Source organism: Sphaeramia orbicularis, chromosome 22 (assembly GCF_902148855.1).
Source record: "Sphaeramia orbicularis chromosome 22, fSphaOr1.1, whole genome shotgun sequence".
NCBI classification, from domain to species: domain Eukaryota; kingdom Metazoa; phylum Chordata; class Actinopteri; order Kurtiformes; family Apogonidae; genus Sphaeramia; species Sphaeramia orbicularis.
Genome location: NC_043978.1, coordinates 21346607 through 21398611, shown reverse-complemented (window position 1 = coordinate 21398611; position 52005 = coordinate 21346607). Strand labels below are relative to the sequence as shown.

The 52005-nt window shown below is 35.8% G+C and overlaps 1 protein-coding gene across 1 annotated transcript; it reads left to right on the top strand.

Moving 5' to 3' along the window:
- The first annotated feature begins 19808 nt into the window (after positions 1-19808).
- On the top strand, positions 19809-47830 carry grhl1 (grainyhead-like transcription factor 1). The gene is made up of 16 exons (XM_030127611.1): positions 19809-19995; positions 23520-23709; positions 23960-24033; positions 25190-25323; positions 25420-25655; positions 26214-26296; positions 27140-27293; positions 27382-27493; positions 28603-28697; positions 32596-32839; positions 34264-34391; positions 35870-35898; positions 36125-36210; positions 39218-39303; positions 39806-39870; positions 46552-47830. Exons 1-16 carry the CDS (start codon positions 19976-19978, stop codon positions 46664-46666), a joined length of 1851 nt encoding a protein of 616 aa, XP_029983471.1. The 5' UTR covers positions 19809-19975; the 3' UTR covers positions 46667-47830.
- The last annotated feature ends 4175 nt before the right edge of the window (positions 47831-52005 follow it).

Genomic DNA, 52005 nt, shown 5'->3' with positions numbered 1-52005 from the left:
CGGGTTATTCTTTATGGTTACGTCTGTCTACAAATTATCAGGCAAATGAGCAGCTGGTGGGTTTTCACAGGACCGTTAAAATCTGGATGTGTGTCTGTACAATAAGGCAGTTCTTTGAATATTGGGCTTTTATTTGCTTAATAACAGAGCAGCTTCTCTTCTTTGAAATCTGATGTTGTTCATCCGAAGATCCCACGATATTTTTTACATCTTCATACAGACACAAACACCACTTGTGTAAAAGAAATAGACCCACCTCTGTTTTCTGCAAATGTGTGAAGAAATTAAGTTATAAATACTTATCTACTGGTGCGTATCACAATCACACACAAAAAATGTAATAAGAGGAAAACTATTTAACTTGCTAAAAATGATGCAAAAGATGAAATAAGGTGAAACAAGGTGAAAAGTTATGTAGTCTAAAATTTGCATTGTTAATCATGCTAGAAATACAGATATAGATACATTTTATTTATCCCCAGAGTGGAGTTTTCATGAAAAAAACAACTTAAAAGACAAAATGAGATGAGAATGATGTAAAAGATGAAGTGATTTGAAAATGATGGAAGGAGGCAAAGAAGAGACAAAAATATGACACTGAGAGACAAAAATGGATAAAATGAGGCAAAAATTATGTAAAAGACATAAACATGAATGACAAAAATGAAAAAAAAAATTAAATGAAATTAATTGAGACAGAGACAATGTAAAAGACAAAAAAATATATAAAAGACTATGACAATGTAGAAGCCAAAATGAGATGAAAATGATGGAAGAAGAAAAAGAAGTGAAAGATGTAAAAGACAGAAACAATGTGAAAGATTAAATGAGATAAAAAAACGATGTCAAAGACAAACTAAGAAAAAAGTAATGTAAATAAAAAAAAAACTGATGCTAAAATGAGACAACAAACATTTTAAATTAAATGAACTGAGAGAATATAAATGACTAAACTGATATAGCAGTAAAACAGTATAAAAGATGAACTGAGATGCAACAAGATGTAAACAACAAAGAGAAAATGAGACAGAAACAATGTAAAAAAAAAAAAAAAAAAAATCAAATGCCATTAGAGATGAAATGAGACAAAGACGAAATGAGACAAATTTATACAAATGACAGAAATATCAATAATATAATCTGAAAAAATTAGACAAAAACAATGTAAAAATAAGTAAGATGAGGAAAAATGAGACAGAAACAATGTAAAAGATGATTAAATGAGACAAAAGACAAAAATGTTAAACAAAAACAATAGAAAAGACCACAGTTTATAAGAAAAAACAACAATGATGTAAAAAAAAAAAAAAAAAGACATGACAGAATGCACTTTTCAAAGCCGCCTGGACTTTCATTTGTACTTTAGTCAAAAAGTTGCATAATTTCTTCTATTTGCACCAGAGTGTTCTATAACATGTATCGATATTTCTATTTGAGAAAATGAAGTGTGTACTTTTGACAATTGTGTTCTTCTGCATCAATACCAAACACTATTAAACCCAAACAACAGTGATCCAGCTTTATTCAATACACTTATCCATGAACTCTATGATAACCAATTACAAAGTTGTGTTGATCTTGTTTTCAGTCTGTGTGATTACTTTGGTCTGAACCTGCAGCTTTAAAAGGATATCGATCCCTTTTATTGATCTGCGTCATGAGCACGTGACAAATCACTTTAATGAATCACATTAAGTCCATCTCTTCTCACTGTCGATAACAGCTGCGTCTTAAATCAGACTGAGGGACCAGTAATATTCACAGCTCCGGGCTAAAACATCAGCAGTGTTGTGAAGCAAAACACGCCGACACAAACACTCCATCAAGAATCCCAGAATCCCATAACCTCTGCAGAAACCACTGACCCGTTTCCTCCTGTAAAGTGTGTGTTAATGTGCGTTTGTGTGCGTGTTTCAGCGCTGGTGTTGGGATTTGCAGGGCTGCATGCGGGTCTGCCGTGCCCTCACTGTCTGTGACTGTTTTTACTATAATCACAGGGAACGGTGTGATAACATCTAAGCCAGGCCTCAGCAAAACGCTGCAAAACATCACAGAGATCATCCTGAAAGCGTTACTGAGTTTTCATAAAAGTGTATAAACAGAGAGGTAGAAAACACAAAATAACATTATCATCAGATGTATATGTACAAATTTTGATTTAATTGGAATTTTCCTGTGTTTACATCTACAGTCATGGAAAAAAAAATATTAGACCACCCCTTGTTTTCTTTTTCTTTTTATTGTATTGGTCTTTTATTGTTCTATTTGTATTTTTAATAGTAATGTTTTGTGTTACCTGCCTTGAGATTACAGATGCTAATTAGCATTTTCGCTATAATCCGACATACATTTGCATCTGATGTTGTTCCATACAAATGTTCAAAAATTATTTTTGTCCCTACCAAAAAACTAATAAATAAATGAAATCCTCATTGTTGTGGCATTCTCAGCTAAAACATCTGTTTTGATTGATTTTACTCACGTACAGTCACGGAAAAAATTATTAGACCACCCTTGTTTTCTTCAATTTCTTGTTCCTTTCAATGCCTGGTACAACTAAAGGTACATTTGTTTGGACAAATATAATGTTAACAACAAAAAATAGCTCATAACAGTTTAATTTCAGAGCTGATATCTAGCCATTTTCCATGGTTTTCTTGATAATAACCAAAATCACTTCAGTTCTTACATCAGTATCTATGGCATTGTACTGACAAAAACAGTGCTTTTAGGCATTCCATGTTTTCTTTTCTGTCTGTTTTAGTCACATGATACACACAGGAATTAGTACTTGATTGCATAACCACTGTTTTTGATGACTTTTGATGGTCTAATAATTTTTTCCACGACTGTATTTATCCACCATCTTAAATGCACAAACCAAAAAATAAAATGTTCTTTCAGCATTTATGTGACACAAATTTTTCCAAAGAGTGAACAGATGTTAGATTTGGACAAGTAACCTTCATATTTGGTTTTATGTGAGACCAAGAACATGAGTTTACAGAAACAAATGGCACTGACACAGCACAAAGTTACAATCAGAAACAAACAAAACACACAATTAGCCCATGAATGTTTATCATGAATATCTAACTCTGTGTTGTAACATCATAAAAGCAGAGATACTTGGAAACTCTGCAGATCCTATTTTACTTTGGAAACTCAGGAGCTCAGAGGTATAATGTGCAGACTTAGTGTATCTGAGTACTGCGTTAGAGATGTGTCAACGCCAGGCAGAACACAGGCCACTGTGACAGAGAATTTCTGAAATAATGCTTGGAGAGAATAGATAGATAGATAGATAGATAGATAGATAGATAGATAGATAGATAGATAGATAGATAGATAGATAGTAGCGCTGTCAAACGATTAAATTTTTAACCAGATTAATCACAGGGTTGCTGTGGATTAATTTCAATTAATCACGGTTAAATATCATTAATTTTTAATCTATATCAACCACATTTCATTTTGCATGAACAAACAGACTCAAGAAAGAAGGGAATATATATCTGCACTTAACGTGTTTGTCACAAGCTGGGCGACGCATTAGCCAAAGTGCTAGCAGAATCCCTGACTAATGTATGCTTTGAGTTAGTATGGTTTTTGAAGCTGGAAGTTTAAATGCATTTATCGTAGTTGCTTCCAATGATCTTATATTTGTACTCTGATTTATTTATGTTTGTCACCTTGCACTTTAGATGTGAGCTGATGTCTGTGGTAGCTTCAAATGAATTGCCGGTATGGCATAAATAAAAATTTTCTGAATCTGAAGCGCTTCGGTGAAAAGAAAACTCCTTCCTGCAGTGTGTACATAATACCTTATGTCGGTCGACTGTTCCTTCTTGGGGTTTTTTTGTCCTCATATTTCCATCCAGAGGGCCAACGTGCTGTTTTGCGTCTTCCGTCTTTATGGGTTGGTTCTGCTGCCTGTCACTCCCAGATCAACTGCCCATTTGCACATGCGCAACGCTAACTTTACTTAGACAAACTGCTCAAAAAATGAACACATTTCAGGCAGTTTGTCCAAGCCTTGTAGAAAAAACATACAAAGGTGGATGCATAGGTGCATGCTTACAATACATACCCGTGGATATGATCATATGATGGAAACATTCACCCTTATTTCAGGAGAACAGTACATACTTCACACCAGAAACAAAACAAAGAACAAGAACAAAGAATAAATGATGCAGAAACCCACATTCACTGCCTATCTGAGTCTTATCATGACTATGCATCTGATTCGTTGCACCATTTTCTTGAGAAAAACAACTTCTACAGCACTAGTTGAAGGCATAAATGCAATAGTTTCACTTTTGACCCCAGGACTTTTCATTATTAGTAGAACAAGAATAAGTCGCTTTAGTCGGTTCCACAAAGAATGGACGTGGTCAGCCTCTAATGTGTTGCTGAGAATTGAGTTACCTGCTTTCATAAACAAAAAAAAAAACAAAAAAAAAAACTGAGTCATATTTTTCCCAGGTTGATCTCTATAATCAAATATTCATCCAGACATGAGTGCCAGACAGTGTCAACTCTAAAAGCAAAGGCGACCACAATCAGTGACATGAGAAGGATGACGATCCCACAATGTCAATAATATAATATTTGTAGATGAACATGTCTGTTGCGAAAGTAAAGATGTGAATAATAGTCTTACACCTTATCTCACTCACTACTAAACAGTGTAAAATACAGTACAGGTATTCGTGACTTTAAAAGATAATGGAATTATTGACTAGATTTAGATGTAAAATATAAATGAAAATATGCTGAAATGCAGCATAAATATTTTCCTCAATTAAATTAAACAAAACAGAGTACATTTAACAAAAACACTTGGATATTTGGATTTTACAAAACACTACTTCTACTTTCTATTCTAGCATATTTCAATCATTTTTCAATAAATTTATATCTATTCAAAAATACTGAGCCATATTTTTGCAGCAGTTTATTTATATTTATTCAACTCTGTAACATCCTCTATTATTCACAGCATTTAGGTAAATATAGCTCAAATAAATTAATGTCATGTATTGAAATAGCAACTTTTTAAAGACCCCAGTATCATTAAATTCTGATATCACACGTATCAACATGAAATTGAATGAAATAAGTAGAAATAAGTAGTATTTTACTTTGTTAGTAATTCCCTGAATGTGTTTCCTGAGGGTTTACATGAGAAAATTAAGAACAGAATGAATAAAATTGTGAAATATTTAATAAATAAATGATTTTAATGTTTAATTCAGTTTAATATTTGTTAGTATTCATCTGTTTCTTCCAGAAAATATCACATTTCTTCACTGACTAAACATTAATTCAGTCTAATCTTACTTTTTCTTCACATGGTCTATGAAGGTAATATGTTTTGACATCTAAATACAATGACTGACAACATGATACTGATCTTTAAGCACATTACAACACTTTATTTCTTAAATATAACTTGACCCCTGACTGTGGTCTGTTTACCCAACAACAGCCTGCTTCGTTTCACCCCAAACCGACCGTCCACAGCGACTCGATTACACATAAATACAGTTACAAGCGTTCACTGTTCAGACAGGCACTAACATGCCCAAAAAGCGGGGATGGATTTGCATCTTATTTCCATCCCAGTTATATGCCTGGAGTGAGGAGAGGTGGGACGGTGTCAGCACCAACTGTCTTCTAGGATGAGGGTGGTGACGAAACTGGGTGGAAGAAAGGGCAGCAAATGGTTAAAAATGGAGTCTGGGTACCATGTGCAACAGTTAGCATGAAGGGATGAGTAGAAAAATGTCTCTTCGTGCTCCTCATTTGCATGTTTTTTATGGAAATATGATTCAGATACCTATGTATTTTAGTTTTGACCCGAGAAAAATCTACATGCCTTTTTCCTTTAACACTTAAAACCCACGTTTAGATGTTTCCTGTCCAGCTGTCTTTTGTTGATTGCAGTCGTTTTCATCCCTCTGTTTGCATACTTGCGAGCAGTGAGATCACCTTTTTGCCTCAGGTTATTTAATGCCAGTAACTACAGCACAGCCCAGCATGGTGGGTGTGGGTTACCTGCTGCTGAAAAGAAGACGTTAAAGAAACAAAACAAAATGTTTAATGGGTTCTTTTTTCTTTCTTTCTTTCTTTTTTTACTTTAAAACAAACATGCAATGTGACAGGGGTTACTAAGATGTGTATCTTTCTCTCATTTGGGCTCTTCATTTGACTTTCACATGTGTTTTAATGTATCTGTTGACATTATTTATTCTGTTGTATTTTAATCCTTTTACAACTGCTGAGTCACTGGGGACACATTTGAGGGATATATTTGTTTTATCTTTGAACTGATGTAGTTTAGGTTGTGTTTTTTCCTTTAAAATGAAATCTAAAACATGCATTTTGCTCTTAAATGCCTTCTCTTCTTGAGCCGTGAACCTCTGCTTACTGTTTGATCCCAGAGTGCATAAGTAAACTGGTGAAAATTGTGTTTTTTGACATCACCTTTCAGTCCAAAATGATAGAAGTGTAGCTCTGCTGCTTTCCTGCAGAACAAAAATATTAGATTTCACTTCCACCACATACCTGGTAGGTTCTGTGTTCAACTTTCAGCCAGACCAGGGCTTTCTGTGTTGAGTTGAGGGTCCTTTGATTTCCCCACTAATTAAAACAGATATAAATACGTTAATTCTCCTTTCAGTATTTTGATCAAAGCATTGATGAAGATCTGGAGTTGATCATAGAGCACCTTCAATTCAAATTTTCTATCTATCTATCTATCTATCTATCTATCTATCTATCTATCTATCTATCTATCTATCTATCTATCTATCTATCTATCTATCTATCTATCTATCTATCTATCTATCTATCTATCTATCTATCTATCTATCTATCTATCTATCTATCTATCTATCTATCTATCTATCTATCTATCTATATACAGTACAGGCCAAAAGTTTGGACACACCTTCTCATTCTTTGCATTTTCTTTATTTTCATGACTATTTACATTGTAGATTCTCACTGAAGGCATCAAAACTATGAATGAACACATGTGGAATTATGTACTTAACAAAAAAGTGTGAAATAACTGAAAACATATCTTATATTCTAGTTTCTTCAAAGTAGCCACCCTTAGCTCTGATGACTGCTTTGCACACTCTTGCCATTCTCTTGATGAGCATCAAGAGGTAGTCACCTGAAATGGTTTCCTAACAGTCTTGAAGAAGTTCCCAGAGATGCTTAGCACTTGTTGGCCCTTTTGCCTTCACTCTGCGGTCCAGCTCACCCCAAACCATCTCGATTGGGTTCAGGTCCGGTGACTGTGGAGGCCAGGTCATCTGGCACAGCACTCCATCACTCTCCTTCTTGGTCAGATATCCCTCACACAGCCTGGAGGTGTGTTTGGGGTCATTGTCCTGTTGAAACATAAATGATGGTCCAACTAAACGCAAACCGGATGGAATGGCATGTCACTTCAGGATGCTGTGGTAGCCATGCTGATTCAGGTTGCCTTCAATCTTGAATAAATCCCCAACAGCGTCACCAGCAAAGCACCCCCACACCATCACACCTCCCCCTCCATGCTTCACGGTGGGAACCAGGCATGTAGCATCCATCCGTTCACCTTTTCTGCGTCGCACAAAGACACGGCGGTTGGATCCAAAGATCTCAAATTTGGACACATCAGACCAAAGCACAGATTTCCACTAGTCTAATGTCCATTCCTTGGGTTTCTTGGCCCAAATAAATCTCTTCTGTTTGTTGCCTCTCCTTAGCAGTGGTTTCCTAGCAGCTATTTGACCATGAAGGCCTGATTCACGCAGTCTCCTCTTAACAGTTGTTGTAGAGATGTGTCTGCTGCTAGAGCTCTGTGTGGTATTCATGTGGTCTCTAATCTGAGCTGCTGTTAATTTGCGATTTCTGAGGCTGGTGACTCAGATGAACTTATCTTCAGCATCAGAGGTGACTCTTGGTCTTCCTTTCCTGGGGCGGTCCTCATGTGAGCCAGTTTCGTTGTAGCACTTGATGGTTTTTGCGACTGCACTTGGGGACACATTCAAAGTTTTTGAAATTTTCTAGACTGACTGACCTTCATTTCTTAAAGTAATGATGGCCACTCGTTTGTCTTTACTTAGCTGATTGGTTCTCGCCATAATATGTATTCTAACAGTTGTCCAATAGGGCTGTCAGCTGTGCATCAACCTGACTTCTGCACAACACAACTGATGGTCCCAACCCCATCAATAAGGCAAGAAATTCCACTAAGTAACCCTGACAAGGCACAGCTATGAAGTGAAAACCATTTCAGGTGACTACCTCTTGATGCTCATCAAGAGAATGCCAAGGGTGTGCAAGGCAGTCATCAGAGCTAAGGGTGGCTACTTTGAAGAAACTAGAATATAAGAGATGTTTTCAGTTATTTCACACTTTTTTGTTAAGTACATAATTCCACATGTGTTCATTCGTAGTTTTGATGCCTTCAGTGAGAATCTACAATGTAAATAGTCATGAAAATAAAGAAAATGCGAAGAATGAGAAGGTGTGTCCAAACTTTTGGCCTGTACTGTGTGTGTATATATATATATATATATATATATATATATATATATATATATATATATATATATATATATATATATATATATATATATATATATATATATATATACAGGGTATCCCATAAGTCTCCATACATAGGAAAAATAACCGTTTCTTGACATAAACCATTTTTATTTATATAATATGCTCTATATGACTGCCATTTTGTCGGGAACAAATTGATCCAAAACACTTCCTGTTTTTTTGAACTTGACAATAAGTTTTGCCACAGTGTCGTGTGTGATACTCGTCCCATATTTTCTGTTAAATGTGCTTGCAACCATACGACTGCTTGCTGAACTGGCCATCAGGATGATTTCAATTCATTGCTCTTTATTCAAATGCATTCTTTGGGTTATCTGAAATATAAAGAAATACATATTAGAACCATATATGTATGGAATGTATTATGTCTCCTATGTATGGAGACTTATGGGACACCCTATATATATATGTGTGTGTGTGTGTATATATATATATATATATATATATATATATATATATATATATATATATATAGTGTGTGTGTGTGTGTGTGTGTGTGTGTGTATATATATATATATATATATATATATATATATATATATATAATTTTTTTGTTTGTTTGTTTTATATTTTTGTCATTTTCACTCATGTGGTTTTTCTACCTGTCTTTTCTCTCAGCAATTGCTTGTTGTGCGTTGCTGCTGTTAACTGGGAAATTTCCCCATGGTGATATAAATAAAGTCTTATCTTATCTTATCTTATCTTATCTTATCTTCAGTCGCAGCTCTCTGCTCCTAATGCGTAAAGTGCTAATGCTTATTGCTAATGCTAGGTACTGTGTCTGTACCTCGTCTCGTCTCATCTCATTTCATCTTATCTTATCTTCAGTTGCAGCTCTCTGCACCTAATGTGCTAAGTGCTAATGCTAATTGCTATTGCTAGGTACTGTGTGTGTACATAATGGGTAAAATGCAAAGACTGAATTTCCATACAGGGATAGTAAAGTAAGGTAATCCTAACCTTATCAGTAGAAGTACTTTCAAAGAGTAGTAGATGAAATTTGAATAAAAAGATGAAATTGTGGCATGTTCTGAGAAGCACTTCAAGTGCAAAATGATGTAGGAGTAACTCTGTTGCATGATTTTGTTGCAATGGATTGATGTGATTGTTGTCCGTTTGGTCAAGAGAAGTTCTAGTGTATGTGAAAAAGAATTTTAAAGGTTAATGTAGGCAGTTTCTGTGACAACTAATTTGTCAATCAACAAGCTGAGTAGCTGACTTGATGGCCTTAGTGACTACATTTACATGCACATCCATATTCTGAATAAAGACAGTATTATAAGGCGCTATAAGCTGTTAACATGGCCGGTGAAAATGTAAAGTGTATTTCTCTAACATTCCTCTACATTCTGCAACGCACACCCCAAAGATAATGCTTTCATTCCACTATGTGAACTCATCTTCCACTTTACTCCTTCAAACTCCTTCTGGACAGAAATGTGGATTTGGGTGGTGTGTGTTGTGACGTGCAGTAAAATGCAAAAATTAGATTTATCATATGAATGTGCTATAAGAATCCTCATAAAACTAGAATAATATTAGCATACAGTAGTTAACACATAGTCAATTTCCCCCTGAGGATCAATAAAGTTCATCTGTACCTGTATCTGTATCAGCATATCCCACATGTCTGCAGTAAAAGGACTCATTTTTAATATCCATGCAAAAGGTCAACTGCCAAATTCAGAGTAATAATAGAAATTTTGTGTGAATTTACTGTTTGTTAGCAGTTGGAATTGTTTTTTGAATCTGTCTTTGAACCATTCTGACCAAAAATAAATCAGAAACTGAAACCCTGGTTCAGCAGCTGTAACCAAAAATAGTAGGTTTTCCTTTGGCCTGAATGTGAACTGTTGTGTATGTGTCAGGGGTTAGTGTGTGTCAGGTTGGAGTCTGATGATGGACACAACAACAATATCAACAAGCAGAGAAACCAGTGTAATAACTGCTGACTAAACCCCACGCATGAGAAGGAATAAGTAGACAGGTTTCAACTGAATATAAAAACAAGAAAGGATTAGTTGAACAAAAAAGTTGTAAAAAACGAAAGCTGGATTAAGTAAAATACTCTCAATACTTTATTGAACTGCCATGATTTTATGTTTGTTCATTAATTTCACAGTTGTTTGTTTCTTTAAAGTTTACCAATCGATTAAACTGTACCCAGATAGCAAAGTCATTATGGCTTAAATCTGGCCCAAAACTGGCATTTTGGCAAAGTTCTGGGCGGATGTATGGGCCCTAAATGACCCAAAATAGGCAAGCCAAACTCAAACCAGAAGGAAGCCAAAATTCGCCCAAAACTAATTGCGGACTTCCAAAATATAGCCATAATTGTCCCAGAAAACAAAGAGACACAGAGAGCCGGTAGGTAACTCAGGCATCTTTGGAAATTTGTCCTAACATGCACTGTGGGAAGTGGACGACATGCGGGTGACATGGTGGTGCAGTGGTTAGTACTCGTGCCTCACAGCAAGAAGGTCCTGGGTTCGATTCCAACACCAGTTGACGGGGGGTGGGACCTTTCTGTGTGGAGTTTGCATGTTCTCCCCGTGTCTGCGTGGGTTCTCTCCGGGTACTCTGGCTTCCTCCCACCATCCAAAGACATGCACTAATAGGTTAATTGGTTGATCTAAATTGCCCATAGGTGTGAATGTGAGAGTGATTTTTAGTCTCTATATGTCAGCCCTGAGACCAACTGGCGACTTGTCCAGGGTATACCCCGCCTTCGCCCCTATGTAGCTGAGATAGGCTCCAAGCGACCCCCGTGACCCTAGTGAGGATAAAGCGGGTTCAGAAAATGAATGAATAACTGAATGAATGTCCTAGAAAAGCCCCAAATCCCCATAATCCAGCCAAAAAGTAGCCAAAACTGACCCAAAGAGAGGCCAAATGGTGGCCAAAATTCACCCAAAATTTGTGTTGATCATGCTTTTAAAATGAAGAAATGAAGAGGAATCAAGAGTGAACCCCTCCCACCACCACCACCAGTGTGCCACTCCCTCCACCATATATAAGTACACTACCAGTCAAAAATTTGGGTCTCACCTGGTTTTTCTTTAGTTTTATGACTATTTACATTGTAGATTCTCACTGAAGGCATCAAAACTATGAATGAACACATGGAATTATGTAGTTAAAAAAAGTGTGACATAACTCAAAGCATATTTTATGTTTTAGATTCTTCAAAATAGCCACATTTTGCTTTTATTACTGCTTTGCACATTCTTGGCATTCTTTTGATGCGCTTCATGAGGTAGTCACCTGAAATGTTTTCCAACAGTCTTGAAGGAGTTTCCAGTGATGCTGAACACTTGTTGGTCATCTGCGGTCCATCTCATACCATTTAAATGAAAAGGTGCGTCCAAACTTCTGACTGGTAGTGTATTTAAGTGACTTCTCCCATCAGTTCTCTTGACCACAGCACTAATGAAGACCTGGGGTTGGTCCCTGGGCTCCTTCTGTTGCAGCTAATTGCTAATGCTAATGCTAGGTCCTATATGTGTTATTTCCCCATGAGGACAGTTATGTGAGCTAACCTTTAACCCTTAATCTCTTCTATCACATCTAATAAATCCACTCCGCTGAACTACAATAACTTTCATAAAGTTTATTGACGTCAGGAAACATACATTTGGCTCACAGTGAAACACATGATCGACACTATAGCTAATTAGCCGCAGATTAGCAGCTATGTTTTCATTCACAGTGAAACCAATCAGATTGAATAGTTTTCTGTTTTAAGTCCTACATATCCTCAGACTCACTGCGACTACATTCAGACAGCAGGTTTTAATGCACAATTCAGATTTTTTTGGTGAAATCTGATTTTTTTGTGTGTGCTTGTTCATATTAATTCAATTTAACTTTATTTGTAGAGCATATTTCATGGACAAGGCAGACTCAATGTGCTTCACAACAGGTATATAACATAAAAAAAAGAAGACACACAGGGCTTTACAGAATTTTGCACAGTTCACATTAAATGCACCTTCTATCAGTTTTGAGTATGAACAAACTGAAGTGACCCGCATGTGCAAAAGAGGTCCTGATGTAATACGTGACCATGCAGGCACGCACTGTTTATGGAATTAAGTATGTTTTTTCCGCTGCTCCTCCTCCAAAGATGCAGAAATGTGACATTTCAGACTGGAGTCGCATTGCAAAATATCAGATACGTATCAGATATAGGACCACATATGAAAGTGGTCTGGGTTGGATTTGAAAAAAATCGGATTTGTGCTGTTCAAACTGTCCTTAACAGATTGGATACAGGTCACATATGGGCAAAAAAATCGGATTTGGGCCACATTTGTCTGCAGTTTGAATGTAGTCATAGACACCAAACTCAGAATCCTTAATATTCAAGACCCCATTCGAGTCTTTTCTCATGCTTTGATGCAGACTCTGTTTGTCTTTTGTCTGTTTTCCCCCTATGGTTTTTACCTACTTTGTACTCTGTCACGTCAGCATCAACCCACCACCAGTTCCTCATGCACAGGTTCCCAGCCTCACAACCACAACCACAACCACACACACACACGCACACACACACACACACACACACACACACACACATACTCATATGCCTGTATCTGTCCCCGCTGGATTATCCCATGTTCTCAGTGCAAACACAAACAAGCTCCAGGAGAAGCAGGTGTCCTTCCATCGGGATAAATAAACAGTAAACCAGGATCCAGGAGCAGGAGGTTGTGTTGGTGGGGGGTGGGGGGGCTGATGTGAGTTTCTACCCCAGTGTTTGGGAGGAACTTTGAATATCTCTGATAGCATCTTTTAAGCCTCCTCTTACTCTGACAAGGCTGTTTGTTTTTCATTCACGAAGTTACTTTTCATCTTCTGTTTTTAGCTTTAAGGATTTACTGCATATTTGTGTTTATTTCTTTCTTTTCTTTTTATCACAAATCAGCTCACAGATAGATGAGGTGTCTGAGTTTGACACTGGATTTTCAATCACCACTAAATCTGACTGTAATGATGATACTTTCTTAATCTATATGTCAGATTAACTGTTGATTTTCTAACTGTTAAATGTCTTCTGATTTGGTTTCATGCCAATTCATCCGACTATTTGCACATTTTTGATGGTTTCAAAACTAATTTGCCTGTTTCTCACCTGCAGCTAATCTGCCCTCCAAGACAATTACAAACAACTTTGTGTATCATCATTCAGCCACAGGGACACAGGTGGGCTTTTTTTCCATGAAGCAACAACTAAGGTTTACCTTCAGTTGAACAGGATGGAAAACTGGCTCACATCCATGTGGAAATAAACGTTACATCTGTGTTTATACAGTGGATGATGGAGCATCAAAGAAAATAAATACAAAACTATATCAACTAGAAAATGGGAAGGAAACTATTGACACTGTATTACTATGATTCTGTCCATCACTTTATTTACATTTTTTATGGCTCAAAAAGCTAAGATAACACAAACACTAGATTCACATACACTACCAGTCAAAATGTTGGACTCATCTTCTCATTTAAATGACATGAGATGGATCGCATATGGCTAACAAGTCCTCAACATCACTGGGAACTCCTTTCGGGCTGTTGGAAAACATTTCAGGTGACTACCTCATGAAGCTCATCGAGAGAATGCCAAGAATGTGCAAAGCAGTAATAAAAACAAGATGTGGCTATTTTGAAGAATCTAAAATATTAAACATGTTTTGAGTTATGTTGCACTTTTTTAACTACATAATTCCATGTATATTCATTCATAGTTTTGATGCCTTCAGTGAGAATCTACAATGTAAATAGTCATAAAACTAAAGAAAAACCTGGTGAGTTCAAACTTTTGACTGGTAGTGTAGAACTAGAAAAAAAGGGGAAAATGAACTAAAAATCACACAGATCAAAACAATATTAATTTTTAATCTAAATGATACCTTTTAGAATTACCTGGATTCTGCAGTTACAAAACATAAATGTAATTTTTGCATAGTTGCCTTGAGTAAATTCAATAAAAGTTCTGCAATGAGAGCTGCTTAAAGGGATGTTTTGTTGTTTTTAATCCTGCCAGAATATCTACTGCATGCACCTGATAAAATGCATGTTGCAGCATGAAATATAAAAATAGTTTAATGAATGCCACGTTTTCAGTTTTGTTTTGTTTTGTTTTGTTTTGTTTTTTGATTGTATTACTTCAGGATCTACTATTATCAAACCTCTTCTGATGATACATAATCCAGGAATCAAAATTATGGACAAGACAGTGATAGCATCACATTATTGTCATGTTCCTAAGAAATGAAATGTGTTAAGTTTTGAGTGTGTATTTATTTTTGCTGATCTAAAACTTATCTACAAATATCCAACCTTCTCCGATACTCAGTGTCCACATGATTCCTCTAAGAGTTCAATAGGAAATAGAAGATGCCTTTATGTAAATCTTCATGTGGATAAACTTCTTTCTCTGTTCTCTGCCTTTAGGACTCAAACTGGACACTGACTGGAATCATTTTAGACTTGATGTGAAACAGTTTAGAAAGTGGAAAAATCTATGTTGCCATCAATGACTCATCTTCATGACTTTTATGTTCTGTTGTATTTCATTGTATTTTACTTTGTATTGTGTTCTATTGTTATTGTGTATGTATTTTGCACAGCAGACGAAACTCTGAATTTCCCCACACAAACTATATGAAACTATGAACAATTCCAAATATGTTCCCCATTTGTTGTCAAAACTAAGTGATTTACGATGCTACATCAGGCTTTAGTGAATCCAAGTATTTTAAATCATTAAATAAATATATAAATAGTAATGTATAAATAAATAAATAAATAAATAAATAAATACCTGTGAATCAACAATTCAGTCTCACTTTAAAAAATCATAATTTTATGAATTTTCTTCAAGTTGTAACAGGTTCCTCCCTTTCCACCAAGTTTTATGACAGTGGAGGCAGTAGCTTTCACATAATCCTGAAAGATAAACAAACTAAATCTCTCATTAATTACTTAAAATATAATGAAAATTTATAAGAATCTGGTTTTGTCATAATGGGTTAATTAGGATTTTGCTGACAATAGATTCTTTGTTATGTAAGTGTGGATTTCAGGGGGTAAAAATGTGACTGAATATTCTGTAAATATTTCACAGGTTGCTTACATTTTATCTTATTTTTTTCTTACTTTTCCGTTTTTTATTTTTTTGAGCTAAAGGTCACATGAATTTTCCCTCAAAGTGAATCTGTATTTGTAAAAACAGAAGCAAAAGAAGCTGCAGATAAATGAAAAACTATTATAATATTAATCATAGGTGCAACAATAGGTGAAAGAAATGCAGAATATCTGCGTGTGTTGCTGCAATGGATTCATTTATGGTGGGAATTTTCACCTGATGCATGAGTTTTTGTTTTTTCTCACATGAATAAAGTCACTTCCACCAGAAACTAAGTGGCTGATGTGAAAAATATCACATGGGGCAGCGAAGAGGTGATGAAAGGTCATGACCTACACTAGTTCATTTAGTTTTTTAACCTTCAGTATCATTATCACATCAAACATAATCTGATTCAGGAGACTGTCAAGTTATATCTAATACATTTAACATCAGTATTTTGCTTTTGCATGTACCAGAAATAAAGAAAAACTTGGTATAAAAATGTGATGCTTTTATGGTGCAACTCAGACACAACCTTTAAGAAGTTAGTTTTTGTTCTTTTTTATAATACTGAATGCAGATGTTCTAGACTTCCAGTTGAATTTCTATCAACATATAACTTTTCTTAAGAAAGTTAAAGCCATTTTTTGACTTAAAATTGGAAATGAATATTGCATCATGTCAGAGCTTTAACACATTCACTACAGAGGATCCAAATGCACACATGTGGTACCACTGGAGAGCTGAGAAATTCCACTTGACCAGATTTTTTAAAGCATATGGGTGGGATTTGGAATGCTAAAATTGTTAATCTGTTTTAGCCACAGATGGTGGTCTTAATGCCAAACAGGTACAACACCACTGTTCAAAGAAAATAAAACAGTGCAGCATTTAAAAAGTAAAAGTATTAAGAGCAAAATGAAAAGATTGTAGTATATGTAAAAGTTGTTCATTGAAAAAAAAAAATAAAAAAATCATAGTAATTGCCTCAAGATGTAGTGGAGTAGACAAATAAAATACTTTTTTAAATCACTTTTGATCTGTTTATTGCTTGTTTCAGTGCTGTGAGAAGCTTGTGGATATAGCGGTGATTTGTTTTTGCAAATACAGTTTAAGCAACACAAAAGTTAGAAGAAAAATGAAATGTTTGATGCTCAAAATCTCCTATACAAACTATGATACATACATACACACAAGCTTATATGGTGGTAAACAGTTTTTTCACGCAGTCACATTGGGTTTGTTGAGAATCAGTATGCATTTTATGTAATTTCCATAGGTCTTTGCATAATATCATTAGCAGATTGCCATTACAATTTTATTTACTGGACGATAGAGAAGAGAAATTACTAAAAACAAACACTGACAAAGATAATAGGATTAAAATTATATAAACAAGTTTCAGTGACAGTGATATTTTATCCATCAATAATAAATCACATTGTTACAGTCATTTCATGCTTTTCTGTTACACATGATGTAAACATTTCCCCCTGTCACGTTGGGTTTCTTGAGACTCAGTATGCATTTTATGTAAATTCCATACATCTTTGCATAATATTATCAGCAGATTGCCATTAAAATGATATTTACTTGAAGATAGATAGGAGAAATTACTAAAAACAAAGATTGACAATGACACCTGAGACCTTGATGATGTAAATGAGTTTGCAATGATTACATACTGAATCCCAGTGATGTTTTATCTGTCAATAATAAATCACATTGTCACAGTCATTTCATGCTTTTCTGTGTTACATGATGTAAACTTTTTCCCCTGTCACATTGGGTTTCTTGAGACTCAGTATGCAATTAATGTAATTCCCTTACATCTTTGCATAATATTATCAGCAGATTGCCATTAAAATGATATTTACTGGAAAATAGAGAGAAATAAAAACAATCATTGACAGTGATAATAAGATTTTTAAAAAGTAGAAATGAGTTTACATGCATGGTGCTTATTATTATTTAGTTTATATTACACCGTTGCCAATAAAGTTGGAATAATTTTGTTTTCACCATACCATACCGTACCATACCATACCATACCGTACCATACCATACCATACCATACCATACCATACCATACCATACCATACATTGACAGTGATAATGAGATTTTTAAAAGTAGGAATGAATTTGCATGCTTGCTGTTTATTATTATTATTTAGTTTATATTACATTGTTGCTCATGAAGTTGGAATAATTTTGTTTTCACCTTACCATACCATACCATACTGTACCGTACCGTACCGACTTTATTTAGAAAGCACTTTAAGAACTTTACAGCTGGCCAAAGTGCCGTACACGAATCATAAAACAAGAAATTAAATAAGTAAATAAGTAAGTAAAAACAGTGATAACACAGGGTGCAAAGAGGGCTAAGAACAACAAAATACAACCATTATAAAAATAAAGACAAATTAAAATCTGATAAAAGCATCATAAGAAATATAAAAAAGAAACATCTCACTCATTGATTAAAAGCCAGTGAGAAAAAGTGAGTTTTTAGACGTGACACATTTAGACACATTTCTGTTTTAATTCCTATTTATACACATTAAAAATCCCCTTTGACCAGGTTCCATGATTACATACTGAGTCTCAGTTACAGTTTATCTATCAAGAATAAATCACATTGTCAGAATCATTTCATGAGAAGAGGTACCATTTTTTTTAACCCTTTCATGCATGAATTATGAGAACATTAGTCAATTTTTTTTTTCTTGAGTGTTTTTATTCCTCTTTAGGCATGAAAAAAACATTACAATTGAAATATTTTAATGACACTATTTTTTGTGGAGTTACAAAAATTTCCACTCAGCTGGACACCTTTTTTTTTTTTTTAATTATTATTATTAAAGGAGTCATATTTTGCTAAACCCACTTTTTTAATTAGTCTTTGGTTCATTTATTTGTGTATTTGGACCCTAATAGTTCAAAAAGTATGAATTTGAATCCTCTAGGTGCTGCAAAGCTATATTTTATATTCATTTAGGCAAAAATTGAGTGGATTTATACATCCTATTTTAATTCCTGCTTAATTTCACTGCAAAAATCAAAATCTTACCAAGTGTATTTTTCTCATTTTCAGTCAAAATATCTCATCACACTTAAAATAAGACATAATCACCTGAAGTGAGATATAAGAACTTGAAAGATTTTGAAAATCTTATTTCAAGAAATCTTTATTTTTTTTAATTAAATTTTTTTTAAATTATAGATTGACATAAACATGTACTTAGACATAAGGAACTACACAGACACAATACAAAAAAAAAAAATAAATAAAAAAAATTTAAAAAAATTAAACAACAAACCTTCAGGCCTAGTAAACATAAAAAAGACAAACAACAACAACAACAACAACAACAAAATAAATAATATTATCAACTCCTCTTTACAATGCTCAGGGCTGATTAAGAGTTTAATTTTTGAAGCAAAGAAACATTTAAAACCCATCATCAGTGATATACTGTGTGAAAACTATGACATAAAAACATTTTTAATGCTGCTAACGCTAACATTTTAACATACTCTAATACTAGTCATTACTCACTTCATGGAGAGATATGGAAAAAAAAAAACTTTTTGTTTAAGAAAACTATTAATTGCAGTAATAACATTTAGCAATTAATTTACACTGAAACATGTCACTGCAGATCAGGTTTATCTAGAACAGCAAATTGACAGTAATGGTATGAATTTCAGAGTATGGGATGATGCATAAATATCTACTGTGTTGGCTGATGTGGAACTGAAACAACAAAACCCATGAATATAAGAGACCAGCTGGAGAAGAACTGTAAAAAAAGGGTTAAATATTCCAACTGTGTATTTTCAATCAGTACCACATCATGACAGAATCCCAGCTGTTATCTGTGCTCTGTCTTTTTCACGGGAGTCCCTCCGTGGACAGCACACGAGCCAATCAAAATCTAAGTGAAGTAATTGACAGTTAAGCCCCGCCCCTTGGCTCACCTGTAATCCAATCCGAGGCCCTGTCACAGGTAAAACCGGCCTGAATTTCTCACCATTGCCCCAAAAAGCGAGAAAAGCAGACAAAACCCGTTCTCTGAGTAGGGGACACCTTGTTTGTTGCCGCAGCCCTCATCCAGAGTTTGCGGCAGACTTTTCCACAGTAAAGAAGACGGATCGGATTTTCAGTACCAACTAGAAAGTCCAGTTCGACCGACCGAGATGTCACAGGAGCATGACAAGTAAGTCACAACTCTCCACTTCTACCCTGCACAACAAACAGGTCCAACACTATAAGCTTCAAATATTGACTCTAAATATATTTTTGGAATTTTTGGTAAACTTTTTCCTCCATGGTGGATTTGTAAAACCTGAGATCAAACTTCACCTGAGCTTCTTATTTATTTATTTATTTTTTGCTGCAGCAGCAGATGCTTTGGTGTTTTTGCATTTGCACTGAGAATTATTTCCCAGTATTATAACCGCTTTGTTTTTACTTAAGGGTAAGTTTGATCCAATTCGACCTGCCAAGTTTATGGAAATGATTGTATCTCATAGTTTCCCATGGATTTTTTTGCTCAGTGCTGTTTCACCTGTCATGTTCAAGCCTGTACAGGTGTATCTCCACCTGTCGTGCGAGCACAACAAGCGGCTGTTAGAATTTTAAAAAAAAAAAACTAGCCCGTGTTTGATTTTGCTGTAAGCTCTAACAGTTATGTGGATAGTCTTAATGATGTTTGTTCAGGAATAAACACAGTACTGTCTGTCAGCTTAAGAAAACTGTCTTTGCAACTCATTTCCACGCTTATTTCCAAGTATCAGCAGCTTCCACAAATAAATAAACATTTCTTGCATGTTGTGAAAGATGATTATCCCGTGTTTTGTGCCGTTTTTTGAGGCCAATGACAAGGACACTTTTGAGAGGAATGAAATAGTACACCTGTTAGGCGTTGGCTCGACTACTGACACAGACAATGTAAGCAAGCAAAGTGCCATATGAGTGGGTTTTACTGTGCATTAGTCGCATGCTTTTCCCCAAATTTTGGATTTAAGAACATATACAGCCTCTCCACAAGCAAAACACTCGTGTCTTTCCTTTTCTGTTTTTTCATTCCTGTATGACCTGTATGCTCTTGAACGCATCTTGCTTTTACTGTCTCCAACACCATAAGGTGAGATCTAAATGTAACGTCTCCTTGGAAAACAATCAGACTCCTCTTTGTGGAGACTAATGGCTTGTGTTACTTTGGAGTTTTATCGCCAGAAAATAATGGATCTTATCAGGTTGCGATTTGTGAATGGCACAATTAGATATAGGATTACTAATTATCACTTTGCTCCAGCCATTGAGGGAGAAAAGCTGCATTTGTTGTAGATACTCAGCATGGAAACTGAACCTGTCCGTTTACACCTGATCATAAGTACTTTTTCGTGGCAGAGGATTTGATGGAGAGGGTTTACTTTTCATCTTTACACTTCTAAGTCAATATAAGCTTTCACAGTTACTGTAAGGAAGCGTCTAGAGCAGGGGTGTCAAACTCATGTTAGTTCAGGGGCCACATACAACCCAATATGACCTGCAATGGGCCGGATGATTAAAATAATAACACAATAATACAAAAATAATATCAATTCCAAACTGTGTATGTCTAATTTCTATGTTTTAGAGTTAAAAAAAGTAAAATTATATTATCAAAATTTTTACATCCTTTAAAAAAATGTGGAAAAATATGAACAACCATGACCAAAATGAAATTTATTAAGAAAAAAAAGTGCAATTTTAACAATTTATGCCATTATTTGGCCTCAGCTTCTCATTTTTACATGTTCATTACAACTTACAGATCACAGTGGATCTACAAATGCACAAAACATTTAATATCAGAGAGAATATTGGTACAGTTACTCTAAATTCTCTTAAGACATTTCAGATTGTTCATATTTGTTCAGGTTTTTCACATTTTTTGTAAAAGGCTAGTTTGTAAATGTTAACATTTTTGTGTAATTTTCCTTTTTTTAAAAAACTACAACAAAGAGAAAAAATTGTGGTTTTCATTATTTATAGGTTATTATGATAGTATTTTACTGGTCCGACCCACTTTAGATTGAATTGACCTAAAATTATTTTGACATCCTTGATTGTTAATATCTTCAGTGTAATTTTTGTGTTTCACTAATTCATCCTGTGGGCTGGATTTGGCCCCCGGGTTGCATTTTTGACACCCCTGATCTAGAGTGTTGACATATCAAATGACAATGATAAGTTAATTTAATATACCAGAATTACATCCAGCTGATTCTTCTCACACGTCTGTTTGTAAAACCCTGGTGTCTTAACATGGGCGGTGACAGGAAAACTCATGATTATTCTTCAGAAGCGGCTTCCCTTTTACAAAACAGTAGCATGGCCATGGTAAAGTGCAGGAATGCAGCCAGGTCGGATGCGTCATTTGTGGTCAGCTCCTCAGCCAATGGTGTGTGATCCAAACACAGCAGAGTCGTCACACTGGACCAGCCTGTAGAGCATCTTTCTCTCGCCTCAGTCATCCGACGGCTGAGATTTGTTGCACAATCATGGAAAAGCTTGAACAACAGGTCCCACAGATAAAGAACTTCTGTGTTGTTGATGTCTGAGTTATAACCTGTTCGGCTGTGATTGGAGGCCTTCAAGGAGTGTTGTCTGGTAAAGGTTAAAGTCTGTGTCCCAACTAGAGGTTCACAGGTCGACATAATTCAGATTAATCAGCCTGTTTTGAACTATTTTTGCCTTTATTGCAAATTAAATAACTGTTGAAGTGAAGATCTAAGAAAAGAAATCGAACAAATCAATCAAAATATGAATCTCTATCACTGAATATCAAATTCTGCGTCCGCACATGTAGAAGTGAATTTCACAGGGCATAAATCTCAGTGACTTCAGGTGCAGTTTCTCATTTTTGAGCCATTGTTTTCTTTTAAAGTCACCACATTCCCCCAATACTAACAGCCCTATCACTACACCAAACCATTTACCAAATATAATTTCCTAAAAAGTTTAACCTTTAAAGACCTAGAATTATTCATGTGGCAAATTCCAAATTAATTTTTCCTCTATTTAACCTTTCTCAAGTGATTTATTATAATGTTATCCTCTGCATTTAGCATTTTTCAGTGAAAATCAGGTATTTTCCCATGTTTGATTTGTTGATTATGTAAATGTTCATAAAAGCTCAGAGTAAATTCGAAGGTTATTCTATCAAATCAGAAAAAATGGTGATAAAAGTGACTTTTTCAACAAAATATATCCTTAACTGAACATAAAAACAAGCATCTACATCCACTGTCATTGATCAAATTCTGGTGAATCAATGTTGTAGAAAATGATGTTTTTACATTCACTACAAAGCCTCTGAACGTTCAAATGATGTGATATATGAGAGTGAATTCAAGGAGCATTATATCTAAACAGAGAAAACTGAGGAAAAAGTGACCTTTTCAGCAAAATACGCCATTAACTGAACATAAAAACAAGCATCTACAACCGGTGTCATTTGTCTAAATATGTGGGTTTTATCAGAGAAGATCATGGTGTTTCCTTATTCTGTACAAATCCTCTTAATGTCCAAACAGATCACATCTGAGAGGCTAAGACGCAGCATTTCACCTGAATTGTTTTAACATAATAATTGGATTAGTGGTTCAGAAGTCATGAAACACTTTAGATCAGTAGATGCTTTTGGTTTGTGGTGGCTGTTCAATAAACTCTGAAAACCCTCGTCTCTTCCAGTAAACGTGCCGTCCTGGTTCTGCAGAACGAGGCGGGTTATGGCGGCCAACGTCGTTCCTTCACCAACGAAGACGAAGCGTGGAAGTCATTTCTGGAGAACCCTCTGACGGCCGCCACCAAAGCCATGATGAGCATCAACGGAGACGAAGACAGCGCCGCAGCGTTGGGCCTCCTCTACGACTACTATAAGGTACACAACCACTAAAAACATAGCAGAAAAATCTCACTGTAGGCTGCTAAATAAAGCAGATGAGAGTGTAATCAAAACAGAGGTATATACGATCTTCAATCATTGTGTCATCCAACCATTACACAACATCTGTGAGGCAGAGCACACGTCATGTAACTGATCCAGTCGCCTATATAGACAGCAGGATGACCTGAGTAGTTGGATGTGATGTGGTCAGATGCTGAGCGGCTGTGTTTACCCTCCCATACAGGTGCCCAGGGAAAAGAGAACAATACCTCAGAGCAAGCCAGACACACTGGTCTCTGATGTGGATCCCAACAAAAGGTAGGAGACAACCCGCCTAAATCCCCCTGTAAAAGAAACCCAGAGGTCTTCTATGTTTCCTGATTTTACATTTTCGATTTTATGGTTGTAATAATTTCACAAAACACCTCAGGGCAGACTAATACCTTTCTGTTCCGGTCTGAGAAGGGATGTAAACAAGGTTCTACTCACTCTATGTAATGGAAAATAAAATACAAATGCAAGACAAATATTAAAGCTTTAAAATCTCACGTCCAGTAAAGGAATAAAGTTGTGTTACTGTGTAAAACATTGTGTACAAATAGGTTTAGAACAGTTGTTATTTAGATTTAACAATGATGATGATTAAATAATTAAAGGTTTTGTAGATGCATGTCATGATAAATGATGGTGATATGTGACAATGTTATGATGCAGTGTGATACAGTACAATAATATGTCAAAGTATGATTCAATATGTTCCAGTATGACATGATACAATAAGATATGTTACAATTAAAACTGGGTGATGTAGCCAATAACTTAAAACTCAATTTTTTTTACAATATGGTGGATAATTTTATGGATTAGGTTTTTTTACAACTGTTTTTTTAGCCAAAGATGGACTACAAACCAAATATTCTGTCTTGACTACAACTATATGCAATATGGCAATATGACAAGAAAAACTCATTATAATGAATATTATTAGAAAGAGCAAACAAGTTTCCTTTTTAAATTACTGTTGAGGAAGAATGTTCTCTAGAGGAATAACCGTGACTGTGCGATTTTAGGTATTTTTCTTGATTTTTAGAAAGTGAAACTTCATTAATTGAATTAATTCAATTTGTTGTCCAGCCCTAGTTAGAATACAAGGTGATATGATGTGATGAAATATGATATGTTACAATATAATACCACTCAGAATAACATGATACAATATAGTTTGTAGTACATCATGCATACATACATGAATTCAACAAGTGCCATTAGTAAGTAAAGTACATAAAGTTTATTTTTATTTCACTTTTCACAGTCATTAGTCACAAAGTGCTTCACAGTAGAGAGTACACAATAACACAAAAGACACAATTATAAATATAAAACAGAATAACTGCTGGAATAAAAACTGTTTTGTATTTATGTAATTAAACAGTGAACTTTGATTGAACATATTTCATTCCATTCCTTTATCCAGACATCAGATTCAGGTTGGACATCCAATAGCCCCGCTTCAGGACGCCGGTATGGAGAGCAGGATTCAGGTCCTTAAGGGTCCGTTCAATCTCCTTCACCTGGCTCAGGACAAGAGGGCCCAGTTCCCTTCACCAGGTCCGTTGGCATTATCTGATCCAAGCAGACAAGAGCAGGCTTACAAAACAGAAAACCTGATCATCACTCTCCTGGTTTTCCCGTTTGTTTGTCCAGACACGACTGTCACAGTTTCCATCGCCGCCGTGCCAAACTTCCCGCCCATCAAGACGGAGGTGCCCACCCACGGCTTCTCGGTGACCGTGCCGAACAACTGCGCCGAAACCGACGGCCACGTGGGCGTCTTCGACCGCCAGCTCTCCCACAGCGCGGTCCAGTTCAGCCCCAGCACCCAGTCCCGCACTCCCCCAGACTCCACCTTCTCAGAGAGTTTCAAGGATAGTTCCCAGGAGGTGTGTGTTACGATCCCCCTCTTTCTAAACCCCAACACCCCCTCCTCTTCCTCCTCCTCCTTTCCCTCGCTTCCCTCTCCTCTCCTCTCTCAGATCTCTCCCATCAAACAATAGGATATTCACCTGATCCCATGGAGCCAGCGGTGGGCTCAGCCTTCCCTGGTTTTATTTGAACATGCCAAAATAGCGGCCAGTGTGTTATTATGCCATTGTCTCACCAACACAATAAAGTGCTGTACTTTTCTCCTACAATAGCCAAAGCCTTTTCTCTCTCCTCTTTCTCTTTTTAACCTGGAGGGGAATTACCTTAGAAAAGAGTAACCCAACAAAACCCCTGTACAGGAGGGGGTGAGGTGGGAAGACGCCACTGAAACGAAAAGAAATGAGAATGAAGGGGGATAGGTGGGTCATAAAATCGAAATAAACACACAGCAGTGAAGTAAAAATCCCCAAGGGTACAATACGGTAAAATTCTGATGATTCCTCAGGTTGATTGTATAAATATTCTGGCTGTGTAGCGTCTTACTTTGTCCCTGTCTGTCTTTTTGTGCGGCGCAGGTGTTTACCTTCCCAGGGGATCTCCAGTTACGTATGGCCTCCATGACGCCTGAGGACTACACTCAGTTTGACACCGTGCCGGGGTAAGCCACGCTGCCGCCGGCCCACCGTCCGGCTTCCACCGCCGCTCCGCCATTCAGTTCTGACACAACGCTGCAGAATGGGCCCCATTCATTCCCGGTCACAGGGGAGACACCAGACTCCCCAGCGTGTGAAAGACTAGAGTCTGCACACGGCGTTACCTGGCCTCGCTCAACACCGCACTGATTTTAGGTCACTGTGCAGCTGCAGCATCAAAATAAAGCATCAAGTTTCACCTCACAGTTAATTTTCAACCAAAGTATTTACTATGAGCTTTCAAAACATCACTAGTGCATCGGTAACAGCTTAAATCAGTGGTTTCCAACCTTTTTTGACTCGTGACCTCATTTTAACATCACAAATTTCTTCTTCTTCTTCTTCTTCTTCTTCTTCTTCTTCTTCTTCTTCTTCTTCTTCTTATTATTATTATTATTATTATTATTATTATTATTATTATTATTATTATTATTATTATTATAGGTTGAAATAGATTTGGAAGTTAAGAACACACACTACTATGCAAAATTAAGATAATCTTCCTCCTCCCTTTAATGCATTAAAAAACTGGCTGGTTTTGAAAATATTGTTGGAATATTTATAAGATATTTGTGTAAAAATTCAAAATAAGTGCTTAGATAAAGTACATTCATACTGGAAAAATCTACTTAACACATAGTAATAGAGTCTGATACTTATATGTCCATTTTTTTTTTGTAGTTCTAAGGCCCATTACTCTTATTTTAGTGACACTTAAATATATTGTATTTAAGATTGCTTCCTTTTATTATTCCCTCTGTTTTTTGCCCATTCTTGCTTTTAACTCTGTGTGTTTTACTGTATTTTAGGAACAACTTTGAGTACACTCTGGAGGCCTCCAAGTCCCTACGTCAGAAAACAGGCGACGGAACGATGACGTACCTCAACAAGGGCCAGTTTTACCCCATCACCCTGAGGGAGGTGGACAACAAGGGCATGCAGCAGCCCATCACCAAAGTCAGGGTAAGAGCGGAGGAGGAAGAAAAAAAAGAAATTAAACAAGACCGCCAGTGTCATGAGGCTTATCGTTGTGTGTTGTATCTGTTAACAGAGTGTGGTGATGGTGGTGTTTGGCGAGGAGAAGTGCAGGGACGATCAGCTGAAACACTGGAAATACTGGCATTCCAGACAACACACCGCCAAACAGAGGTGTCTCGACATCGGTGAGAGCGGCAGACGTTTAGTTTTAAGACTTTAATGATCCAGGGACTCAACTGAAACAACCAATAGAATAGAATAGAATAGAATAGCCTTTATTGTCATTGTGTGTACAATAAAATTAGGAGTGCTATTCCAGTCAGTGCAACAATATGAGTAAAAAAAAAAAAAAAACAATACTTCAGGAAATAAGTACAGAGTTAATATAAAATTGCGCTTAGTCTTTTATTCCTGATACAGTATTTCATTTTTTTTGGCTGTCTTCTCTCTGTAGAACTTTAGTTTAGTTGAGTTTTAGTTTATTTCAGACACAAACATAATACAAAACATTGGGGAAAAAAATAATAATGAAACAAAACAAAAATAAAAAAAATAGAAAATAAGAACAGTTGTGCCTGCTGAATGAAAAGTACTTTATAAATGCAATATGTTATTATTATTATTATTATTATTATTATTATTATTATTACAAAAACTAAAAACAAGATAAGAAAATAAAAAATAAAATTTAGCAAAAGGAAAAATAGAATAGGACTAAAAATAGACATAATATACGAATAGGCACAATATCAACAGTTTGTAACAGTATGTATATCTTTGAACTCAAGTCTATTAAAAATAGTGCATTTATGTTTGGATTAATACTGAATAAATATTAGAAAGGAAGGTGATTGCATGTGGAGAAGGAGCTGTTTCCTGTCAGTGTTCTACTATTGAATATGGTGATTTTTATATTGATTTTACTGCTGCAGATGTTTAAGGTTGAACTCATTTCCACCACTTTCTGTGTTGTTAGTTGTTTAATCTATTCTATAATTCTGTAAGATTGTACTATGTTTGTAGCGTCGCTGTCCTGTGAGAACTACATATCACTTTGCATGTATTCTGTTTTGTGAGTCAGTAATCCAACAGATTTTGAAGAGTTTATTTAGCCAATTAACTTGAGTTGCACAACTTGCGGAAAGCTGTGTAATGACACTGACATGCAGAAAAGGTGTGTTGTTTCAGTGTGAAAGTTCAGCTCAATGCAAACACCAAGCATTTCTAAAGGAATTCTGCTGTTTTTAAGATTTTATGCAATTTTTTTTTTTTTTTGTGCATTGTGTTTTTTCAGCCGACTACAAGGAGAGCTTCAACACCATCGGGAACATTGAGGAGATTTCCTATAACGCCATTTCCTTTACCTGGGACACCAACGAGGAAGCTAAAGTAAGATGATGAAAAATAAATGTTGACACACACGCAGCTTTAAAAGTCACGTTGAACATCCTCCAAACACAAACCTGCACGGGTGACGACTACTGTTTCCCTTTCAGCGTCCATGTGAAAACACATACCGGCTGTTCACAGGATCACTGCTGATCCACGGTTTCTATATAATGATGCAACTTCCTCGTCTTCAACTCTTAATATGAGCTTTGAACAAAATTATCACCTTTGGTTAAAAATAGACTGAGGCGAAGAGGGTTTGTAGTTTTTTGGGAAACCACAGTTAATACTTCAGGTGTTGACACCCCTTTGTCGCTGATCATCATCCACTTTGTTCACTGTGATCCTCCAAAACAGTCGTTGAAGTAAAATGAGGGTTAAATTGAAGATAAGAATGGCGTCATGCTGCGCCTCCTCCCCCATCAGGTTGCACAGAGGACGTGACGGAGGGGTGTTTGTGTGTTTGTCTGAGTTTCCTGCTCCTTGCTCATACTCTCTTGACTGGTCCAACCCTTTCCAGTACTAAAAAAAAACAGACTTGAAATTTGGTTTCAAGGGTTTTATACTTTACTGTAGAACACAGGTGTCAAACATACAGCCCGGGGGCCAAATCCCGGCCCGCGGGATGAATTGGCAAAGTGCAAGTTAGGGCATCAAACTCAAAAATAATATTGTAATGACCTATAAATAATGACAACACCATTTTTTTCTCTTTGATTTAGTGCAAAAAACATCAAATTATAAAAATATTTACATTAGCAAACTATCCTTAACAGTAAAATGTGAATAACCTGAACAAATATGAACAACCTGAAATGTCTAAAGGAAATTAAGTGTAATTTTAACAATATTTTGCCTGTTACTAAATGTTTTTTGTCTTTGTAGATCTCCTTTGTAATGCACATGTAGCCTATAAATGATAAGTCAAGGCATAATATTGATAAAATTGTACTTATATTTCTTAACAAATTTCAATTTTTTCATCTTATTCACATCCTTTTTGTTTGGATAGTTTGTAAATGTAAATATTGGCATAATTTAATGTTATTTTTTGCACCAAAAAAATTTGGAGTTGTCATTATTTATTGGCTATTATGCTAGTATTTTACTGGTCTGGCCCACTTCAGATTAAATTGGGCTGAATGTGGCCCCCTGAAGAAAATGAGTTTGACACCCCTGCTGTAGAAACAAACCAGCCTGCGAAATACAGAGCATTGTAGCAACAAATATGCAAATCAGCAGCATTAAAACAGTCTGACCTTTTTATGTACTCACAGGTTTAAATAAAGCATCAAGAGGTTGTTATGTTATTTTGCATTTCAAACAAAGGCCAATGCAGTGTAACATTTTCTATCATAAACTTATGACTCACCCAAATTATTCTGTCACCCCCCCCCCCCCCCATCAAAGCTGCACTGTGATCTGTTTTATAAAAGGAAATCAATATGTCAATACAATCAATATTTTTGCTCCTTTGTCGTCATGTGCCGTCCGTTACAAAACTTTCAATCGTCTTCTTCTCCAAAACTACAATTTCGATTGACTTCAAACTTGGTATACAGCTTCTTTATGATGGTCTCAGCAAAACTTAGTGAAATTATTTGGATCCGGATCTTATTCTGGATTTGGTGCAACTTTGAAAAATGTCCCCATTATAAGAGATAGGAAGTGGATCGATGCAATAACTCAGTAAATATAAATGATATTCAGTGTAAATTTCTACAGTCCAGCCCTGATGGGGAGATGACCAAAACATAATGTCCACATGCTGATCAGGATCTTCTTCTGGATCCGGGAACTTATGGAAAATTTAACATGGGCTCTTATGTGGAAAAAATTTCAATCGTCTTCTTCTCCAAAACTCCAGTTCTGATTGACTTCAAACTTGGTATACAGCTTCTGTATGATGATGTCAACACAAGGTATTGAAATTATTTCGATCCGGATCTGATTCTGGATTTGGTGCGACTTTGAAAAACTTTCCCATTATAACAAATAGGAAGTGGATTGATCCAATAAATCAGCAAGTATCAATGATATCAAGTTGGAATTTGAATTTTTTACAGATCTGATTGGAATATGACCAAAACATGGGCTATTTCTGTAATTTAATAAATACACATAACTGGATGATAATAAATGCCATCTGAATACATTTCCCAAAGCTTTTAATTTGGCCAGTAAACTACAGGGCCACTGGTCCTATTTTTCTGGTCACGTAGTCATGACAGAGGGGTGTTTGTGTGTTTCTCTGAGTTTCCTGCTCCTTGCTCATACTTTCTTGACTGGTCCAACCTGCCTGTCACCCCTATTGTGACGCTAAACCTGCTGCTACGTTGAGGTATTTCCACACACCTGACAGGACCAACAGACTTAAGGAATGAGGAAACTCAGCAGGGGGTGGAAATGAGAACCAGATTGGACAGTTCAAGGCTGAAATCCAGTCCGGTTATATATCTGTTGGCGATCCACCGTACATACGACTCATCTTTGGCTCTTTAGGCTACGCTGAAAACACAGTCACATGCACAGACATCATTTGAACGCACACACACAAACACACACCAGGATGTGGGTCTAACTGCCGCCTGACTCGAGGCCTGTGTCCATAGGATGTTCATCCGTGTGTGTGTTCAGTACTTCACTCTGTGTGTGTTTTTTGTGAGCACCGCCCCGCTGAGGTGGTTAAACCTCTCATCAGCAAGGTGTTAGATGACAGATAAAGATGTGTGTGTGTGAGCAGGTGTGTGTGGTTTGCCCCCAGCTATAGCACAAATAGACTTGTTGTATTTGTTGTATTTGCAAAGGGCAGCCCTCGCCTTATGTTTACCAGCTCTGGGGTATTTGCAGAAACGACCACAAAACGTATTTTTGATGACAATATTTTTTATTTATTTATTTATTTTTTTACTGCTGTCACTTATTTTGTTTCATGAGTTTATGTCTTATATATGATTTTTGTAACATTTCCCAAAGCTCTTGTCAATAAAAAGGTTTTGAAGCTAAAATAGGACACAAAAAGTACATTTCCTGTTAAATTTAAATGCAGTATATTTATTCAGTTCATGAGTGAACCACTGCAGACCCCATGATCTGTTAAGTGTTTTAGAAACACTCCGCTATGAGAGTGTGTGTGCTGTTGACACAATGGTTGCCTGTTTTCAGTACAAGCAGTAACAAGACAAAGGAGCATCTCTGCATGAGGAAAAAAAAAAAAAAAAAAAAGGATGTAATTACAAGAGTTGACCAATAGAGGGCAACACAGAACACTGAATGTAGTTTGAGGAATTAAGGATGCAGCAGATCTCAAAAACTTACTGGAACAACATTGAAAATTTGAAAAAGAAAAACAATGAATTAATCAGAACAATTAAATTGTATCATGAGTTTAAATTTAATGTGTTGATTTGTTATTTTCTTTTTGTTTGTCTTTTGTTTTTGTCTCTTCTTTCATAGTTCTGACCTAAAAATGTGTCGGGTGAATGTATATTTTTATTGAGTTTGTGTTAAAATTGTATGTTAAGAATTGTTAATAAAAGTTATAAAATTAAAAAAAAAACAGTTAAGGGTGCAGCAGAGCAGCTTGTACACTGATCCCAGAGTGACATATATATTTGGCTTTTTTTTATATTAAATAGTTGTCTTGATTGGAAACAGTGTCATGCAACTTTTTTTTTTTTTTTTTATCTGTTTTTGTGATTTTTTTTTTTTCTTTTTCATTCATTCATTTCATTTCTGGGTCTTAAGAGGGTAAAGTAATGACTGAAAGCATTTGTATCTTGATAAATAAGGAAATTCAGTTCTATTTAATGTCAAACAAAGCTTATGCTTGTCTCAGTCACCTCTGTCCCCTCATCTTCCCCTTTCATCCTCATCCTCTTTGTCTTTGTCTCTGCAGATCTTCGTCTCCGTCAACTGTCTGAGCACAGACTTCTCCTCTCAGAAGGGTGTGAAGGGCCTTCCTCTGAACCTGCAGATTGACACGTACAGCTACAACAATCGCAGCAACAAACCAATTCACCGCGCCTATTGCCAGATTAAAGTCTTCTGTGACAAAGGAGCTGAGAGGAAGATCCGAGATGAGGAGAGGAAACAGTCCCGTCGGAAAGGCAAAGTGACCGAACACAACCCCAGCTTGGCCTGTGAGTCCTTTTGAGAGAACTTTAACTTGTAATTTTTGCTCGCCACCCTGTGCTCTTTTACCTTTTTCTCACATGATTTGAGTATATTTTGTGTAGTGGTAAGATCTTCCCGCTTTTCATGAAGAATAACACACATTCTGATACATAAAATCAGTCAAATAGAAGTTACAAAATGGGCTTATTGACATATATATATATTTTAACTTGTCTTGTCCAGCATCATAACAGCAGAATGGTAGTCTGGCTGCCTTTTGGTGCTGAATAAATTTACTTTGCCAAGGGAAACTTCATAAAGTATATGAAACTCCCCTTGATATTCTACTGCAGTGATTTCCAACCTTTCTTGGTTTGTGACCCCATTTTAACATCACAAATTTGTGGCAACCCCAGACAGTCAAAACATTTTTTTTTTGTTAAAATTAATTTGTTTTTGATCATGTAATACACAGGTGTGAAACATGTGGCCCGGGGGCCAAATCCAGCCCACCAAAGTTTCCAACTGTGAGATGAATTTAAGAAAAATTGCAAAAATTACACTGAAGATATTAACAATCAGTAGTGTTAAAATCATTTAATTCAGGTTCCACATACAGACACATATAGTCCAATTAGATTTAAAGTGGGTCAGAACCAGTAAAATATTATCAGAATAACCTATAAATAATGACAACCCCACATGTTCTCTTTGTTTTTTTGATGTAAAAAAGTCAAATTACATGAAAATGTTTACATTACCAAACTACACTTTTACAAAAAACATGAATAACCTGAAGAAATATGAACAAACGGAAATGTCTTAAGAAAAGTAAATGCAATTTGACCAAGATTCTGCCTGTTACTAAATGTTTTTTGCGATTGTAATGCACACGTGTAAATGATAAACTGATAAACTGAGGTAGAATATTGGTCAAATTGCACTTGTTTTTCTTAAGGCATTTCAAGTTGTTTTAAGGAAACTTTGTAGATATAAACATTATCATAATATAATTTTACTTTTTTCACTGCTATTATTTTACTGGTCCGGCCCACTGCAGATCAAACTGGACTGAATGTGGAACTGAACTAAAATGAGTTTTACAGACCTGATGTAATAGTTTGTTATACTGTTGCAAATAAACATCAATTTCTAATGACTTTTAGGCTATATAATATATATAATGCAGCTTTTTAAATTTTTACTAGGAAAAGTGTGTGGTGTTTTAATTATAATGATATATATATATATTGAATTATTGAAACATATTTTTTTTAGTAGTAATTTTTTTTTTTTTTTCATCAATTACTATAAATTTCAGGCGACCCCATTTGAATTCCAGGCAACCCCATGTGGGGTCCTGACCCCAAGGTTGAAAAACACTGTTCTACTGTCTTTATTATGAGTTTTGTTGAACCATGTTTCGATTATTGATAATTTTTCTCTCCAGTTGTGGATGTCAAAGTCCCCATCCTCCAGAAACGTAACGATATGACCATTTTCAAGATGATGACTGACCTGGAGACCCAGCCAGTCCTTTTCATCCCTGACATCCACTTCTCCACCTACCAGCGACATGTGAGTGCCAGTAACAGACCACTAAGCACTGACTTTCACCTGCATGGTTGTATGGTTTTGTAATGCGTGGAATAGCATCTTGATTTTTGTTCCATTTATGTTCTGCTTGGAGCATCGTAGGTGGTCCGCGAACAGTTTGTTTTCCTGTTACCGCCCCCTCAACAGCTAGCCAGGTCGAAGTGACCCGCTTGCAGCTTGGCAGTAACACAGAGTTCTGTTTTTTTTAGAGCTCTGATACTGATACCGAGGCCCAGATACTGATGGCTGTGTTTCAAAGTGCTTACTCACAAGATGAATCATTTACCAGTGACTCAAAACAAACCATCACTCCAGAAGATTTTACCTCCACATAAACATGTTTGGCTGATCAAAGCAAAAGAAAGAAGTAGATTTAGAGACCGGGTTGGTTGGAGTTTTGTACATGATGTGTGGATGGTGCTGAAGAGCCTATGAGTCGATGCGTATGTGTGATTTGTCAGGTTTTTATCAGTGTTTCCAGCCCTCTGGACTCTGAGCTCTACCTCTGACAACCTGGATGAACACATCACATCGAGCTTACAGGAAGGATGACTTTGAGTTTTGTCTGAGGCCATTTTGTCTGCTTCTTCTGGTTGTGTGATTCTCCACATGATGATATTTTACCCCCATTGAGAAATCTGAATATTTGTAACCTCAGAGTGCCCCCTGCTGGTGAAGCCATGTACGCACCTCCTTGAACACAGGAAGTCAATGAAATTTCTCTCCAAGCCTCGCTAAGTTTACTTTGTTTGCTGCGAGGCTCAGAGAGGCAGGGCAGGTTATTTTTAGTGTGGTTGGTGACATTGAACCTGACTGAACCCTCTGAGGCCACCCTATCAGATTCTGATAAACCCTGGGTTCCCTCCGAGAATAGATTTCTATTCACAGCAACGCCTCAAATCAATACGTTTACTGACTAAAAGGTCCTGTAAAACATTAGCTTTCCAGTATGAAAAAAAAAAAACAGGCTTGAAATTTGGTGTCAAGGGTTTTATGCTTTACTGTAGAACCAAACCAGCCTGCAAAATACAGAGCATTGTGGCAACAGATATGCAAATCAGCAGCATTAAAACAGTCTGACCTTTTTATGTACTCAGAGGATTAAATAAATCATCAAGAGGCTTTTATGTTATTTTGCATTTCAAACAAAGACCAATGCAGTGCAACATTTTCTATCATAAACTTATGACTCACTCAAATTATTCTGTCACCCCCATCAAAGCTGCTCTGTGATCTGTTTTATAAAATGAAATCAGAATGTCAATACAATAAATATTTTGCTCATTTTTCTAGTCACGTAGCATAAAAGTAGTTGAACGATCCATTTGCAGCACAAAATTTAGTAGCAACTCATATTCTGTACACAGAGATTATTATCAGAAATGTCAGATAACGCATGCTGAGATACCGATCTGATGTTTTCCTATATGGGGTTGACTTTTCTCTCTTTCTCTCTGCAGCCTTTCTCAACAGAAGATGGAGAGGACAGGTGAGTTCATTGAAACCCCAAGTTCACACTTGATCTTTTCACACTTGATTTTTATAGTTTTGACCGAGACCACCTTTGGCTCCTTCCTAGTAAAAGCCATATGGAGATGCAGATGTTATTTCTAGGAAATGCCTGCGTGCACTCATGCACTTGTGTGTTTTATAGCCAATAAACTGGTTGTTAAGGACCTTTTAAGCAGTAATTTGTGTATCTGCATCCATTGCAGCTCAGGTATGAAGAGATTGCCCTTCAGTGACGATGACTTCGGCGCCCCTTCAAACAAGATGATCAGAGTGGATGAACCGAAGAAAGGTATGGCTCATGGGGAGGGGTGTGCTGGGGCTATGCTTAGACTGCTCACATGCTGATCAGGGCTATTGCACTGGTGCTTCTCTCTTGGGGCTAAATCGGCATGGAAAAGTGTTTGCACATGCACATGTGTGTTTGCTGTGGTTGGCCCCTGAACGCACCCACCTCTTCCTCCTCCCCCTCCTCACTCTCTAGGCCATGTGATTTTTCCAGGTCTTTCAAAACACATGCACGTGCCCGAGGCCCAACAAAATACCACTGGTCATTCCACAAACACACACAAATTGTGCCCTTTACCCTATTTCCTATTCATAGTCATTCTGCAGGCGTTCTCTATACTACACTATGTAATTACAGAACTTACATTTGTTTCTGATTCTCAAATATCCACTCTGCTTAAATAATTCTACATAGCCACATCTCAAACAGATCTAGAAAGACAACTTTGGTCAATTCAGCTTTTAAATGGGTTTTTCCAAGAAGGAAAATGACCAAACGAGTTACTCCTGAAACTAATTTATCTTGTAATGAAAAACAGCGCGACTGTTGTCTTCTGTAGAGTCGATTCCTGCAACAAGATGGTAAACAATGTCAGAGAATCTATTTAGAGCCTGATCTATTTTGAGAGGACTGACTCTAGTGAATGAGAGGCAGGCCTGTGTTGTTTATGTCTGACTTTGAAGCCACATATGTTCAGTGTGCTTTCGAGGTGTGCTTTGTCTGAACAGTTCCTTATGTTTGGATCGATGCATGTGTACGTCTGGCATCTGGGAATTATTTAATTAGAGTTATACTAAACACTAAACCCCCCCTCCCCTTTTTTTTTTAGCTGTAAACAGAATAACACACAGACTTAACTGTAGTGAAACGCACCAATGCTATTGATAATGCATATAAAAATGACAAATATGCAAAAATCTACAGTTTGTAGGTGAAAATAGCTCATCGTTACCTTTTCCATGATGAGGTAGAGACACAGTTTTATCTGTCCAGAGTCACTTGAGAACAGTGATTTTTGCACTGTAGGATTAAAACATCACTGTGGCTGCAGAATGTACTTTTTGTCCGTGAACTCTGGAAGTTTTAAGAGCACTTCAAGGCTTCAGTTTCCCGTGGGAACAAACTGAATGACAGTGAGAAAAAAGCAGTGGAAATATTCTAAATAGAGCATGCACATAAATGGATATTGATTTTACACTTTTCTCAGGTGGTAAAACCAGTACAAAAACTCCAACCAACCCTTTCAGAGCCTTGAATGCATCATGTCATTTTCCATGTGTCTCTGAATCACCTCCATCTCAACCTGTTCCTGACTTCTGAGCTGTTTTCAGAATCATGCAATAAGTGAACTTCGCCTCAGAATCAGTGTTGAAGTTACATTTCATCTGCAAATTTACAACTGGAAGTGTATGCTGCCGTTCTAATTTCATTGGAAACAAAAAATGTATGACGCAACATAAGTAGAAAAGAACCAACCTGACACAAGTTGATTTATTTTATTATATTTACCTTAATTTAACCAAGTAACTCAACTGAAAACCAGTTATCATTTACAATGAAGACCTGACAGATGAAAGACAATTTAAAATACAGGAAAAAGTTTTGTACAAAGTGGAGATGCAAGATATAATGAAAACATCAAAATGTACAATATATTCAAGACTGCTACAACACGAAGCAATTAGAGACATGTAAAATAATCATGGACTTTTGACTGAATTAAGTTTTTAACTGGGGAAAATAAGGAGGCTCAATTGAGTTTTAGCTTTGTTGCAATTGTCCAAAAAAAAAAAAAAAAATTACAAGCAAAGTAGAAGAAGAGAGCGTGAGAGGAGATCCAAAGATGTTAACACCTGTAACAATAGCTGTAACTTACATTTTAGCAGTTTTAAGCATTGAGCAGATGTACGCAGAGGTTTTAACCCTTTAACAACTGCAGTCTCTCTGGTGCTGCATTTTGCACTTCACACCATTCAAATTACTGTAACTCCTGAACCATTTGCGCTATAAACAAAATTCAAATGGCATCCGAAAGCTGAGATCCTGAGCTTTCCGACACTGTATAACACTTTATGGCAACAATGTGGGACTGTATTACAAGTAGAAAAGAACTATTTCAGAGACTTCCACACAGGCTAAAAAAGGCCTGGAAATAAAAAAATATGAAGCTATAATATGGATACTGAATGTTCAAGACCAAAAAGTATGTTTGAGCATATGTAAAATAGTTGAAAGTTTATTTCTACAATCTCAAAAAGTTTTATTATGGACATTTACAGTAGTTTCTGATAATAAATATGCTCAAAACTTCAAGTCTGCACTGCAAAAATCAAAATTTTACCAAGTGTATTTTTCTCATTTCTAGTCAAACTATTTCATCACACTTAAAATAAGACATAATCACCTAAAGAGTAACTTTTCAGTGACATATAAGAACTTATTTTTCTTAACTTATATTTTCTTAACTTATATTTTCAGATTTTTTTGCTTGAATTAAGCAAAAAAAATCTTGAATTAAGCAAAAAAACAAATCTGCCAATGGAACAAGTGAAAATTATCTTGGTAAGATTTCTTGAAATAAGATTTTCAAGATCTGTTGTCTAAAAATAAATTCTTATATCTCACTGAAAAGTTATTCTTTAGGTGATTATGTCTTATTTTAAGTGTGATGAGATATTTTGACTAGAAATGACAAAAATACACTTGGCAAGATTTTGATTTTTGTGGTGTGCTTTTTTTTTCTACTAAAATATTTTCACAGTTTTAAGCATTTATTATTTATAATAATGATAATTAATGGCTAGATATTGAAAGTGAAGTTCTTCCTGAAAACAAAGATGCAAAAGAATTGGCAAAAAAGACATTTGTGACACTTTTCTTGCAAAGAAAACATGAAGACACCTAGGGGACCTGTTATGATGGCAGTCTGAAAAAGTCTCTAGTGACAATGGTGTGAGATCATGCTTGTGTCCAGTTCATGAATATATGTCATCTTCTTCTTCCTCCACAGTGCTTCTGTATGTGCGTAAGGAGACAGAGGAGGTGTTTGATGCCGTCATGCTGAAGAATCCCACGCTGAAAGGCCTAATGGAAGCTGTAAGTTGTCCCTTATTATCTCATTTTATGTCCTGCTCGACATGCAGTTATCGCTGCACGTCTAAGAATACGCAGAAAGGTAAATGAGCTGTGAAAGGACACAGACCTGGCTTTACAGAGGCCCGAGGAGGGGGATGAATTATGAGGGAATGAATGAAAATTAAGGGGAGAGGGTGTGAGAGAGATGTCGGGGGAGGGTAAAACCAAAAAGATGTAGCCAAACAGGCTAATGAAGGGGAGTGACGGGAGGAAAGTTTGGAAAAAGAGGAGGCGGGGTTGAAAAAAAAAGGGGAAGTAGGGGGAAAAAGTGGTTAAATGTCAGAGATAAATGGACAAAAAGAATGAAGCAGGTGTGAGTGTAAAAGACAGAAGGATCACAGGGGTCAAATAGTAGCTGGCAAAAAGAAAAGCAGGTAAAATACTGTTGTTATAAGTTTGTATTTAGCGTGTGTGTTCTTATAAGGAGGCTTCGAGTCTTTTAACACTGATCTGTGTTTTTCAGATTTCAGAGAAGTATGATTTGGCTTTGGATAAGATCGGAAAGGTGTATAAGAAGTGCAAAAAAGGGTGAGTATTACCCCTTACAGCAGGGGTGTCAAACTCATTTTAGTTCAGGGGCCACATCCAGCCTAATATGATAAAAAGTGGGCCGGACCAGTACAATAATATAAACAACAGGATAAGAACTTTTGAGTGAAAAAAGTAAATTCTGTAAAATAAAAAATAGACTTAAATATGCTTAAATATCCTACAATACACGCAAAAATACACTTAAAATTCCGTAATTAAAATGTTTACACCTACAAATTGTACTTGAACATAACATGAACAAATATGAACAACCTGAAAATTCTTTAGTAAAATCAGTGCAATGTTAACAATATTACACAAATACACAAAATATTAAATAACAGGCAGAATATTATTAAAATTCCACATACTTCTCTTAAGACATTTCAGATATTCACTTGTTTTTGTAAAAGACTAGTCTGTAAATGTGAACATTTTTGAGTAATTTTACATTTTTACACTAAAACAAAGAGACAAATTTGCAGTTTTCATTATTTATAGTTTATTATGATTGTATTTTACTCTTCTGATCCACTTTACAATTAATTGACCAAAAATTATTTTAACATCCTTGATTGTTAATACTTTCAGTGTAATTTTTGTATTTCACAAATTCATCCCAGGGGCCGGATGGAACCCTTTGGCGGGCCGGGTTTGGCCCCCGGGCCGCATGTTTGACACCCCTGCCTTACAGGCTGAAACTTTGCAAATATTATTGTGAAATGATTACAGGAAGAAAAAAAAAAATTTAAAAAACAATAGAAGAACAGACAAACAAAAGCACAAATAAGTTTTCTTATTTTGTGGGGTCTCTTTTGTTTGTCTTCGTCCTTTTATTTTGGGATACTGTTATAATTCTATTAAAAAAAAACTCAATAAAGATTTAAGTTACAAAAAAAAAAAAAAAAAGAAAGAAAGAAAGAAATGATTACACGTAGACCAAAACATCAACTTTACTTATCCACCCTTCTACCTCGGTGTTTCTGGCCTTCATTGTCGAGGGTTTACCCAAATCATAATATGCAAATGAACCTGTTTCGTAATTATGTTTTTCCTTCAAAATGCAAATGAGGAGAGTGTCAGTCAAGCCTTTGTTATTTGTTCAGAGTCATAATTTGTCACATCTTTGTAACACGGAGATGAAACCCAGGACAATAGCACCTCCTCTCACAAAAACCACAAACTGAACATTCAGAAGTTTCTAGTTGATTTTTAGAAATGTGTGAGTAACAGTTAAAAATACGGTTGTGATGCATTAGGCAGCAGTTCACAAGAGACATCGTCATTATTTGGATGTTGAGAGTAAATTAAATTGTACAGTGATTACATTTGCATATTCAAAAGCCACAACAATTTCAGCACAGGAAAATAAATCTTGGGGACAAAATTACAAACACCTTTGATTAATCTCATAGTTTCTCTCTGTGTGTGCTCATTAAATTATTCAGTTTTCTATATTACAGCTAGAGGCAATATAATTTTAATATAAATATAATTTTATTAAGATAAAAATTCGTAAAAAAAATTAAATTATTTGTGAAAATGAGATGAAACTTTGTTACAGTCAGACTATTGACAACAATAAGCACATTTTCAAAAGTAACGAAGAACTGTAACGGTATTATTAAGTACTCATATCGGTACTCGGTATTGGCAAGTACAAATATAAGTACTTGTAATTGTACTCGGTCTGGAAAGAAGTGGTATCAGTGCATCTCTAAAAATATATAACACGACAAGACAAAAGCAACACACTTACATTTTCCAACAAGAAATGACTTAAAAGACATAGATGAAAATAGTGTAAAAGAGCTAGGTGTAATAAATGAAAACAACCTATAAGAAGCAACAAGAACAAGAAAAAAAACACAGGGTTAAAAGGATGTAACAAGATGAACGACATCAGATACAATGAGATGAAAACAGAGAAAATATTGCAATGCAAACGACATAAAAGACAAAATAAGAATGAAAATTATCTAAAAGACATTAATCGCCTTTCCATTGACCCTCAAATTGCGTGAATATAACTTATAAAATTTGCCTAAAGGAAAAACGACAATTTCGCCAAAACTCTTGTTTTTTGATGAAAAGTTTTTGCGCTGGCAAGTGGTAGTTTTTCAGGCGTAGCGAAATTAGTATGTCACGCAAAACTGCAGTGGAAAGATCTTTTTTTGCAACTAGTCATGTGATATAAAAATACAAATGCTGACAGATGTTACAACAAGCGAAGAGATTTAAAAGAAACAAGGTGCAATATGTGTGGACACACCAGGAAGCCGATTTTTTTTTTTTTTATTTAGTGCGAGATAGAGGGTAGTATATAATAATAATAATAATAATAATAATAATGATGATGATGATGATGATGATGATGATAATAATAATAATAATAGTGATAATAATAATGAATATATCTGTAAAACAATGGGATATTTATGTTTGTTGCCGTATTTATGGAATGACTTCTTGTGTTATCTCGCAATAATAAATAAACAAATCATCGCATTTGTTATTTAATGGAAAAACCGACATTACACACTTCTGTTTTTTTGATATTTTGTAAATATAGGTTAGGTTTTGCACAGATATCCAATAGAAAAGCCACTACTGATGCATGAAAATACACTATATTGCCAAAAGTATTCGCTCACCTGCCTTGACTCGCATATGAATTTAAGTGACATCCCATTCTTAATCCATAGGGTTTAATATGACATTGATTCACCCTTTGCAGCTATAACAGGTTCAACTCTTCTGGGAAGGCTTTCCACAAGGTTTAGGAGTGTGTTTATGGGAATTTTTGACCATTCCTCCAGAAGCGCATTAGTGAGATCACACACTGATGTTGGACAGAAGGCCTGGCTCTCAGTCTCTGCTGTAATTCACCCCAAAGGTGTTCTATGGGGTTGAGGTCAGGACTCTGTGCAGGCCAGTCCAGTTCATCCACACCAGACTCTGTCATCCATGTCTTTATGGACCTTGCTTTGTGCACTGGTGCACAGTCATGTTGGAAGAGGAAGGGGCCAGCTCCAAACTGTCCCCACAAAGTTGGGAGCATGGAATTGCCCAAAATCTCTTGCTTCAGCATACCAATAGATTTTGGACAATTCCATGCTCCCAACTTTGTGGGGACAGTTTGGAGCTGGCCCCTTCCTCTTCCAACATGACTGTGCACCAGTGCACAAAGCAAGGTCCCTAAAGACATGGATGACAGTCTGGTGTGGATGAACTGGACTGGCCTGCACAGAGTCCTGACCTCAACCCCATAGAACACCTTTGGGATGAATTAGAGCGGAGACTGAGAGCCAGACCTTCTGTCCAACATCAGTGTGTGACCTCACAAATGCGCTTCTGGAGGAATGGTCAAAAATTCCCATAAACACACTCCTAAACCTTGTGGACAGCCTTCCCAGAAGAGTTGAACCTGTTATAGCTGCAAAGGGTGAATCAATGTCATGTTAAACCCTATGAATTAAGAATGGGATGACACTTAAATTCATATGCGAGTCAAGGCAGGTGAGCGAATACTTTTGGCAATATAGTGTAGCTTAAAAGAAGCAGTAAAAATTCTTTAAAAGATGCAACAAAATTAAAAGTATGTAAAAGATGTAGCAAGACACGAGATGAAAATGATGTGACAATATGAACAATGTAAAAGACGCCACAAGACAAAATTGACGTAAAAGATGCAACAGCAAAAATGACTAGGGAGACAGTGATGCAATACATGAAAATAAAAAAGATACAGCAAAAATGACGTCAAATGATGAAACACAATGAAACCAATGTAAAAGATGCACCAACAACATTAACATATAACACACAACAAGACAAAAACAGCATGAAAGACAGTTATTTGTCATTTTACATTAAAAGATACAGATGTAATAAATGAAAATGACATAAAAGATGCAATGAGACAGAAGGGATGTAGACACAACAAGATGAAAATAATGTCAGCATAAAGATGCAACATAAATAATATAAAAGATGTAGCAATGAAAATGACACAACAAGATGAAAATGGTGCAACAATAAGAATAAAGTAAAAGATGCCACCAGACAAAACTGAGGTAAAACACACAACAATGACAATGACTCAGGAGATGGTAATGCAACAACATGAAACTGACATAAAAGATGCAGCAGCAACAATGACATAAAAGACATAACAAGCCAAAAACAGCATAAAAAAAAGTTGTTTTTAAGTCATTCATAAAACATACAAGGACATGAAAAATGCACAACATGATTAAAATAATATAAAAGAAAACATGAAAAATGCAACAAAACAAAAATGATGTGAAAGAAAAAATATGCTCAAAGGCATATAGTCCTGTAACATACAAAATATATGAGGAAAGCATCTAAAAAAAACTTGATAGGATTTCAGTAGTCACTTTCCAATGACCCTCAAATTGCACAAATATAACTTATGCATAAAAATTTGCCTAATGGAAAATTGACAATTTCGCTTTTTTTGATTAAAAGTTTTTGCACTTGCAAGAGATGGTTTTTCAGGGATTGTGAAATTTATATATCACACAAAACTGCAATGAAAAGACCTTTTTGCACAACTTAGAGGCACGTGAACAAAAAAACAAACAAACAGATATTTATGGATGAAGCGAAGAAGAGTTTTAAAACAAACGTGGCGTGGTATGTGTGGACACAAGGAAACCCAATCATTTGAATTTCGTACGGGATAGAGGGGTAATGAGCATTCTAGATTCAAAATAACAGATAGTGATGTTCATCTCCATGTTTATGGAAGGACTTCTTGTGATATCTCATGATGTTAATTAAACAAATCATCACATTTGTGATTTAATGGGAAAAACCGACATTACGAACTTCTGGGTTTTTTTTTTTTTTTATATTTAGTAAATATTGGTAATTTTTTGTGCATATGTCCAATGGAAAAGTGACTACTAACCAGTCAGTAATGGAATGATTCTAGAGCAGGGGTGTTGAACTCATTTTAGTTCAGGTGCCACATACAGCTATATTTGATCTGAAGTGGGACGAACTAGTAAAATAATAACATAATTATATATAAATAATGCCAACTCCAAACTTTTCTCTATGTTTTAGAGCGAAAAGAGTAAATTTACATTATGAAAAGGTTTACAAACTATCCTTTCAAAAGATGTGAATAACATAAACAAACTGAAAAAATAAGTGTAATTTTAACAATCTTCTGCTTCCGTTTATCATTTACACATGTACATTATAACTTGCAGATCACAGTGGATCTACAAACACACAAAACATTTAGAAACAGGCATAAGCTTGTTAAAATTGTACTTCTCTTAAGACATTTCAAGTTGTTCATATTTGTTCAGGTTTTTCACATTTTTTGTAAAATTATACTTTGTTTTAGTGTAAATACATGAAAATATTTACATTTGCAAAGACAAATATTTGGAGTTGTCATTATTTATATGTTATTATGATAGTATTCTACTGGTCTGACCCACTGGAGATTGAACTGGTCTGAATGTGGAACCTGAACTAAAAGGATTGTTAATATCTTAGTGTAATTTTTGTATTTCACAAATTCATCCCAAGGGCCGGACTGGACCCTTTGGAGGGCCGGATTTGACCCCCGGGCCGCATGTTTGACACCTGTGTTCTAGAGACACTTGTTTGTGTGATATCCATGCACTTTCGTGATTTTCATATGTTTTGAAAATGTTTCTGTTATTAAAACATAATTTACTGCGAATTATGCATTCATCCATTCATATATTTATTAAAATTAACTTTTCTACTACACACAACAGGTACAATCTCAACCAAAAAATTCAGTGAGCAAGTATAAAAGTGCATAAAGTCTTGGTAAAAAATAGCATTTTTGAAAAAGTCTAGAATTTTTATTTGGATTAAGAGGAAGAACCCTGTAGACCACAGATGTCAAACATGCGGCCCGGGGTCCAAATTCAAAGGGTCCAGTCTGGCCCTTGGGATCAATTTGTGAAATGCAGAAATTACACTAAGATATTAACAAACCTTTTAGTTCAGGTTCCACATTCAGACCAATTCAATCTCAAGTGGGCAGGATTCAGTAAAATACTATCATAATAACATATAAATAATGACAACTCCAAATTTTTCTCTTTGTAATGTAAATATTTTCATGTATTTACACTAAAACAAAGTATAATTTCTCAAAAATATGCATAACCTGAACAAATATGAGCAGCCTGAAATGTCTTAAGAGAAGTAAGTACAATTTTAACAATATTCTGTCTGTTATTAAATGTTTTGTGTGTTTGTAGATCCACTGTGATCTAAAACTTATAATGTATGTGTGTAAATGATAAACTGAGGCAGAATATTGTTCAAATTACACTTGTTTTTTCAGTTTGTTCATGTTATTCACATCTTTTGAAAGGATAGTTTGTAGATGTAAACCTTTTCATAATATCAATTTACTTTATTTGCTCTAAAAAAGAGAAAAGTTTGGAGTTGACATTATTTATATATAATTATGTTATTATTCTACTGGTTCGGCCCACTTCAGATCAAATTTAGCTGAATGTGGCACCTGAACAAGAATGAGTTTGACACCCCTGCTGTAGACTGTTCTAGTATTAAGATCCCTTCATGGAAAGTGTATTTGAGGATGATGATGATGATGATGAAGTAACTCTTCTTTTTGTTCTGACTCAGGATTTTAGTGCACATGGACGACAACATCATCAGACACTACTCCAATGAAGATACCTTCCAGATCTCCATGGAGGAGATCGGCGGCATGTACAAACTGATCCTCACTGAAATCTGATGTGGACCTCATGAACCGGACTAAACGGAGTCATCAGGAGTAGTGGTTTACACGTCTATAGATCTGACTATTTAAAAAAAAACAAAAAAAAAAACAAGGAGGAATCAAAAACCAATAGCTCTTAAAGTTCACCAGTTATTAAAGTTTTACATTTGGAATATGTCTAAAATCTAAATTAACAAGGAGAAGGTATTTTTTGGTTGTTACGACACATCTATTTTGTATTCTGTGACAACTTTGCTCAAATATCTGGGCCCGCTTTTGTGTAACTTTTTAATTTGTGCAGAGCGTTTTCTTGCGCTGCTATACCTCATACTATGCAAGCAGCAAGGATTCTCCTCCATCTGAATCTTATGAGCCTTTCCCTTACTAAAGCCATAGCACTGATGATTGCAGTCTAAAAATAAATACAGCAAATTGTTGTTGCTTGGTTACTCTTAAGGAGGAAACTGGGCCCCGGCCGTTCAGTGTATTAATACTTAACAACATGGCAGTATTTAGCGTGTACATTATTTTCAGCATCGTACAATTAGGGCAGAACCTTGTAAATGTTCGTGTTACTGTTTAGCATTTAGGATACGTGTTATAAATTTTCCTCAGATCAATTAAACTAATGGACTCTTTAAGTATTAAATAGGACGTCAAACTCAGTAGCCATCCACTTTGTAGAGTAGTTGTCTGAATGTCGATGAAATAGGTCAGTGATTGTCCAGTACAGTCCATTGGGGCTGTTCTGGAAGTGCAATATGATGTTTAGATCAGGCACATTCAGAAAAAAACTCCTCTTTATTGCCATAATTACACTTTGTAATGAATATTATCACATAAGCAGATTTTGTAATGAAAATATTGTTGTATATATCCAAAAAAAAAAAGATCTCTGTGATCTCTTCTTTTATATCTCAGTGCTATTGTGTATATTTATTAAGAGAACGGATGTGGGTCATTGTTTTTTTTTTGTTACAGCATATATCTAAATTTCTATTATTCCTAATAATATAATGTTTTTCTCATGTTGTATTTTATATGAAGTTCCTCTAACATTATACAGTATGTCAAGGGTAACAAAGTTAACATGTTCATAATTGTTAAAGTGTTGTGTTCTTAATTCTTTTGATGCACAAAGTGCTGAATAAAAGCTCTGAGTAGCTGATGTGCTCTTGACTCGTACCCCTTGTCTGATTTTATTCATTTGGATTTTTATTTGGTTTGCATTGTTCAGTACAGCAGGTGTGATATTGGTTGAAGTGTCGGGAGACAGAAGTTGAGATGGTGCCAGTATTTTTTTGTGTTTGTCCACAGGAACAGATGTCTGGGCATCATCACTAACCCAGTGGAAAGGAAACAAGCCTGACAGGACGGAGAGGCCGCTCTGTTGGAAACCTGGACATGAATTCCTCCACCCTTTCACCCTTTGGTTTTTCTACACCTATCTGGCAGATTGCTGAAACCACAAACTGGCTCTTTGATTTTTCGTAATAAAGCCCCTCTGATGGAGCTGTCAGACAGATGGTAAGGCTGTTATTTTGGTCCAGTCCAAATAAATCAATAACTATCAAGAAAAAAATACATAGACCTGTTAGTCATCATGATGAGTGTCACATCCAATCTCCAAACCCACCTGTTCAAACTGGCATCGCTCTGATGGGTCACTGTGCACGACACTTGTTTTTAGGTTGATGTTTTCTTTTAATAATGTTTAATGTTATTTCAGGCTTTTATTCTCTGTAAGGTGACCTTGGGTGACTTGAAAGGTGCCGCCAAATAAAATGCATTATTACTCCACCCCTGAAGGGGAGGCAACGGGTATTGTTTTTGGTTTTGTTTGTTTGTTTGTTAACTCTTTAGCAGCAAAACTATTGGTTGAATTCATACTAAATTGGGCTTATCAATTGCCAGTGAGCCAGATTAGATGTGATTACATTTTGGGAAAAGTCGGTCAAAGTTTAAATTTTTTATGATTTTTTTTTTTTAATCTTTTTTTTTCCATTTACTTATAATGAGAGAAATTTCAAATGTTTATAAAAACATCAATTTTGTTTCAATTTACTTCAAACTTGGCACATATATAGAGGCAATTGATGTACTGACATTAGCACATGCATAGACATGATGACATCAGCTGGATCGATATCAAAATAAGCTACAATACGTGCGAGGGGCGGGGTTTGTTGTGCCTGGTACCACTTAATACATTATTAAATCAGAATTTTTTTTTTTTTGTTACAGTTAAGGTTTAAAGTCTGATTTCTAGCCCTGAAAGAAAATTGAAGGAATTAGAAGATTAATTGTGGGTTTCTGTTATTTATAAAAGATGTAAATTACCTTATAGATCAGGGGTGTCAAACTCATTTTAGTTCAGGGGCCACATTGAGCCCAGTTTAATCTCAAGTGGGCTGGACCAGTAAAATAATAACAGTGAAAAAAGTTATATTATGATCAGGTTTACATCTACAAAGTTTCCTTAAAAATCTGAATAACATAAACAACTCTAATTGTCTCAAGAAAATCAAGTGCAATTCTAACAATATTATGCCTCGGTTTATCAGTTTATCATTTACACGTGTGCATTACAATTGCACAAAACATTTAGTAACAGGCAGAATATTGGTAAAATTGCATTTACTTTTTTTACATTTCCGTGTGTTCATATTTGTTCAAGTTATTCACATTTTTGTAAAAGTATAGTTTGGTAATGTAAACATTTTCATGTAATTTTACTTTTTTACACCAAAAAAACAAAGAGAATTTGGGGTTGTCATTATTTATTGGTTGCTATGATAATATTTTACGGGTCTGACCCACTTGAAATCTAATTGGACTGTATGTGTCTGTATGTGGAACCTGAATTAAAATGATTTTGACTCCATTGATTGTTAATATCTTCAGTGTAGTTCTGCATTTCACACATTTCATCCTTTCATCCGGATTTGGCCCCCGGGCTGCATGTTTGACACCTGTGTTATAGATGAAACAAGACAATGAAACGAAATACATAAGATGAAAATGACAGAAAATATAAGGCAAAATGGCATTAAAGACATAAGAAAAAATGGTGTAATAGATGTAGCAAAGTGAAAATCGAAAACGAAAATTATGTGAAACACTTGAAAAACATAACATAAAAGATTTAACAGGAAAAAAATGACATAAAAAAACGTAAGAAGACAAAAATGACATAAAAGACATATTAATATGAAAATGACAATAGATGTAAAAAGACAAAAACTATATAAAATATATTAGAAGATGAAAACAGGATTTAAAGAACATTGGGACAAACTATAGATAAAGACTGATGATGGACTGGACCACGGTTCTGTTAATATATGCTTAGATTCACCCCCCAAAAAAATCTAAAAATGGATCAGAATCTCCTCCAAATTCACATAAACAAGCCTATTTCTGCTCTGAGTTGCTTAAAAACAGTGTCTTTCATCATGTGTTCGTAATCACCACCTTTAGATACAGAGTCGCCTACAGCCTACAGTCGTAGACAGACTCCGATAGCTGCACAGCCATAAAAAAATGACACGCTTGTGGAAATACAGAAGAGCCTGAAGGGTCATTTAGTTATATGTTAACCCAGAAGCCACGCCGGTGTTGCCACGCTGCACCGTTGCCCTGTTGCCCTTATGTACAGGCCATCTGGTTCACTCTGTGTCCAATACAGTCTCTGTCCTTTCACAGAAAACCAATGCAACAACTCACACATATGCTGTTGGGACGATTGAACAGCACTGAAGTGTAAAAATATGTCTGCAGTATAATGGACATATGTATATAATGTATAATGTATATATAATGTATAATGTCACTATGAATGTTCACACACTCGAGGTGCAGGAACTTTCTTTGGGTTCATGGACCGGACCTGGAATGGACTGACGTTTCACTTGACAATAAGATGGGGTCTCAGGTACACCCCCCCACCCACTCTGGAAAATTTTTAGTATCATACATTTCACTTCCTGCATTCTGGTGCATTTTAAACATCCATTTGTGGCTTTTTGCACCACTTTAAGGTGGAGCTATCTCATGAAAATACAAAATTCAGCCACTAGGAGACAATTCACAATGTAATACAATATCATAGCTTAAAGGCATTTTATTTAATCTCCTGCAGATCACATTTTCTCACTTTTCTTCTTTTACTCCTCTGTCCTCCTTTGTGTGTTTTGTTTGGGGAAGTAAACTCTTTAAATGTGCCTTAGGTGCTAATTTGATTAATTTTAATTAATCAATGAAACCTTTGTGCTGTTCATAGAACATAGTGTCTGAACTTTTTGGTTATCTTTGAAATTTTCTGGAAAGTCAGAACATATGACATGTCTGGGATGATTTCACTGAAGTTGTCTAAAAGCTGGAATGTTGTATATACTCATATTAATCACAAAACCACTTTAAAAAGACAGGAGTGTAGAAAAAGAAGTGAATTTATTCTGTTCATTCAGTCATTCTCTTGTGCATAATAATAACACTACTACTACTACTACTACTACTACTACTACCACTACTACTACTACCTCTACTACCTCTACTACCTATACTACTACTACTACCTATACTACAACTACTACTACTACACTACTACCTACTACCTATACTACTACTACTACTACTACTACTACTACTACTACTACTATTACTACTACTACTACTACTACTACTATTACTACTACTACTACTACTACTACTATTACTACTACTACTACTACCTCTACTACCTCTACTACTACTACCTATACTACTACTACTACTACTACTACTACCTCTACTACCTATACTACTACTACTACCTATACTACAACTACTACTACTACACTACTACCTACTACCTATACTACTACTACTACTACTATTACTACTACTACTACTACTACTACTATTACTACTACTACTACTACTACTACTACTACTACTATTACTACTACTACTACTACTACTACTACTACTATTACTACTACTACTACTACTACTACTATTACTACTACTACTACTACCTCTACTACCTCTACTACTACTACCTATACTACTACGACGACTACTACTACTACTATTACTACTACTACTACTACTACTACTACTATTACTACTACTGCTACTGCGACTACTACTACTACTGCTACTACTATCTCTACTACTACTACTACTACTACTACCTCTACTACCTATTCTACTACTACTATTACTACTACTACTACTACTGCTACTACCATCTCTACTACTACTACTACTACTACTACTACCTCTACTACCTATACTACTACTACTACTACCTCTACTACCTCTACTACTACAACTGCTACTACTATCTCTGCTACTACCACTACTACTAC

Excerpts from the sequence above, each read along its gene's own strand:
- grhl1 (XM_030127611.1), top strand. The coding sequence starts at position 19,976 with ATGTCACAGGAGCATGACAA. Across the intron at positions 34,392-35,869 it reads TCTCCACCTACCAGCGACAT|CCTTTCTCAACAGAAGATGG; the intron begins GTGAGTGCCAGT and ends TTCTCTCTGCAG. Across the intron at positions 35,899-36,124 it reads ACAGAAGATGGAGAGGACAG|CTCAGGTATGAAGAGATTGC; the intron begins GTGAGTTCATTG and ends CATCCATTGCAG.